The sequence below is a fragment of the Zingiber officinale genome, chromosome 2B (assembly GCF_018446385.1).
Source record: "Zingiber officinale cultivar Zhangliang chromosome 2B, Zo_v1.1, whole genome shotgun sequence".
Taxonomy (NCBI): domain Eukaryota; kingdom Viridiplantae; phylum Streptophyta; class Magnoliopsida; order Zingiberales; family Zingiberaceae; genus Zingiber; species Zingiber officinale.
In genome coordinates, this window is record NC_055989.1 from 125,231,147 (window position 1) to 125,303,235 (window position 72,089).

General features: G+C 42.2%; 1 protein-coding gene and 2 pseudogenes across 1 annotated transcript; 1 reads left to right on the forward strand and 2 right to left on the reverse strand.

Moving 5' to 3' along the window:
• The first annotated feature begins 3,862 nt into the window (after positions 1 to 3,862).
• Positions 3,863 to 34,775, forward strand: LOC122048655 (annotated as a pseudogene).
• A 782-nt stretch (positions 34,776 to 35,557) lies between these two features.
• LOC122048656 lies at positions 35,558 to 37,777 on the reverse strand (annotated as a pseudogene).
• A 3,895-nt stretch (positions 37,778 to 41,672) lies between these two features.
• Positions 41,673 to 54,305, reverse strand: LOC122048657 (subtilisin-like protease 4). The gene is made up of 2 exons (XM_042610197.1): positions 53,134 to 54,305; positions 41,673 to 42,720 (listed from the first exon to the last, which is right to left on the reverse strand). The coding sequence occupies exons 1-2, from the start codon at positions 54,303 to 54,305 to the stop codon at positions 41,673 to 41,675; spliced, it is 2,220 nt and encodes a 739-aa protein (XP_042466131.1).
• Between the last annotated feature and the right edge of the window lie 17,784 nt (positions 54,306 to 72,089).

Genomic DNA, 72,089 nt, shown 5'->3' on the forward strand with positions numbered 1-72,089 from the left:
TAAAAAAAATTTCTAAGTCAAATTAAATTTTTTTAATTTTCACAATCTGACTTTTTAGAATTTTAAAAATATTTAAAAACTTTTAAAGCATTATTTGATTCTAGTTTAATGCTTTTTCAGAAAGTTAATTAAACATTTTCTTTCAATATTTTTAGCTTCCAGGTCGTGGCGAGGCGCTAGGCCTTCTTGGTTATTGGAGCAACAACCACTTCCTTAGACAAAGCTTCCATAAAAAATTTCAATGTTTAATTTTCTCACTGTAAGCTTTTTAATTTTTGAAAAATTAATTAAGCACAGATTTTGGAACCCAATAGAGGTTCCTTCCTACAGGATTATTCAAAAATCTATGGGGTACATAGTTTTTTGGTATTTTTCTAAGTTGACCTTGATGCTTCCTTATATACCAATTTAATTTACCCTAAATTCTTAATTTTGAATTTGGAAATTGATTTAAGCATGCAGCATATTTCAGTTTTTCAATTTCTAATTTCAAATTTTCATTTTCTGATTTTAGATAATCATACATTTCTAACGGGCATGCTCTTGCTAGGTTCAACTTTAGTTCAGCATTCGCTTTTTCTAATTGATCTAACTCTTTAGAAAGAGACTTGATAAATTTGAAAGATTGAGTTGGGGTTAGATTGCGTACCTTACTTACCTGGTATGGTGACGCTCCCCCTTCACTGCTGCTTTCTTCTTCTGAGGTTTCTCCCCCTTCATCGATGCTCATCTCTGAGCTTGAGTCTTCTTCCGGTTGATGGTTCGCCAATAGCGCTAACCCTGAGAATTCTTCGATGTCCGACTCAGAGGTTGACGAATCTGACCAAGTAGCCTTCAGATTCTTGTGTTTGGAGGGTTCTGGCTTCTTGTATTTTGGCTTTTCCCTTTCTTTCTCCTTTCTCTTTAGCTTTGGGCAGTCATCTTTGATGTGCCCCTCTTCGTTGCAGTTATAGTAGCGAACCGTCCTCTTCTTTCGATGATGCCTCTGCGGTTTAAATTTATTAGTACTGAAAAACTTATTGAAGCGTCTTACCAGTAGTGCCGCTTCGGATTCGTCGACCGAGGCTTCGAGTCGAACTGTTCATCTTTGCCTTTAAGACAATATTCTGACTTGTCTTCTCTGCTCCGTTGGGTTCTGAAACTCGAGACTCGTGAAGTTCGAAAGTGGAAAATAATTGTTCTAACGTACTTACCTCGAGGTCCTTAGAGATGTAATACGCATCTACTAAGGAGGCCCACTCTGGAGTTCTCGGGAAGGCATTGAGCGCGTATCGGATAGAATCCCGGTTGGTTACCTCTTCTCCAAGGTTCGTTAGTTGCGTTATCAGCTCCTTGATTCTCGCTTGGAGTTGCGCTACCTTCTCGCCTTGGTTCATCCGGAGGTTCGTTAACTGGTTCCGGAGGATGTCGCGCTTCGCTAGCTTCGCTTCGGAAGTACCTTCGTGAAGCTCCAGGAATTTCTCCCAGAGATCTTTCGCTGAGTCGTAGCTTCCGATCCGATTTACCTCCTGCGGCGGCAACACACTGAGCAGGTGGAACTCTGCCTTTCCGTTGGCGATGAAATCGGCTTGCTCCTTCTTACTCCATGTGTTTTCTTCTTTGTCTTTCGGCGCTGCAAAACCATATTTCATTGTAATAAGAATATCAAAATCCGTTTTAAAAATTATCTCCATTTTGCGCTTCCATGTGGCGAAGTCTCCGTCGAACTTCGGGGGATGGATGTTTGCTCCGGCCATCGTCTTGATCGTAGTGCTTCAGTTGGCGGTTAGTCCTTCTGAGGCGATCAGGCTCTGATACCACTTGTTGGTGCAGCGGAGACCGGCAAGAGGGGGGTGAATTGCTGAAAACAAAAATAAACTATACCCTCCTCGGATTTCAACTCAGAATTTAAATCAGCAATCAAATAACAGCAACTAAATTAATAAAACAGAAAAAGAAATAGGAACAGAAAAGACTCAGAGATTTAACCTGGTTACAACCAAGGAGGTTGTTAATCCAGGACAGTAGAAAAGAGCACAGTAAGAAAAATCTCCTTCTCTGAAAGCGGAGAAGCCTTTTACACTTTTGAAGCTCACTAGTTGCTTAGGAATTGCTTACAAATTGATTGCTTGAGTTGTTATCTAATTCCTAGCTCCAGGGGCCTTTAAATAGCCTCTGAAAATTCTATCCCGAGGGTCCAAGGCGTCTCCAACAAGGTTCAGGCGCCTCCACAGCTCGGTCAGCGGATAGAACTCTATCCGAACGCAAACGGTCATTTTGACCTGTTGAAGGCGCCTCCAATCAGGCTGAAGGCGCCTTCAAGCTGGAGGCGCCTCCAGTCAGGTTGGAGGCGCCTCCAAGCTGGCAGCTCAGCTCTTTTGACTTCGTTTCCAGCTTGTTGCGACTTCCGATGCTCCGATCTTTTGGGTGATTGTGGCCAACCGAAATAGGGCTCACCCGAACCCAATTTCCGGCCTTCCTCGAGCAACCTTCCGTCCTGGCTTAACGTCCCTCGAACGCCGCGCACGCTCTTCACGCCCACCGGAGTACTTTTTTGCAGCTCTCTCGTCCTTCGGACGCACCGAGCCCGTCGGCTCCCTTCCCGTGCCGTCCTTCTCGCTAGCTGCGTCTTCCGCTCGACTTCCTGTGCTCCTAAGCTCATGCACACTCAGACACAGGGATCAAATACAACTCAAGACCTAACCAACTTGGTTGATCACATCAAAACTACCATGGGGTCCAACATATCCCCTCCGACCGGAGGTCTTCTACTATTTCTATTACCCTAAACAGTCCGAGCTGGGCACTTACATGTTCCAGGCTCGGCCCGGTTTAGTTTTCTTTAATAAATTACCCTCTTCCAATAAGCATTGGAAAGAATATTATTTCTACCTCCGTCTTCCCGAGCGGGCCTCCTTCCGAACCCAGTAGCAGATCGGATCGCCAACCTCCCCAGAGCTCAAAAGGTTCAAGACCCGACCGGATTATCTGCATGCTACCAACATGTTAGCCGGTCTGAAGTTTGACATCAATAAGTTCCTACCTGAAGGGGTGATGTACATATTTGGCCTGAGTTCGATCAGGACCCCCCTTCCGAGCGGTTTCGGTAAGAATTTTACTTGTGCATTTGTCTTGATTGCTAACTGATTTTCTCCTTTTTTCCTTTGCAGCGAATATCGTCATGGAGTCCGTGATGGCCGGCATTTTGAAGAGGAAAGCGGCGACGCTTGAGGCCGCGGCTGCCAAAGAGATGGAGGTGCTTGGCATCGAGCCGGTCGGCTCGCATGAAGGAGAGAGCGACACGAATGCGGGGGAGTCGACCGCTCAGGCTTCTCTCCTGGAGCCGGCAGTTGGCGTAACTTCCAGCCGAAGGCCTTCCGCTCGGGAGGAAGGCTCCGCTCAGGAGGAAGAGCGTCCTCTTCGAAAAAAGAGGCCCCGAGCGGAGACACCGCTGCGCTCAGCTACTTCCGCGGTGTAGTCGTCCGAGCGGGCCACCGCCGATTCTCACGGCAAAGCCCCAGCGGTTGAGGCTATTTCGTCCGATCGGACTCCATCCCAACTGGACGCGTATGCGAACCCCCTCGAGGTCGTTCCAGTCAGCGTCCTTCCGCCCGCTCCACGCCGAGTCGAACGCTCGGCCATTTTGTCCCAGATGTCTGCACCGGCCTCCGATCCTTCCCCGGCTTTCGCCCAGACGACTCCCGGTCGGCACCGTACCATCAGGGTTACCCTGCATCTTCCCACCGAAGAGCTACTGCCCGAGTCCGCTCGGCTAACTGCGCCCGAGCACATGATCACAATGAAGGGGCCTCTAGCCGAAATGTGGGCCGACGCTCGGGCACGCGTCGCCATGATTCCACTCAGCAATCTGGCCAACAGCCATATGCAACAGGCTACTGGGGTAAGCGTGTTTTCTCAAGTCCTTTATGCGCTCTTTCCAATCGGCTATTAATGATTTTGTTAATTGCAGAGATGGGTAGAGGAGATCGCGGTCTCCAATCGTCTGGCTATGATGGACGAGGAGCTAAAAAGGTTAAGGAGTTCAGGTGGCGCGCCCTCCCAGGGTCCTTCTTATGCCGAGCTGCAGAAAGAGCTCAAAAAGACCCAAGATCTACTGGCGGCCGAGCAAAAGAAGACCGCCGATCAGGCTTACACTCTGGGAGAACTTGAAAGGCAAGTGAAGACGCTTGAGCGGAAGAAAAACCTCACCACCGAGCGGAAGAAGACGGCAATCTCCGATCTGGAGAAGAAGAATGTCGAGGCTCGGGGCTTGGAGCAAAAAGTCAAGGAGCTGATAGACCAGCTGGCCGGTGAGAAGGCGGCCCGATCGGACGTAGTGACGAAACTTGAGGCTGCCCTGCAAGAACACCAGGCCGCCGCCGACGCCTCCCGAGCGGCCCTCAAAGAATACCAGGAGGCTGAGCCGAGCCGGGTCGCCGCCTTGAGGCAAAATTACATCCGTTCGGTCGAATTCTCCGAAAAAGTCTGCGAACGGATGTACACTGCATTCGAGCTTGCTATGAATGCCACCACGACCTACTTGAAGTCCAAGGGTCATCTTCCCGACTCCGTCCTCATCCCGGCCCAAGACCAGGCGACGCTCCTCAGCACCATCCCGAAGGATCTCTACGATTATCTAGAATAGAAGTTTATATGTAATTCGGTCGCTCGACCAAAAACTATCCTTGTTTTGTAATTCGGCCGCTCGGCCTTAATTTCTTTAATGGTATGCTTTTGTGTGCTTTTTCTTTTGCTAATCAACACGAGTGCTATCCGCTCGGCTCGCCAACTACCGTTGTTCATGTTCCTTCACTTCTCCTCGCTATTCGCTTTTCATCCCACCTTTCTTGTGTTCGAAAGGGGTTTTTTACGAAGTATTTTGTGTAGCCAGTCCGCTCGGCTGAATATATCCTGTTTCGCAAACGGGATTTCCGCCAGATGTTCACGAAGTACCTTTGGTTACTTGGCCGATCGGCCAAACGACTTAAAAGTCGACCTCTATATTGTCTTCTTTCGGCGGGAGGGTTTATAGTCGCCAGCGTGACTCTCGATTTTTAACGTCGGAGCTCGAGGGTCTTTCGGCCAGGGGGTTTATAGTCGCCGGCACGACTCTCGATTTTTAACGTCGGAGCTCGACGGTCTTCCGGCCGGAGGGTTTATAGTCGCCGGCGCGACTCTCGATTTTTAACGTCGGAGCTCGACGGTCTTCCGGCCGGAGGGTTTATAGTCACCAACGCGACTCTCGATTTTTAACGTCGGAGCTCAACGGTCTTCCGGCCGGAGGGTTTATAATCGCCGGCGCGACTCTCGATTTTTAACGTCGGAGCTCGACGGTCTTCCGATTCGTCTGACGATGCCTTATACTTGTGCTAATTTCCCAATTTTTACTCATGCATTTCAAATATACAGCCGAACGGAAAATATACAATATTCATTACATTGGCGCACCTTTCACCCCACCCGGTAAGGTTGGAGGTGGTTCGCGCTCCATGGTCGGTCCAGTTGTCGTCCGTCTTCATCCTCCAGATAATAGGCACCCGAGCGGAGCTTTTCGATGACTTTGAAGGGGCCCGCCCAAGGAGCCTCCAGCTTGCCAACGTCTTCGACCGACTTTACTTTCTTCCACACTAGGTCGCCGACCTGGAACGCTCTGGGGATCACGCGCCGATTGTAATTCTGCTTCATCCTCAGCCGGTACGCCATCAGCCGGACGGACGCCTTGGCTCGCTCTTCGTCAATTAAGTCCAGCTCCATGTTCCTCCGCTTGGCATTGTCATCATCATAGTTCTGGATCCGGACGGACTCTACGCCGACTTCAACTGGGATAACTGCTTCGCCGCCGTACACTAAATGGAATGGCGTGACTCCCGTTCCCTCCTTTGGGATCGTGCGGATAGCCCATAAGACGCCTGGCAGCTCGTCCACCCAACTTCCTCCTATGTGGTCAAGTCGAGCCCGAAGAATTCTGAGTATTTCTCTGTTAGTTACTTTTGCTTGGCCGTTGTTTTGGGGATACACCACGGAAGTAAAGTGTTGTTCGATGCCATAACTTTTGCACCATTCTTCGAGCTGCTTCCCGACGAACTGTCGTCCGTTATCAGATATGAGCCGGCGAGGAATGCCGAACCGACATATTATATGCTGCCAGATAAATTTTTTGACCATTTGCTCGGTGATCTTCGCCAGCGGCTCGGCCTCCACCCATTTGGAAAAGTAGTCGACCGCCACTAGTAGAAACTTCCGCTGACAGGTCGCCATAGGGAACGGACCCACGATATTCATTCCCCATTGATCGAACGGACAGGATACTGTAGACGCTTTCATCTCCTCTGCCGATCGGTGGGAGAAGTTGTAGTACTTCTGGCAGGAGAGGCACGTCGCGACGGTCCGAGCGACGTCTTCTTGCAGTGTTGGCCAGAAGTACCCAGTCAGCAGGATCTTCCTAGCCAGCGATCGTCCGCCCGGATGTCCTCCGCACGATCCTTGGTGCACTTCCTGGAGGATGTACGCCGCATCTTCCGAGCTCACACATTTCAAAAGTGGGCGGGAGAAAGCCTTCTTGTAGAGCTGGTCTCCAACGAGCGTGAACCGACCGACTCTCCTCCTCAATAACTGGGCTTCCTCCCGATCGGAAGGTGTAGCACCCGAGCGGAGAAACTCCATGATGACTATCCTCTAATCGCTCGGAAATGTGAGACCTTCCATCCGGTCGATGTGCGCCACCAAGGATACTTGTTCGATCGGCTGCTGGATGACGACCGGTGATATTGAACTTGCAAGTTTGGCTAACTCATCTGCCGCTTGGTTCTCCGCTCGGGGTATCTTCTGGATAATAACTTCTCTGAAGTGAGCCTTGAGCTTTTCGAAGGCCTCAGCGTAGAGCTTGAGTCGAGCGTTGTTAATCTCAAAAGTGCCTGAGAGCTGCTGAGCGGCCAGCTGGGAGTCTGAATAGAGTGTCACCCGACCGGCGCCTACATGCCGGGCTGCCTGCAAGCCGGCTATGAGGGCCTCGTACTACGCTTCATTATTTGTGGCTTTGTAGTCCAGCCGGACGGATAAGTGCATCCGTTTTTCCTGGGGGGAGAGTAATAGCACACATATCCCGCTCTCGAGCCGAGTAGACGATCCATCCACAAATATTTTCCACATTGCTTCGGGCTCGGAATTTTGCACTTCGGTAACAAAATCTGCCAAGGACTGTGCCTTTATCGCCGATCGGGGTTGATACTGAATGTCAAATTCGCTCAACTCCGTCGTCCATTTGATGAGCCGTCCGGACGCTTCTGGATTCAGCAGTACTCTTCCCAATGGGCTATTCGTCCGGACGATGATTGTATGTGCCAGGAAATAAGGACGAAGTCTCCGAGCGGCGAGGACCAAAGCAAAAGCCAGCTTCTCGAGCCCAGTGTAGCGGGATTCAGCATCTTTTAAAATATGGCTCAAGAAGTACACAGGTTGCTCTTCACCGCTCGTCCTCACTAATGCTGAGCCGACTGCCCACTCGGTTGAAGATAGATAAATACAGAGCGGCTCACCTACAGTTGGCTTGGCTAATACGGGCAAAGAGTTTAGGTATGTCTTCAGCTCTTCAAACGCCCGATCGCATTCCTCGTCCCAATGGAACTTAGTAGCTTTGCGCAGGATCTTGAAAAAAGGGAGGCTCCGATCGGCAGTCTTGGCGATGAATCTTGACAACGCGGTTATTCGACCGGTCAGGCGTTGTACTTCCCTTAGATTTCTTGGGGGCGGCATATCTTGCAACACTTTTACCTTGCTGGGATTTGCCTCTATGCCCCACTCGGTCATTATGTAGCCCAAGAAACGCCCGCCTTTTGCACCGAACAGACATTTCTGAGGATTCAGCTTGACTCCATACTTCCTCAGCGTTCGGAAGGTCTCCTCCATGTCCGCAAAAAGATCAGCCGATCGGACGGACTTGACGAGAATATCATCCACGTACACTTCTAAATTGCGTCCGATCTGCTCTTTGAATACTTTGTTCATCAAACGCTGATAAGTTGCTCCCGCGTTCTTCAGTCCGAACGGCATTACATTGTAATAGTAAGTGCTGTCGGCCGTGACGAAGCTGACCTTCTCTTGATCTTCTTGGGCGAGCGGCACTTGATGGTAGCCCTGATAGGCGTCTAGCATGCATATCAGCTCGCAGCCGGCTGTGGAGTCCACCAGTTGATAAATCCGGGGCAGAGGGTAAAAATCCTTTGGGCATGCTTTGTTGAGATCCCTAAAGTCGATGCAAACCCTCCACTTGTTGCCCGGCTTGGAGACTAGCACTACATTTGCAAGCCAGCTCGGGAACCGGACCTCCCTTATATGGCCGGCCTCCAGGAGCTTTTCGACTTCCGCTCGGATGATGGCGTTTTGTTCGGCGCTGAAGTCCCTCTTCCTTTGCTTCACCGGCCAAGCGTCCGGTCGGACGTGAAGCTCATGCTGTGCGATACTTGGCGAGATTCCCGGCAGCTCGTGCGTCGACCAAACGAAGACATCACAGTTTCTCTGGAGACATTTAATCACCTCCTTTTTCTGGCTTGCCTCCAGATCGGCCGCAATAAATGTGGTGGCCTCTGATCGGGTGGGGTGAATCTGCACTTCCTCTTTTTCTTCATAAACCAAAGAGGGTGGTTTTTCGGTAATGGCGTTCACCTCGATCCGCGGCGTCTTCTGAGCGGAATTAGCTTCTGCTCGGACCATTTTGACGTAGCATCGCCGAGCCGCCAGTTGGTCTCTCGCACTTCTCCGACTTTATCCTCAACAGGGAACTTAATTTTTTGGTAGAAGGTGCAGACGGCCGCTCGGAACTCACTGAGTGCCGGTTGCCCTAAGAAGACATTGTATGCAGAGGGAGCGTCGACCACGACGAAGTTTGCAGTCCGCGCCCTTCTGAGCGGCTCTTCTCCCAGCGAAATAGCCAGTCGGACCTGTCCGACCGGCAGAACTTCATTGCCCGTAAACCCGTAGAGGGGGGTTGTCATGGGCAGCAGCTCGGCTCGATCGATTTGCAGTTGGTCGAAGGCCTTTTTGAAGATAATGTTGACCGAGCTGCCTGTATCGATAAAAATGCGGTGAATTGTATAGTTAGCTATTACCGCTTTGATGAGGAGGGCGTCATCATGTGGCACTTCAACTCCCTCAAGGTCCCTGGCCCGAAGCTGATTTCAGGCCCGCTCGCCCGTTCTTGACTGCAGCCGGCCGCATGAATCTGGAGCTGCCGGACGCTCGCCTTCCTTGCTCTGTTGGAGTCACCTCCGGTCGGCCCACCAGCTATTATGTTGATTTCGCCGCGAGACGTGTTGCTTCTATTTTCTTCCTCCCGTGCGGACGACCTAGGCCGCTCCTTAGCTACCCGGGAATTGTCCTCATGCCTCTGAGGATGATACTGCTCGGGCGACCGTCGTCGATCGGCTTCACGGTGTCGTTGTCGCCTGTCGGATGATGGTGATCGACGGTGGCCACCCCGGGGAACGGGGTGGGCGATCAGGGGAAGGCTTCGGCAATCTCTTGTGTTATGCGTGTCCGTCCGGTGGAACGAGCAAAACATCGGGGTCCATATCTTCTTTTTTGGTTTGGGCCGCTCGATAACTACCTCTTGAACGACGTGGGACCTTACGTGGTGAGGGCGGACTGCTTCAGCTCGAGGTCCTCTGGGCGGCTGGTGGCCAGCGAGCGGCTTCCGCTCGGCGGGGGCTGGCCGCTCGGTTGGAGCTTCTTTTCTTCGGGCCACCTAGGCTTCCTCCACATTAATGTATTCATTGGCCCGGTGTAACATATGATCGTAGTCTCGGGGCGGCTTCCGAATGAGTGAGCGGAAGAAGTCACCGTCCATGAGGCCTTGTGTGAACGCATTCATCATCGTCTCTGAGGTGGCCGTTGGAATATCCATGACCACCCGGTTGAACCGCTGGATGTAAGCTCGGAGCGGCTCCCTGGGCTCTTGTTTGATGGCAAACAGACTGACACTGGTCTTCTGATAACGCCGACTGCTTGCAAAATGGTGGAGGAAGGCCGTGAGGAACTCCTTGAAATTTGTAATGGATCCGTCCGGCAACCTCCGAAACCACCGTTGCGCCGATCCCGAGAGGGTTGTGAGGAACACCCGACACTTTACTCCATCTGTGTATTGATGTAGGGTAGCTGTGTTGTCGAACTTACCCAGATGGTCGTCCGGGTCGGTGGTTCCGTTGTATTCCCCGATCGCCGGTGGAACATAATTCTTTGACAGAGGGTCCCGTAGGATAACCTCTGAAAATTGCCGGTTGATCCGTTCGGGGGATGCGTCCGTTCGGGGAGCCTTGCCTTTTCTGTTGTCTCGTCTGAGCGCCTCGTCGGACGAAGATCCTCGGTCACGGTAAACTGTTGAGGCTTCAGGAGGCGTACGAAATAGGGCCCGATGAAATGGAACTGTTGCCGGTGGTGCTTCCGCTCGGCCTCCCGACGCGGACGTCGCTTGTTGCTCCATCCGCTCGGCTTGCGCCTTCTGTTTCTGTTGTTCCACAAGCTTAGCTGCTCTTGCCTCGATCAGAGCGTCGAGCTCCTCCGTGGAAAGCATCACCGTATGCGGTCGTCCAGCTTCGTCCATTGCTTCCGCTCGGATGCAGGTGTGTTCCCACAGACGGCGCCAATTTGATCCTGTCCAAACGTTGAATCAACGGATGCTGGGCACGTGGCGCTCTCCGAACTGATGACGTGGATCTCCGGCCGGTCGTAGGGGTCTCCGGCGAACCTGCGAGGAAGTTGGGCCGGGAAGGGGTTCCCGGCGACGACCCTCCGACGCTCAAGTCAGACAAGAGAAAACTAGGAAGTGACTTCGAATATCGGAGAATGCGTACATCCGACGAAGTGTGAGGACCCTTATATAGAGTTGTGAAGAGGCTTATGCACACATACCGAGGTGAATACGTGTCCTCTTACCATACCTCAGTATGGACTTGTCAGAGGAGCTTGTCTGACACCATACTGCTACAGTCCGAGCACTTCTCTGATGGGACAACAGAACCTTCTGTCGTAAGGTTCAGTGTATGCATTGATCGTTGGACATGCATGTTGTCAGAAGATGTTTCTCGATGTTTCCATTGTCCTTTTGTCTCTTCTGTTCCCGCACCGAGCGTCCGGCCGCTCGGCAGTCCCATCACGTCCGACCGGACGTAGGTACTGATCCGCTCGGGAGATTCCAGGTCGTGTGCTCGGATAAAACTGTTCACAGCATTACTGCTTTATGCCTCGGCCGAGCAGGCTACCCGCTCGGCCCGGCGACCTTATTCACCATGAGCGTAGGAGACCCGACTCCCCGTCGGGTTGTCTTTGATTCCGCTTAAACTCCGTTCGGCCGGTCTGTCCCCCCTTTCTGGTCGGCCGTTTGACCTTTGACCTCCATGTGGCATTGACTCCCCTCAAAGGGGGTCCCGCGTCCGTACCGCCGGATCATATATAATGTTTATAAGAACATTTTTTTAATAAATGTCATCGAGAAAATGGCATGATAAACTTTTTTTCTTGTAATGTCCCCCATTTCTTGGGGAGGGTTTTCTCTCTAGGAGGAATCCTAGAGCCTTCACTTCGTCGATCTGTCCACCTCCGGAGCAAGGAAGCATTTCAAAGACACCGATAATCTCCTCGAAAAAAGCATTTTTCTTCTCTATCTAATATTTTGAATGTAAGAATGCTTTATTTTGTGTCTTTAGTTGTAAATCCTTCGCAATGGAGAAGATCTCCTATTCTTAGGATGTAGGAAGTAATTGTAATGTGATTGTTGATGTAAACACTTTGTATTTCGTAATTTCATATCTCATGAATTTTGTGCGCCTAGTTCATGTTTGATTAAATGTTTGTGTGAACTTTAATTATGAATATGTGTTATTTAATTAAACAATTATATTGATTGATCACCTTGTAGAAGGTATCACTACAACAAAACCGCACAAAGACAACATCACAAAGATAACAATTTTAGGAAAAACTATTATAAATTTGGTAAACGACAACGATTTTTGACAAAACCGTTGTATTTGATGCAACGGTTACTCCAAAAGAACCATTGTAACAATAGTTAGGACAACGGTTAAATGAACTGCTGTAAAAGAAAATATTTTCTCAAGGCTTGGCACAATGGTGCATAAACCATTGTCGTTGTGATAATAAGACAACGGTAAAAATCGTTGTCTATAAAATTATTAACGTTGTATTTTTTCCCCTCCTTAAAACTCATGCATCGGGAACACACACAAAAAAAAACCCTAAACATTGCATCTATTTAATTTTTGTGCACAACAATCACCGCCCGCATCCCTTTCAAGTAAATATGCCAAAAGGGTTGCTTAGTGTACACTTGCCATTGTATGCCTAACCAGTGGTTATTTCTTTGCCAGTACAAGTAAGGTTCTTTTCCTTTGTTATTATTTGTTGTCTGTTGGTAACTATTTGATTCTTTTCTATATTTTGTTCATTCTTGAGTGCTCACCTTGGCTTAACCATAATTGTTGTCCTTTATATTCTTATTTGGTGACAACTAAATTTGTTTAATTTCATTGTTCCTTATCTCTATGTAATTAGCTTCTCTCATTATCTTAATTACTTCTTTTAGGTTTTCTTCCTAGTAACTTCTTCATGTATGTTGTTACTCTTTCATCAGCTCTTTTTCTTCTTCAAAAGCATGCAATGGTTTTTACTTTAGTTGTTGTTGGAGTGATCATAGGCTAGCCATTCTCTATTTTAGTTTTTCTTCTAGTTACTTTCTTTTCATTGACAAAGGGAGGCTTCAGAAGAGTATTTTTATTAGGGCTATTAACCTCTTTACTTATTCTTGTAAGGACATAACAACATTTATTAGTAGTTCAACAATCTCTAACATTGGCCATGAGTTTATTTTTTTTTGGGAAAATTTTTTTGGCAAGCTATTTCATTGTTTGATGATTTGTATTGCTACAGAAGATGAGCATCCTTAGTATTTAATCTGTTGAAATATAATGTTTTTGGAGGTGGTCAGAGTAACTTATATAGAATTGAAGGATTCTCATTTTACTTCAGGAACATATTTAACAACTTCAATATCTGTTTTATTCTTTCATTACTTTCCATGCCATTTGTCCCTGTTGTGAGGAGGAAATATGACCCTGAACTGTTGATTGTGGTCTCTCCCGTGTATATTTGGCTGGCTTTCATATCATTACAGCCTCACAATGAAGAAAGGTATTGTTCATGAAGATTGATTACTTTGTTGATCTCATTAGAAAATTGATTCTCTATAAAGCTAAACATTTAAGAATTCCTTTGGTCTTAAACAAGTTTAGAATGATTTCGCTTAAGCCATTTTATACTCCATTCTAATTTTCTCTCAGTTAAACTAGATCATCTCATTTCAACTACTTGTTCTCCTTTTCTTAAATGTTTATCTAGGTTTAGAAATAATTTGTCCTTAGTTGTATATGATACTTACTCTCTTGTCTAACATCGCATACATATCTTCATCGAGATATGTAAGCAAATTATAAATGCACATCTTAATTTAGGTCTTATGCTAGGCTAATTTGTTGTGTCGTCACAAATTTCTCTATCCAATATATCCGCTTATCGACATCGCAACAACTGCTATCATTGATAGTTTCCTGGATCTTTTGTTGTGTCTTATTTGCATCATAGCAACTGCTACCATTGATAGTTTTCCCGGATCTTTTCCGCAACAAGTATGTAGTGGAAGACTCATTGATTGTTATGGTATGTTCTTACTTTCATAATATGGTCCATTGTTTAAGCAAGTAACTATACTATGTTTGATTTCTCCTTGTCTATCTACACAGATTGCTAAGGGACTAAGACCCATTTTTCTTGGCCTCTGATTGTGTGCATCCCATAGCTGCACGTTCTCTATATAATGGTTACTTTGCGCCTTTGGAAATATATAAACACTTGGGCCATCACGATGTTATTGGAAATGGTAAGCTTTTTTTTTTTTTTTTGAACTAGAATTATCCTATTTGTAGTAAATTCAATATCAAGTTTTAAGATGCAACATCTCTACCTGTTCTTTTCGAATGATCAGCATTACTTTTCCATCGTTCTTATGTACCTTTGATAGTGTTTAGAGTAAAAGGAAACAAACATGAAAATAATTCTACATAATTGATGCTTAAGGTGATCAAAGTGTCACTTCATTCTCAAATTTTGTTTTGAAAGTCTCGTTGATTACGCATATTGTTTGATTAGATTATAATTTTAAATTTGATGGAATTGCCTTTATGCACAAAGACTCTGCTTTGGATCAGAAGTGAATGGCATTGTTATCCTTCTTCAATTTTTGTGCCTTCGTACATTAAGGAAGTTCAATGGATAGATGAAGAATTTAGGGGTCTTCTCCCATTTCCATTTAATTCAAGTTTGGGAGGCATGGCAGCTTCCCCACCTCATTTCAATGACAAGAACAAGGCTTCCTATGGCCAATATATAATCTATCAGTTGTGTCTATTAATGGGATTTTTCAATGTCTTGCTTACCACGCTAATCTTACTCGTGTCTAGATTTGCAGCTTCGAGACATCAAACTCTGCACCTTCTATGTGGATCTAGATTTGACCAAACATCCAACTCGAGGAAGTGACTTATCAACATGGGAGGTAGACGTACCTTCTTTAGTTCCACTTTTAACCAAATATCCCCATAAAGATTCATTTGTGTGTTCTTAACAGATCTGTTCCTACAACGTTGTTATCTATGATTAGCATTTATTCTATTAAATGTGATTTATACACTTGTAATTATTTTGGTGATGTTAGAATTCTGTTAAACTAGATTATGACCTTTGCAGAGAATTTATTGGTAACCATGGACCTTGTGAAGATAGCATATTTTGGCCTTGCTCGTGAAGTTCATTCGAAGTCACCATTCATAGAATATGTTTCAACACGTTGGTAAGCATGTTTGTGACAAGCACTTGTGATCTTATATTTTTTAATTTCACGTGCTTTGGTTGTGGTGATGTCGTAGGCATTGAGCTCCGGAAGTTTTGCTTCAATCTTCTATTTACAGTTCTGCAATTAGTTAGTGAACTGATCCAAGATATGCATATAATCAACTTTATTTTTATATGAAATTATTATATTATTCAAATGTCAGATATGTGGGCAATGGGAGATATCATGGTTGAATTTTTCACACTTCTCCTTTTTCTTGGATTGAGGTTCTCGTCAAATTGGTATATGTTCTTCGTTAACTATAAAACTTATAATTTCTTCTATCATATTACTATAAAGGGATATTGTAGACCCTTTGTTGACTAGCTATTTACACATTGTTTTTTTGCTAAATGACTGATGCTTTAGGTGAATTTGAACTTTCTATAGAGGTTAAGCAGTTTTAAGTGTCAAGCTAAATTGATGGAACCTTGAATTTCATTGTTTGATGTCTCACCCCTCTACCAGCTAATTTATTTGGACTACAATTTTTAGTGAGGCAAATGAGTTATTAAAAATATGCAATGTTATTATATCTCCAAATAGCTACTCTTAGTCAGAAGGACTACAACTTGCAGAAGCAATGAAATATCAGTTCCCATAGGTGTGTTTGTTGCTCTGTAAATTTATTTTTCCCCACTCCAAATGCCTTTTCTATACAACTGATTTATTAGGATCACTGGGTTCTCATTCTTTTGAGATTTTTTTTTTACCATTTATCAATTGGTTTGCACATGTGAATTGCAAACTTGAGATACTAACATAACCTATCTTTGGCGGCAACATGGTTGTTGTCTTGTTGCTTCTTTGATGATCTTAGGTTTTGTGTCCAGATATGGAAAACATTTGTTTTATGTTTTGCTTTCTTTGTGTTTTGATTCAAATTGAGGAATATTGTTTATATCCTATGAAAGCTTGAATAAATTTTTGATAATGTCTTATTTAGACTACCTTAATTAGCTTGCTGGTATCCCTCTTTTCGTGCTGATTCCAACAGCCAGCAAGGATGCAGTTGATCTTATCTCGGCAAGTCACAAAATGAATACTTCTGCTCTCATTGTTTTGATCGCCTTGTTGCATTCTAATATCTTCACTTATTTGGCAGTCACTTTGTTCGTGGGACTCCACTAAAAGACCCTTTGCACTGGAGTTTCTTCATCATTTTGTCTTCTAGGTAATGTATTGCATAGTGATCCTTGTTAAATATGATTTGTAGAACCGAATATTTTGAGAAACAATAAGATTTATTATGTTCATGCTATTTGTCAACTACTTGCAGCCTTGCTTTCACATCCCACCATTACCTCAGTTGAAACCAGAGGGAGTGCACAAAACACCTTCATTAGTTTAAGTCTCCAATAATTTTATTTTTATTAACTTCAATTATTCTCTAATCTTTTAATATTAAGCATCCATTAAAGGTGTGTTGGTGTCAAAAAGTGCTAGAGTACAAGGCTTGCAAGAAACTTTCCATCTCATGGTAGAAATGAGTTTTCAAGGATAGGTGGCCTTTATTGTCCTATCTGTTTATACTTTCTTAGTTTTTATAAAATAAATATTCTATAATTTATTTTATTTTCTGACTTGTAGGTGTGCAAAGAAAGATGGAGATGAATCATTAGATAGTTTATAGTTAATTTAATTTTTTTGTGTGAAAACTTGTTTAGTTGTCTTATCGCCTATTATTTGGTATAATTGCAGGACTGCCGGAAGGATAGAACAATTGAGAATGATGTTAAATCATATAACCATCAGATAACTATTGGTGCAGGAAGTACTAGACGATTGAACTTGTGTTTTGATAATAGTAAAGGGGTTCAAAATTAAGTTGTCTTGTTGTCTAACAAGTTGAACTGAGTGTGCAGAAAAGTCCTAAATGATCTTAGGCAAAAGAAAGTCTGAGCTATAGTTAGGCAACGAAGTCCTAGTTCGGATGACTGGGCAAAGTCTTGGCAGGTCGAGGACGTCAGGCGAAATCCTAGGGTCATGGATTCTATGTGGAAGTCCTGGGGGTCACGAACACCAGTTGAAAGACTGAACTGGTCAGGGATCAGACGTCCAGCGGAAAAAGTCTTGAGGTCTCGGATGCTCAGTAAAAGTCCAGACGATCTGGAGGACCAGTCTGACAAAATGTAAACTCTCCTGAGAGGAGTAGATGAGGACATGTTCTCCGAAAAGGGAACAGTAGGTGTTAGTCCAACCTAGAGTTTCAGCGAAACTCAAAGTCAGGACAAGACAATCAGGAGGTTGTCGAAGTTACTTTTTATATATTACTTGCCTATTATTCTAACTCTATTTTGCAAGATACTAATAATTTTGAAGGTTCAAATTTTGCACTATTTGATCAACTGAATGTCAGGATCGGTCAACTGAACCCTCAAGCTAAAAGATCAGATAAGTAACAACTTAATCAGGTTCAACCAAGGTATCAGTCGACCAAACCTCAGATTCAGTCCATCGAACGGTGGATAAGTAGTGACTTGATCGAACCAAATAAGGCAGCGAGGACAGCGGGATTGGTCTATCGAACGATGGGATCGGTGGACTGAACAAAGGTTTTATCTGAAGCGACAGAATTTGGATTGGAAGTGGGGTAGATTTAGAAGGTTCGGTTGACCGATCATAGAGGATCAGTCGACCGATCAACATCGAGTCAAATACTGATCCCGAGATCAGTGGATCTGGATCAAGTCTAGCTCGGCTATAAAATGGGGTTCTACCAGTAGCTTCGGGATAGAAATTGACACTTCATTCTTCACAATCTTTCTCATGTGCGCTGCACTAATGATGATCCTGCAACTTTGACAACCCAGAGCACAACCCTCCAGATCCTTAAAGTTATCGGTATAACTTTCAATTGTAGTGCTTAAATTAAAAATCTATTGTACTCCTCTTTGTAAAGAATTTTTGATACTATAGTGATTGCCCAACATAAGTGATCAACGATCGCGGACCCTAGAGTAGGAGTCGTCACAGGCTCTAAACCAAGTAAACCAAAAGTGTAATAAATAGATTTAATATATTTGTCTTTATTTTTTTTTTAAGTAAACTGTAAAATCTATAAATTCAATATCAAAACTATTATTTTTCCATTTAAAAGTTGGTTCACGATCTTACTAACGAACATATTTACGAGCTAACAAGCCGAGTATTATAAAGCTTCTGCTTGGTTTGTTTATCTTAACAAGCCTCATTAAACGAGCTCAAATGAGCTTTTATCGAATCAAGCTTCGAATAGCTTATGAGTGGCTTGATTCATTTACACCCCTAGTTTTGCTACACGTTTGTATATATGCTTGTAAGAAGTGATCATTGGAAATAGGATAATATATATACAATGGTTTATTGTATAGATGTTTATAGATAACGGTTTATTGTCCTATAGTGTGTTGAGAAATAATAATGGTTAAATGGTTAAAATGATAATATTTCAATACGAATGACAACGGTTAAAGTCTAAGACCCCAAAAAAATTTGTGGTAAATCAAGGTATTGATAAAGATAGGTCATTCAAAGACAACGGTTATAAACTGTTGTCTTATCACTTAAAACACAATGGTAAAAAACCGTTGTCAAAAATCGTTGTAAATCAACGCATTGAGAAAAATATGACACTCAAAGACAACGGTTATAAGCTGTTGTAATTTCACTTGAAACACCACGATGAAAAACCGTTGTAAAAGGCCCAAAAAATCTATTGTAAATTGACACGTTGAGAAAGATAAAGCCCTTAAAAGACAAAGGTAAAAAACCATCGTCTTTTCCTTAAAACAACAACGGTTAAAAATAGTTATCTTTTGAGGGTTCTATCTTTCTCAACGCGTCAATTAATAGAGGAATTTTGGGACATTTAACAACGGTTTTTCACCATTATCTTTCTGTAGTTTTGTTGTAGTGTATGCTTGAGATCATAAGACCAGGGGACTCTCATATGATAGGGGGTATCCCTTTAACCGGACATCTTGAGTATTGCCTTGAAATGGAGACCAATTCTCTACAAGGGATGGTTTAATATCTTAATGGGTTTCTCTCTATCTAGTGTTAAGAAGTGATTTGTGTAATCTAGAGATGCATGACCGGGGGGGGGGTGGGGGGGGGGCCCTCATGTGACGAGTATACCATTAATCACACTCTCTAAGTTACCTTCTCCACTTAGTGGCATTAGATACCCATGGGGGGGAAACATTCTGGTGCACCATCTCAAGAGGATATCACTGGTACATAGTTAGGATCCCTACAAGTTCATACACATTGAGGGTAGGATATAACCAAGACATAGCTCATTAACTAGTATTGCAATGAAACCGAACTCCTAGAATTATTCCCCCAATCACTCTCTCTCCCTCTTAGTGCACTTCCTCTCTCTCTTCCTTTCTCTCTCTTTCTCTCTGTCAATCTCACTTGCTCTCTTGTGCTCGTGACCTCAACCAACCTTCGAATGTCTAGATAATTTGTCAAGTGAAATCAACTAGTACTTAATCAATAGTCCTTGTGGATCGATATTTTTATTTTATTTTTATTTTTATTTTTTATGAAAAGGTAAATAAGATATCACCAAAAACACATACAGACAAATGATAAGGTCGGTCCCAATCTCATCATGTTTGAACAAATGTCAAATCAGTGTGGGTACTCGTCATACCATCTAGCTAGATGGTGTCATACTCGAAGGCAGAGCACTGCTAAAATGGGCTAGTGTATGCGCAGGTACACCAACCTACATCCCTGTCCACCATGGTCCAATGACAACCCTTCACACATACAACTACGATATACAACACATCACTGTCACTAATGTACTGCTATCATCGTCGCTGCGATCCCGACTATCTATGGCTGCTCCTCCTAATGGTCACTGGTCCTAGTCCTCCTCCACACCGGTGGCCTCCAAGAAAACTGGCAGCCATCATCAAAGAACCCCTGAATCTGAAAGAGGGCAGCACATTGATAGCCAAGCTCATCGCCTACACAATCTGAACAATACAATCCAAATGGGAACTCCACCACCAATCGGTTCTTGCTTCGGCTAGGTCACTATCACCGCCAAAGGGGCATAACTCTGACCAATGAAGGTCTGGTCCCATGTAGAAAATGCTGAGGTAAAGCTCAGGATCAATATTATTATTACTTCACGATGTAATAGGACACTTGCAGTTTCACATTAATCAGCTAGGCCCATGTTAAATCTTGAGTTCAACATGTCTTTGATAGATTTGATTATCTTATCATTACTCTCAATAATAAGTATATCATTTATATATAGGCACAAAATAACATAGTCATTTTCTGTGGCTTTTATGTAGACATATTTATCATCTTCATTAATTTTAAATTCATATTCATTCATGGTATTATAAAATTTCTCATGCCACTACTTTGGTACTTGTTTCAAGCCATATAATTATTTCACCAATCTACAAACTATATTTTCCTATCATGGGACAGAAAATCTTTCAGGTTGCTCCATGTAGATTTCCTCTTCTAAATTTTCATTTAGAAAGGTTATCTTTACAACTATTTGATGTATTTTCAAATTCTATAAAGCAACAGTAGTCAACAATACTCTAATGGAAGTTATTTTAGGCACTAGAGAATACGTATCAAAGTAATCAAGGCCTTCTCATTATCGATAATCTTCAATTACCAATTTGACCTTATAAATATCAATCGTACCATCTGATTTCATTTTCTTCTTGAAGATCAACTTGCAACCTAGTGATTTACTTCTCGGAGGAAGATCCACAAGTTCCCAAGTGTGATTTTGCAAGATAGAATTTATCTCATATGCAATTATCTCTTTCTAGTAAAGTTGACGGACTCAGTGCATTCGAGGGACGAGGAGATGTGGAAGAGTACCCTGGTTGACAAGAAGGACATGTGCAACTTATCCGACGGATGAAAAGCTGGGGAGGAAGCCTACTCGAGGAGAAGGTAAAAGTTGGGTTCGGGTGACCTCAACTCTAGATGACCGGAGCATCACCCAAGCGAGTGTGAGGAAAAGGATGGTCAATATTGTAATTGACCATTTGGATAAACAGTGCTTCGGGCGCCTCAAAGTGGATTGGAGGTGCCTCGAGCACCGATAGTATTTCTGGAGATTTCGAGACCTGAGGCACCTTTGATGGCCCTAAGGTACATCAGATGAATAGTACCTAAGGCATTTCGGCTATTTGGAGGCGCCTCAAATGAACAGTAGCCAAGGTGCCTTCATTTGAGCATAGTCGTTGGTTGACCGTTAAGTAGTGGATAAAACTTTATCCAATTGGAGGCACCTCCAATTGTTTCGTGGCGCCTCCAATGCCATGTCAGCAAATAGTAACTTTTCTAGAGCACTATAAATGCCAATCTAAAGCTATGGTTCACAACATCATTCACTGTATCAATCTTCTTAACTATTTCTGAGCTTTTAAAGATTGTAAGAGGCTACTCCACCTTCATGAAAGAGTTATTTTTAGTGGAATTTTTCATTGTCTTGGATTAACAACCTCCCTAGTTATAATCAAGTAAAAAAAATCCTTAGTCCTATTAATTTATTTCTTTTATTTTATGCAAATTATTTGTTAATTGTACATCATTGCTAGAGTAAAAGTAAGAGAAATTTGTCTAACTTATTTTTCATGACTATTCACTCCCCTCTAGCCGACCGCCAACGGTCCAACAGATTGTACTAAGATACTTAGAACTAATGAGATGATAAGGACACTTAAATTAAAAATATTTTTAAAAAACCTTTAAAATTTATAGATTATTTTTCAAAAACCTTTTTCCAAAATAGTGATTCAACATAGTAATGTTTTAATGGAATTCATGCTTGATTGAGTACACTTATAAATAGTTTCCAAAAATTTATATAACTTTGAAAATTGGTTGACCGACACTTGACATAGACTCTATAGGTCAGCAATAAGTCCCCTAGACACTTCGGTACAGTTCCTTATGGCTAACAAAGGTAATCAGGAGGTGTCAGGTTAAGGGGAGGTAACTTTAAAAGATTACTCAAATATTTTTTTAAATGTCTTTAAAAAATCTTTGCTACTTTAAAAAATAGTTTGAAAATACTTTGAAAAATCATTTGAAAAACTACTTCAAAAATTCTTTGAGAAATCATTTGAAAAACTACTTTCATTCATATTTTGAAAAATATAATTTAATTGTTCTTTTGATTTTAATAATCTCTAAGACACGCAGGTAGTTTTCTTTGTAGTTAATAAAGATTTCTAAGGGTGTGTCAGGTTAAAGGGAGCCCTAATTGATGGATCAAATATACTTTTCAAAATTATTTTAAAAATTAGTTTTGAAAATCTTTGAAAACTCGTTTGAAATTTATTTGGAAAATCTTAAAAACTACTTTGAAAATGTTTTTGAAACTATCTTCCATTGAAAAAAAAAACATCTTGAAAAATTCTTAAAATATTTTTTTGAAAATCGATTGAAAATGTATTTGAAAATATTTTGAAAGACAATTTCAAGAAGGACATGTTCAAAAATAATTCATATATTCAAACAAAAAGGGTGTTAGAGAATATCTTTTTTACCAAGATAACCCTTTATATTGTTGGTACAAAGCTTATAAAATTATCCATGTTTGATGTTTGTCAAAGGAGGAGTGTGACCTTAAGTTAAACAATCTGGTAACCCTCCCACCTTGATAAAAACCCTTAAGACCCAAGCTTAACTTAAGAAAATTTTCAAACATCAAAAAGGAGAAGATTGTTGGTACAATCAACCTCTAGAATTTTGATGTTTGACAATGTACTTAAGTTTGGTCAATTTGATCAAGGGTTGAACGAAACATGATTTGATGTTTAGAGAGACAAAGTTTAGTCAGGATGACTAGCAAGGACAAATCCTAATTGGAGGTTAGGCATGACAAAATCTAAGCAGGTTTGTAGAACCGAATGTTTGGCAAGGGTAAGTCTTAACTGGAGATTAGGCAAGACAAATGTAGGGGATCGGTGGCCAGCTAGAAGGGGGGTTGGATAGCTAGGTCACCCCCAACTTCCTTTCTTCTCTACACGGTTAGTTTAGGCAAGCGGAAATACAAAACTAAAACAATGAAATCAAACAAGAATACAAACGCTAACACAATTCCTTTACGTGGTTCAGAGATTGCTTGTTCCTACTCCACGGCGTGTCCTTGAGGTGGATGACCCCTTGATCCTTTGGTGGATCAGTCCCTGACAATCTCTGGCTAGCTTTTACTCCTTCTCGGTGGAGTACAACTGTAACGCCCGAAAATTCTCAAAACTGTTTTAGAAATATAGTATGATTTTTCTGGAATTTTTAGATATTTTTCCGGAATTTTCCGAGTAGCGGAAGTAACAAAAATAAATACAAACGAAAATAGCTTAGGCGGGAGTCGAACCCGAGACCTATGGCTTAGGGATAATGTTGGGAACCAGTTGAACCCAGCAGGGCCGTGCTGAAAGGAAAGGGAACCAATTATAATTATAATTGGGTTGGCCGAATTAGTCACTTAGTATAAATAGGAAGGTTAAGTTGGGGGTTGGTTTATTTTGAGAACTTGGTTCGGCAATATCAATTTCACCGTGACCTATCCCTCTCCCAAAACCTTCACCGCCGCCCACTCCTCTTCCTCCTCCTCTCTCGGCGCCCAAGCCCCAAGGGCTCTCGGCTCATCTTCCGGCGACGACTCCAACACGAAAGAGGTTCTTCTCCGCGAGAGGAACGCGAAGACGTGAGCGGGTCGTCGAGAAGGTCATCTCCACCGGAATTCTAGCGAATAGAATTGTAAGGAATTTAGCATACGAGGTAAGAAACCCCTCACCTGCGGTATAATAGCTCCGTTTGGTTTCCTACGCATTAGTTTTAGCTATATGCAGGTTTTTCGGCACATAGGGTATGTTTAAACCCTCCTCGAGGATTAGGGATCTAGTTGAACGCCTCTAGACGGGCCGGACACGTTGTTCTCCTTTAGTTGGAGATTCTAGACGTTGTCGGGTGCCTAGAGGTGATCTCCCTATTATATGAGAGAGTTGGAGCACACCAAGTGTTCGGTAAAATGTTAGTGTAGCTAAATACCACCTCAGTTATGTTTAATAGCTCAGTTAAATGCATTAGAGGCATTTAAACTAGCACATTAGTTTAGTTCAGTTTTATGGGACTACGGTCCAATGGGTGGGCTCCCACAGTCGCCTCTAGGTTCAGATAACCTAGCTCTAGGTTCAGATAACCTAGAAACAGCATGTTATATCAGTTAGCTATAGATATCAGTATTTTATTTTCAGTGGCACTGTACTGGATTAGATATCCATTGGGTTGGACTCCCACAGTCATCCCTAGGTTCAGATAGCCTAGACAACCCTGCTAAATTCGGGACTTGCAACCCCGGGTCTAGTAGGGATGCGCGCACAGCAAGTACAGTTGCCGGGCCCAACAGCATGTTTAGTATTTTCACCTATTATGTATTAGTTTTCAAAACTCAAATTTTGTTATGTTAGTTGAGTTTGAATTCAGTACCAGTTTAGCTTCAGTTTAACTCTTCCTTGCTTATACATTATGATAGCTCATGTTCAGTTCTTGATTGTTATGCTTGTATGATCATATGCCATGTTTATATGTTTAGCCTAGTCAGTTTATTTCAAATAGCATGCTTTGAAAATCATATTGCATCGTCGCATGTTTTTGTGAGGTAGATGGTTTCTTACTAAGCTTGTTAGCTTACAGATACTACTTTTCTTATACTGCAGATAAAGGTAAAGGAAAAGTGGACTAGCAGTGGAGGCTGGAGGTCAATGCAGATGAGGATGTGTATGGAACTGGAATCAAAGGTCCTTAGGGGACGTAGCAAATTGAGCATTAGACTCTTTAGCATTTACTTTAGCATTTTATTTATTGGTTTTGGTTTTCATGTTCTAGGCACTTTTAGTTGTGTGTTGCCTTGAATTCCTAAACTATGCCCCATGTTAAGTTAGATTACTAGTTTATGTCGTTAGAATGTTGTTACCTGTTGTTAGAATAGTTTATGATGCATTAGTTAGATGTTAGGTGGGGTTTTGGCACGCCAAAGTGCTGAAATCAGAGCTTAACTACAGAAATCAGAAACCCCAATCGATCGGTGGATCGATTGGGGGGGGTTCCAATCGATCAGCTGATCGATTGGGCAAATTGCTCCGCGAACAGTAGGTTTTTGGATCGATCAGCCGATCGATCCAGAAATCTCTGTCGCGAACAGAGAGCTCTGGGATCGATCACTGGATCGATTGACCAGTCTGGATCGATCAGCCGATCGATCCAAATTATTACCCGAGCACAGTAGCGTGCTGGATCGATCACTGGATCGATCCAACTCAGGCTCCGCGTGCAGCAGCCGGCCAGATCGATCACTGGATCGATCCGATGTTCCAATCGATCAATGGATCGATCGGGAGGTCTGTTATCAGCGAGAAAATGTCTGGGTTCAGTTCTTTGACCATGGGAAAGGTAAACAAGTCATGAATAGTTCATTTACCTACCTTAGCACATGTAGAACCCAGGAAGGATGATAGTTTAGAAAAATTTTAATTAGTACAGTTTCCGCACAGTATAGTTTAGCACAATTGTAGCGATCCGGCTCACAGCTTAGTAGTAGAAGTTGGGTCGTTACAGAGTGGTATCAGAGTAGTGTTCCATACTTCCTACACACACATCAGCATTGTACCTGCAGCTTCCAAGTAAGAATACCTCTACTCTCTTGATTGTTATTGCTTTCTAGTTACAGTTCATGTTTATATGCCTACTTCCTGCTAGTATGAGATAGTCTTTGAACATGATATCAGTAATTATATAACTGTGATAGTAGTAGTTATACATATGTCCTCTATGTCTTTAAAAATGGCACGAGGACGCCCAGCTAGAAGGGCACTAGCTACTGAGCCCCAGCAAGAGGCAGGCAGTTCAGTGCCTCCTCCAGACCTTACAGCATTAGTGGCTCAGTTACAGCTAGCTGAACAGCAACATGAAATAGCCACCTTGAAGGCTAATCAGCAGAACACAACCCCAGAACCGAATCTGACGACTCCCGAAGTCTTAGAGGTTCCACCACCAGCCTACAGCACCAGCAGATGAGCCAAGAAAGGAAGCCTATCCGATCCAGTGGCAGTCAAGCCAAAGAACTTCTCAGGCGCTAGTGAACCATGGGATGCACAAGCCTGGTTCAAAACACTGGAGAGCACGATGGAGCTTCTGGACTGGCCAGAACACGAGAAGGTGAAGTGTGCCTCCTTCTGCCTGACAGGAGACGCACGCATGTGGTGGGAAAGGATCAGAACGAAGCGCCCAGTGCACCAGATGACATGGGCTGACTTCGAGAAGGAATTCTTTGAGGAGTTCTTTCATATGCGGGTTACAAACCGCCACTATGACGAGTTCACCGAGTTTCGTCAGGGCAACCTATCAGTTGAGGAAGCCGTGAAGAAATTCAACAGGTTGGCTCGTCTGTGCCCAGAGCTAGTCAGCACAGAAAAGGAACGGATCAGGTTGATGCTCAAGATGCTGAGGCCAGAGATAGCAGTGAACGTGGCTGGTGGCATACATAGGCCACAAACCACAGAGGAGTTAGTGAGTAGTGCCTTGACCACAGAGCATTACCAGAACAGCATGAAGCAGCAGAGGCAAGTCTCCTTAGAGTCCAAGGGCCAAGGAAACTCTCACACTCAAAAACAGCAAGGCCACAGCTCTAACTGGAAAGGGAACTCCAACAGCAAGCGCAAATCAGGGAGTGACTCAAAAGGAGGACCATCTAGCAAGCGACCCAGTTATCCAAAGTGTGCCACTTGTGGGAAATTCCACCCAGGGGTTTGTCGCAAGGGCACACGAGGATGCTTTGAATGTGGACAAGAGGGGCACATGGCCAAGCAGTGCCCGAACAAGACCGGTCTTCCTCAGCCACCACAGATTCAGTATGCAGGCCAGCCAGCCCAGTTACATCAGATGCAGGCCGCTCTAGAAGGTCCACTTATCAGCCAGGGCAGATTAGAAGCCCCTCCAGCTATGGCGAATGCGAGGATCTACTCACTCACCAGAGAGGACGTAGCAAATGCCTCGACAGTCGTCACAGGTCAGATTAGCATTTTTCAGTATAGTGCTACTGTTCTATTTGATACTGGGGCAACCCATTCATATATAGCCAGGATGTTCTCCGAGGAATTAGAAATACCCCCAGAGGTACTCAGTGGTCAGTTTATGACAACATTACCTTCGGGAGAAGTTATGGCGTCAACGCACTGGCTCAGAGCAGTGCCAGTCATTATAGCAGACCGGGAACTCTTTTGTGATCTGATCCTGCTGGAAATGACTGACTACGATGTCATCCTTGGAATGGACTTCCTGATCAGATACGGTGCTTCCATAGAGTGCCGTAAGCAGAAAGTCGTATTCCAACCCGAAGCAGAAGCACAGTTCGAGTACATTGGAGAACCAAAGAGAAAAGCCATAAAATTTCTCTCAGCTATGAAGGCACGGAATTTGATGGATTCGGGATGTACGGGGTACCTAGCACAAGTAGTCAATACCAGCCAGGACAAGGACCAACAGCTAGCAGAGGTCCGAGTTGTATGTGACTACCCAGCAGTCTTCCCTGAAGAGTTACCAGGCCTAGCACCAGTCAGGGAGATTGAATTTGAGATAGAGCTCTTCCCCGGCACCAATCCTATTTCCAAAGCGCCTTACCGCATGGCTCCAGCGGAACTGAAGGAACTTCATGAGAAACTACAGGAGCTGCTTGACAAGGGCTTCATACGCCCTAGTCACTCACCCTGGGGAGCGCCTGTACTGTTCGTGAAGAAGAAGGATGGAAGCATGCGGCTATGCATAGACTACAGAGCACTGAATCAGGTCACGATCAAGAACAGGTATCCTCTTCCCAGAATAGACGACCTGTTCGACCAGTTAAAGGGAGCAGCAGTGTTCTCTAAGATTGACCTCAGATCAGGATATCACCAAGTCAGAGTCAAGGAGGGTGATATACCGAAGACAGCATTCAGGACCAGATACGGACATTACGAGTTCGTAGTCATGCCTTTTGGCGTGACAAATGCTCCAGCTACATTCATGGACCTCATGAACAGAGTATTCAGGGAGTATTTAGATCAGTTTGTTATTGTGTTTATCGATGACATTCTTATCTACTCAGGAACTCAGGAAGAACACTCAGAGCACCTGAAACTAGTATTGCAGACCCTTCAGCAGAACCAGCTATACGCCAAATTCACGAAATGTGAATTTTGGCTAGATCAGGTGTCCTTCCTGGGTCACATCATCTCAAAGGATGGTATTATGGTAGATCCCAGCAAGATAGAAGCAGTAAGTAATTGGAAGAGACCTAAGAATGCCAGCGAGATCAGGAGCTTTCTGGGATTAGCAGGATATTACAGAAAGTTTGTAGAGGACTTCTCCAGGATAGCCTCCCCACTGACAGCTCTCACCAGGAAGAACAAGAAATTTCAGTGGACAGAGGACTGCGAGAACAGCTTCAGCGAACTCAAGAGGAGATTGACTAGTGCACCTATTCTGACACTGCCAGAGAATACAGACAGCTTCGATATATATAGTGACGCCTCTAAATTGGGATTAGGAGCAGTGCTGATGCAAGATGGCAAGGTAATCGCCTATGCCTCCAGACAACTCAAGGATTATGAGAAGAACTACCCTACTCATGATCTTGAGCTTGCAGCAGTAGTGTTCGCTCTCAAAATTTGGAGACATTACTTGTATGGAGCTCAGTGTAGAGTGTATACAGATCATCAGAGTCTGAAGTACTTCTTCACTCAGAAGGATCTGAATATGCGACAGCGCAGGTGGCTAGAGCTGGTCAAAGATTATGACATAGACATCCTCTACCACCCAGGAAAAGCCAATAAGGTAGCAGATGCACTTAGCAGGAAATCCAGTGCTACCTTATTATCTCTTACAGCCATGTCACCGCCCCTACAGAAGGAGATCGTAGATTTCGGTCTTGAACTCATCGTTGGACAGCTCTCTACTATGACCTTAGAGTCCACCTTGCTTGGGGATATTCAGTCAGCTCAGGAGCAGGACCCAAGCAAGGGCTAGCAGAATCAGGAAGTGGAGAATTCAGAGTGTCCGATAGCGGGGTGTTGTATTTTAGTGACAGACACTGTGTTCCAGATCAGGAGGAGCTACGGAGACAGATTTTAGATGAGGCTCACAGGACTCCCTATGCGATGCATCCAGGTTCCACCAAAATGTATCAAGACCTGAAGAAACGTTTTTGGTGGCCCGGGATGAAGCGAGACATCGCCAGATATGTTAGCATCTGCCTCACCTGTCAGAGGGTCAAGGCAGAACATCAGCGACCAGGAGGAGTTCTGCAGCCTATACAGATCTCAGAATGGAAGTGGGAGGATATCTCTATGGACTTCATAGTGGGACTACCCAGAACCACGAATGGTTTTGATGCCATCTGGGTAATAGTCGACAGGTTGACTAAATCAGCCCACTTTTTAGCTATCAAGATATCCTACTCCATGGAGAAGCTAGCTCAGTTGTATCTCCAGGAGATCGTCAGACTTCATGGAGTCCCACGTACCATTATATCAGACAGAGACAGCATATTTACATCACACTTCTGGAAGTGTGTACAGTCAGCTATGGGCACCCAGTTAAAATTCAGCACAGCCTTCCATCCTCAGACAGATGGTCAGACAGAGCGAGTAAATCAGGTACTCGAAGATATGCTCCGAGCTTGTGCCCTAGATTTTAAGGGAAGTTGGTGCAAATATCTGAGTCTAGCAGAATTTGCATACAACAACAGTTATCAGGCCACTATCGGCATGACACCTTATGAGGCACTCTATGGGCGGAGGTGCAGATCACCAATCTGCTGGTATGAGAGTGGTGAACAGAAGGAACTAGAGCTTCAGACAGATCTAGTAGCAGATATCACAGCAGCCATACAGCAGATTTGCCAGAGGATAGAGACAGCACAGAGCCGTCAGAAGAGCTATGCTGATACACGACGCAGACCCCTAGAGTTTTCAGTTGGGGATACAGTTTTCCTCAGAGTAGCTCCCATGAAGGGAGTCATGCGTTTTGGGAAGAAGGGCAAGCTAGCTCCCAGATATGTGGGACCATACCTTATCACGGAAAGAGTAGGCAAGGTAGCATATGAGCTAGAGCTACCTCAGGAGATGTCAGCTGTCCACAACGTATTTCATGTCTCCATGCTGAAGAAGCATATTCCAGACGCCACCCAGGTGATTGAGCCCCAGTTGGTACAGGTCCGTGATGATCTCATGATAGTCGGCCTATTCAGATAATAGACCGAGCAGTTAAGAAATTGCGGAACAAGGAAGAACCATTAGTCAAAGTCATTTGGCACAGTCACACAGCAGAAGAGGCAACTTGGGAGACAGAAGCCAGCATGAGACAGAAGTACCCAGAATTATTCTAAGTTCGAGGACGAACTTTTAATGCCCGAAAATTCTCAAAACTGTTTTAGAAATATAGTATGATTTTTCTGGAATTTTTAGATATTTTTCCGGAATTTTCCGAGTAGCGGAAGTAGCAAAATTAATTAGAACCGCAAAATAGCTTAGGCGGGAATCGAACCCGAGACCTATGGCTTAGGGATAATGTTGGTAACCAGTTGAACCCAGCAGGGCCGTGCTGAAAGGAAAGGGAACCAATTATAATTATAATTGGGTTGGCCGAATTAGTCACTTAGTATAAATAGGAAGGTTAAGTTGGGGGTTGGTTTATTTTGAGAACTTGGTTCGGCAATATCAAATTTCACCGTGACCTATCCCTCTCCCAAAACCTTCACCGCCGCCCACTCCTCTTCCTCCTCCTCTCTCGGCGCCCAAGCCCCAAGGGCTCTCGGCTCATCTTCCGGCGACGACTCCAACACGAAAGAGGTTCTTCTCCGCGAGAGGAACGCGAAGACGTGAGCGGGTCGTCGAGAAGGTCATCTCCACCGGAATTCTAGCGAATAGAATTGTAAGGAATTTAGCATACGAGGTAAGAAACCCCTCACCTGCGGTATAATAGCTTCGTTTGGTTTCCTACGCATTAGTTTTAGCTATATGCAGGTTTTTCGGCACATAGGGTATGTTTAAACCCTCCTCGAGGATTAGGGATCTAGTTGAACGCCTCTAGATGGGCCGGACACGTTGTTCTCCTTTAGTTGGAGATTCTAGACGTTGTCGGGTGCCTAGAGGTGATCTCCCTATTAGAGGAGAGAGTTGGAGCACACCAAGTGTTCGGTAAAATGTTAGTGTAGCTAAATACCACCTTAGTTATGTTTAATAGCTCAGTTAAATGCATTAGAGGAATTTAAACTAGCACATTAGTTTAGTTCAGTTTTATGGGACTACGGTCCAATGGGTGGGCTCCCACAGTCGCCTCTAGGTTCAGATAACCTAGCTCTAGGTTCAGATAACCTAGAAATAGCATGTTATATCAGTTAGCTATAGATATCAGTATTTTATTTTCAGTGGCACTGTACTGGATTAGATATCCATTGGGTTGGACTCCCACAGTCGTCCCTAGGTTCAGATAGCCTAGACAACCCTGCTAAATTCGGGACTTGCAACCCCGGGTCTAGTAGGGATGCGCGCACAGCAAGTACAGTTGCCGGGCCCAACAGCATGTTTAGTATTTTCACCTATTATGTATTAGTTTTCAAAACTCAAATTTTGTTATGTTAGTTGAGTTTGAATTCAGTACCAGTTTAGCTTCAGTTTAACTCTTCCTTGCTTATACATTATGATAGCTCATGTTCAGTTCTTGATTGTTATGCTTGTATGATCATATGCCATGTTTATATGTTTAGCCTAGTCAGTTTATTTCAAATAGCATGCTTTGAAAATCATATTGCATCGTCGCATGTTTTTGTGAGGTAGATGGTTTCTTACTAAGCTTGTTAGCTTACAGATACTACTTTTCTTATACTGCAGATAAAGGTAAAGGAAAAGTGGACTAGCAGTGGAGGCTGGAGGTCAATGCAGATGAGGATGTGTGTGTATGGAACTGGAATCAAAGGTCCTTAGGGGACGTAGCAAATTGAGCATTAGACTCTTTAGCATTTACTTTAGCATTTTATTTATTGGTTTTGGTTTTCATGTTCTAGGCACTTTTAGTTGTGTGTTGCCATGAATTCCTAAACTATGCCCCATGTTAAGTTAGATTACTAGTTTATGTCGTTAGAATGTTGTTACCTGTTGTTAGAATAGTTTATGATGCATTAGTTAGATGTTAGGTGGGGTTTTGGCACGCCAAAGTGCTGAAATCAGAGCTTAACTGCAGAAATCAGAAACCCCAATCGATCGGTGGATCGATTGGGGGGTTCCAATCGATCAGCTGATCGATTGGGCAAATTGCTCCGCGAACAGTAGGTTTTTGGATCGATCAGCCGATCGATCCATAAATCTCTGTCGCGAACAGAGAGCTCTGGGATCGATCACTGGATCGATTGACCAGTCTGGATCGATCAGCCGATCGATCCAAATTATTACCCGAGCACAGTAGCGTGCTGGATCGATCACAGGATCGATCCAACTCAGGCTCCGCGTGCAGCAGCCGGCCGGATCGATCACTGGATCGATCCGATGTTCCAATCGATCAATGGATCGATCGGGAGGTCTGTTATCAGCGAGAAAATGTCTGGGTTCAGTTCTTTGACCATGGGAAAGGTAAACAAGTCATGAATAGTTCATTTACCTACCTTAGCACATGTAGAACCCAGGAAGGATGATAGTTTAGAAAAATTTTAATTAGTACAGTTTCCACACAGTATAGTTTAGCACAATTGTAGCGATCCGGCTCACAGCTTAGTAGTAGAAGTTGGGTCGTTACAACAACCTCTCACAAGGCTCTCTTCATCTTACAAGATGGAACTTGATTTGAGAGGAAGTGAATAGGCTTTGGAAGCTTTAAACAATGACAAGGAGTGACTCAACAATAATCAGTAACCTCCTTCATACCTCAAAGCTTCCCTTAAATAATAGGACAGAGTTGATCATCATATCAACTCAACCCTGACACTAGTCGAATGATCCATGCATCAGTCATCTGGTGTGACTATTGGACACAGCCAACGACACTCTGTAGAATTCGTGATCCTGCCAACGACTATGTGCTAGTCGACTGGTCCCCTTTGCAGATGAGCACAGAACTATTCTGTGCCTTCTGTGAAATTGGATCAGTCGACTGGTCCATTACATTCTCACGCACTTATCCTTTCTGGAGTCGTCTTTGAAGCCCTCTTCCTCGACCTTCGTCCCTCAGATGCACCCGAGCCTGCGTCTCCTCTCCGTGCCATCCTTTACGTTGCCTTAAAATCTGCTTCCCTTGTCTCCACTCCATTGCTCCTCGTCCGATGGTCCCTCGGATGTCTTCCACACCACCCTTCACCAACTCAAGGATCTGAGCCCTTCGATGAGCTTCCCACACTTGGCCGCACCAAGCTCCTCATGTGTGTTTCACCAAGTCCTGCATGACTCAAACACACATATCAAACCAATATAAAAGCCTAACTTAAACTCTTTGACACACACATCAAAACCATGATCATACCGATCAAACTTGGGTCGATTGCACCAACAACAAAGTCTAGGAAGGTTTGTAGGACTGGATGTCTGGCAAGGACAAATCATAACTGGAGGTTAGATAAGGCAAAGTCCAGACAAGTTTGTAGGATCATATGTCTGGTAAGGGTAAATCCAAGCAGGTCAAAGGTGACCGGATGCTTGGTAAAGGGAAATCCTTGGGGGAGTGAACCCTGGATGGTGAGAACTTAAAGAGTAGGCATTCGGTGGTAAAGTCTTGGATGCAAGTCAAACATAAAGCCTAGTAGGTCAGATAGAATTAAAGGAGTGCGGCTAGATCCTAAGAGATTGACCCTTAGGTGATAGACTTGGAGAAGGAAGCTTCATGCAAAAGGTAAGCCTAGTAGATAAGATAGACTTACATGATTAAGGCTTATGTTGCTTGTTTGTTGTTGTATGATTTTTTTTGGAACTTAGAGTTGAAAGCAAAACATAGAGCAAACAAATGCAAATGGTTGAACTGAACTTGACTCGGATTGAACCGAACCCAAACATGTTTAATAGACCGAACTAGCGATTCGGTAGACCAATTGGGTTCAGTTCCAGATTGGTGAGTTTTTAGAAATGTTGACATATAAGTTAATTAGGTTCAACTTTATGATGTGGATGAGGAAAATGATAACTCAGATGAAGTGGATAAAGATAAGACTTGATCCAGATATGGCTTTATCTAGATAAAAGTTGATCCAGATATGACTTCATTTAGATGAGGATCTAATCTAATTCTATAAGAGGGGACAAAGGCTCTACATTCAAGATAATCATTCTTCCATTATTCTACCTCTATGCTTGAAAGAAAAGACAGCAAGGCGAAGCTTTGTGATCAGGGAAGATCTAGGAGGGGTGCGTTGCGCTATGCTCGGGACTTCTAGATCAGTCGTTAACTAAGTTTCTTTGTATTTGCAAATCATACTTTATCTTACTATTTGTGCTTGTGATTTAAATCAATAAGTGGTTTCTCCACCTCCAGAAAAGTTTCAGAAAGGAGAAAAACTAGTGGGTGGGCGCCTCTCGTACTTAAGCCTTTGACATATTGACCTTGGGGGTTAGGAACCAAGTAAATCCGCACATCTGTTTTCGTTCATTATTGTTTTTATTATATACCATTGCGACTAATTTTGATAGAACGAACACGACAAAATGAGTCAAAGAAAAGCGACGAGTTAATATTCACCCCCTCTATCGACGCCACCGGTCTTATTGTTCTTGAGGACTATAGAGAAGACAGCGTGCCGGAGAGGACGACGTCGGCGTTCGGGGAGAGAGATCAGTGAGATAGGGGAAAAGTCGGGCTGGAAAAACCCAAAATTTGCAAAATTAATGACTGAAATTTAATAATGTCGGTAATTAGAGACGAAATTTCATTTCTGTGGCAAATTTTATGATGAATTTTATTTTTCGTCAATAATTTTGCGATGGAATTAAATTTTCATCGCTAAATAAGCGACATAAACAATTAGCAATGGAAATTTAATGACAGAATATTAATTACGTCACTAAGTTGTGGGCTAAATAATATTCGGTCACTAAAATTTGGATTGTTAATTGTAGGTTTTCTTGTAATGTAGAAAAAGTATGTAGTTATGCGAATAAGATATGACAAAAATATATGAAAATGTATTGACTCAAAATCCCCACTTGAGTCGATTAAATGAGCTAAATATATTGAGATGCGAGCCAAATATGTTACGTGATTCAATCATTCAAAGTGACAAAGCATGATGAAAGATGAGATTGATTATGCCCACAAAAGTAGATCAAATAGATTAGGCAATAATTTCTAAAGAGTGAGAATGTTAAAGTAAAATAAGGTGGTAGCATGATCTATTGTTCAAGCGAACCAAGAGATATTGTAAAATTATTTTAATAGTATAAGAAATAATTACAAATAAAACAGACATGAATTATAATTTAAAATTTTTACAAAATGAAAAAAAATGGATAAATGCTTGTCCATGCAATATTCATAAATTTAGATGTATATACATGAATAAGAATATGATAATTAATATACATATGGGGAATTAATAGCTTCCTTTGCTTATATAAATCATCATCACTCCAGGATGATGGAGATTGGACTTCTGACCACACTCCTCGCCTGGGAAACCCACATCAATTGCCCTTTAGCAGTCGGTGACGACGCCCCATAGTCACTCCTTCGCTTGAAACTAATCTTGAAGCTCTTCTTTTCATTAACCTTCTCGAAGGTTAAGCTTCTCGGAACTACACGTGTCGAAACCACGTCGGGCACGTCTAAATTTGCGTAGTAAGTCGCTGCTGCCTTGCCGACATTGGTCACGGTCCTTGTGAAGGTCACCGTCCTTGCCTCATTCGTCGGCAGTCGGACGGTGATGGAAGGATAGTTGAGCTCTCCTTCTGGGATGCTCTTGATCGACGAGCAGTTGATTTTGCGGTGGACGATGATTCTCACGTCGGAGACACTGTAGCCAAGGCCGCAAAGGTATGGATAATAGTCCGTCGGAGAGATGTCGTAGATGAGTCCCGGGTCAAGGACCTTTAGAGGCATGACGTGGCCGGCTCCCACCGCGAAGAGGTCGGCTGGAAGGTTCCTCTCGTCAAAGATGGGGTTGTTGGTGTTATCTTTTACGTAGGCCGTCGTCATTATGGCAGATTTGATAGCTGCGGGCGACCAGTCGGGATGGGCTTTCTTGATAAGGGCGGCGATGCCGGAGAGATGGGGGCAGGACATGGAGGTGCCGGAGATGACATTGAATTTTTGTGTGTTCCAAGCAGCAAGGACGTTGACACCAGGGCCGGTGATGTCGGGCTTGAGGATCCCCGGTGTATTTTGGCTAGGCCCACGGGAGGAGAAGGAAGTTATCGCCGGAGAGTGGGGCACATGGGTAATGGTGCCTTTGAAGACAATGGTGGCCGTCGGGAGGGAGGATGAGTTGATGTAAGCCTTGATCTTATGTCCAAAGGCATAGGGAATGTGCGACGCCGGCAGTACGTGGAGATCGGCGATAGTGCTGTAGCCGTCTTTCGGTGCATTGACAAGCACCATTCCGGCGCCACCGTCTTGCTTGACGACTTCCCCCTTCTCGATCCGCCCGTTGATGCCGCGGTCACAGAGCACAATCTTTCCCTTCACGTCGATACCGTTAAGGGAACCGTTGAGACATAAGGTGGAAGCGCCGCCAGGGAACACTAGAGGATACTTCTTCGATGAGAATCCCTGCGACTGGTAGATGCTCTCGCCGTAGAACTCGCTACCGTCGCCAAGCTTTACGGTGGCCAAGAACTCACGGTCCATAGTGCTGGCCGCCACAGTGAGTAACCATGGCGCGTCATTGGATACGGTGGAATTAAACGGCCCTGAGTTGCCGGCCGAGCAGCTGACGAAGACTCCCTTGCGCATGGCGTTAAAACCGCCGATCGCAATTGGGTCGCGGTAGAATGGACTAGGGTCACTACCGAGCGAGATTGAAAGCACATCCACACCGTCCTCCACTGCGGCGTCCATCCCAGCGAGTATGTCGTGCGCCTGACACTCGTCATTCGCGCAAACCTTATAAATGGCGAGATGCGCAAGGGGGGCCACTCCAGCGGCTACTCCCCTGGCTAGCCCGTACACATTAGCGCGCTTCACGAATGCGCCGGCGGCGGTGCTAGACGTGTGAGTACCGTGGCCATCGTTATCAATAGGCGAATCCGTCGATCCGTTCCGGGACCGATTATAGTTGATGAAGGATCGGGCGCCGATGAGATTATTGTTACAGAACTACTCGGTCGATGACGACACGTTCCCTAAGTCGCAACGTCCATTCCACTTGGGTGGAGGAGGCGGCATGGCGCGGTCACTATACGAAGGGTGGCCAGGGGTGATGCCGGAGTCGAGGACGCCTATGATGACGCCTTCCCCCATGTTGGTCGCGTTCCACACACTGTGAGTGCGGTGACGCAGCCCCAAAAACAGTGGCGTGTGGGTGGTCAACGGACGGTAAACCAAGATCGGAACGGCGCGCACAAACCAGTCGACGTTCGACATGGCCGCCACATCCCTCTCCGTCAGCATCGCCGAGAAGCCGGTCATAACATTCCGATAGGAGTGTATAACCCGCGACGCCGCATCATCTTCTTGGATCTCTAATGTTCCGGCCAAAAGGAAGGTGTAGTAGTCTCCATCATTCGCGGAAACATCCGGTTGATCTTCGACGTGAACAATGTATGCTTTAAGCTCTTCGTCGCAGGCAGCCCCTTTGGCGAACAAGAGAAAAGAAACAAAGAGAAAGAAGAAAAAGATGGAGGTCATTGGTGCAGTAATTGAACGTTATCTTTTCCTTGTGGATGATTTACAGAAGAGAAGAGGTGCTTATTTATAGTCTCCAATTAGCAACTATTCGATATGTGATTTGTTATTTTTGGTTTAATTTGACAACAAATAAGAAAAACTTACTATAATTGTCAAAGCTTAAGCATTATGATCCGTGGTTTTGAATATCTCTCTTGTCCTTGTGGATGATTTACGGAAGAGGAGGTGATTATTTATAATTATAGCAACCAACTCACATTCGTTAATGATTCGGTGTTTGATCTTGTAGTTTCCTTCGATTTGGCGACAACTAAGGATAATCCAATTAGCAATGTGATTTATTATTTTTGTTTAATTTGACAAGAAATTAGGAAACCCTATTATTCATTAATTATCGAAACTGAAGCATATCAAAATGTGGGTTTGAAAATCAAAATAAAAATAGAAGGAAGTACAGTACTTTTCAAACTTCCTCGTGGTTTAGTTTTGTTTTCTAAATGTGCTTTTATTTTTTTAATGATTCGGGTGGGTATATTTCGCTAGATTAATTTTGAAGATAGATAGTTTTTTTTCTTCTCTTAATTCACCTATTAGGTAAATCGAAAGCAAGACTTATCTACATTTAGAAGTTAATCACTACTTAGTTATTTGTCTCATTTAATATTTAAATTTTAAATCTCTTTATGCTCCTCTAAATTTATTACTACACTATATATTTTTAATTGATTTTTTAAATTTTATTTTCTTGATAATTTATGTATCAGAGTTTTCTATAACTAATTTTGAAGATAGACTATTACTAATAATTTTTTGGGATAATCTAGATGTTCTAGCATTGCTCGACTTGGAAGTAAGCGATTGTCATGACCCGAAGATTTTCTTCTCTATAGCAGGGATAGTCGTCTTGCTCGGACAATATTTGTCACTGTATAAAAAATTATAAATAACATCCTCGAGGGTATGCGCACCAGATTCTACGAACATAAATATGTTAAATTTTTTTAGCATAAAGGATAAGTTATTAAAAGAATCAATAAAAGGGAAATTGAGTAAAGACTATATTTTTCCTCCAGATTAATAAAAGCTATATGAACAAAGATGAATTATTATAAGAAACAATAACCCACTTTAGAGGATATCAGTAAATGATATATATAATATACAGTATTTTTTGGATTAACACTCTACTTTGTATTTTGTAACCCACGAAGTTGGGGCAAGTATGAATCTTAGTATTAATTTTAGATAAAGGAGAAGAATTGACAATAAGAAGGGAAAATCATAATCACACATTTGCTTGCCATCCATCTAGCAAATCGGACTAGAATCAACCTCAAATCAATCGATGTAGGAGGGGTGCGTTGCGCTGTGCTCGGGACTTCTAGATCAGTCGTTAACTAAGGTGGCGTTTGGTTCTCTCCTAGGAATCGGAATGGAAATGGGTGTCATAGTATTGTGGAATGGGAATGTGTATGAGCTTGGGTATCAGTCTTAAAAATAATGTTTGGTTAGTTGAATATTTTCAATCGGAATGAACCTAAATTTCCTTTTTTACCCTTAGAGGAACATAAGAGAAAAAATTAGATGGAAGAGAAAGTTGAATGTGAGAGAAACATATGATGAGAGAGAAAGTGTGATGAGAAAAAATGAAGAAAAAGAAAAGTGTGATGAGAGAAAATGAGAAGAGAGAACGTGATAGGAGAGATTGAAAACAGAAAAGGTATGATGAGAGAGAAAGAGTGATAGGAAAGAAATAAAGAGAGAGAAAGTATGATGAGAGAAAATGAGAGATTGAGGAGAAAAAGTATGATGAGAAAATATAATGAGAGAGAAAGTGTGATGGGAAAAAATAAAAAGAGAGAAAGTGTGATGAGAGAAAATGAGAAGAGAGTGTGATGGAAGAGAATGAAGAGAGAGAAGGTATGATGAGAGAAAATGTAGAGAGAGTATGGTAAGAGAGATTGAGGAGAGAGCAAGTATGATGAAAAAATGAGGAGGGCATGAAGAGAGAGAAAATGATGAGAGAGAGTGTGTGATGAGAGAGAATACAGAGAGAAAATGGTAGAGAATGTGTGATGAGAGAGAATGAGGAGAGAAAATGTGATGATAGAATGAGGAGAGAGAACATATAATTCGAGAGAAAGTCTGATGAAAAAATGAGGAGAGAATGAAGAGAAAGAAAATGATGAGAGAGTGTGTGTGATCAGAGAGAATACAGAGAGAAAATAGTAGAGAATGTGTGATGAGAGAGAATGAGGAGAGAGAAAGTATATTGAGAGAGAAAATGTGATGATAAATGAGGAGAGAGAAAGTATGATGAGATAGAAAATATGATGAAAAAAATGAGAGAATGAAGAGAGAGAAAATGATGAGAGAGAGTGTGTGTGTGATGTGAGAGAATATAGAGAGAAATGATAGAAAATGTGTGATGAGAGAGAATAAGGAGAGAGAAAGTATATTGAGAGAGAAAATGTAATGAATGAATGAGGAGAGAGAAAGTATGATGAGAGAAAATAAGGAGAGAGTGAAATGAAAGAAAAATTGAACATATATACTAAGGGTATTTTCGTCCAAAACTTAATTCTCATTCCCATTACATCAAAACCCAAGTTTTTTGATTTCATTCCAAAATCTTGATTCCATTCCCATTAACCAAACACAAGTTTAGAAATGAATTCATTCCCTCATTCCCAAACCTCTAAACCAAATGCCACCGAAGTTTGTTTGTATTTACAAATCGTACTTTATCTTACTATTTTTGTGCTTGTGATTTAAATCAATAAGTGGTTTCTCCACCTCCAGAAAAGATTCAGATAGGAGAAAAACTAGTGGGCGGGCGCCTCCCGTACTTAAGCCTTTGACGTATTGACCCTGGGGGTTAGGAACCAAGTAAACCCGCACATCTGTTTTCGTTCATTATTGTTTTTATTATATACCATTGCAACTAAACTTTGATAGAACGAACCCGACAAAATGAGTCAAAGAAAAGCGACGAGTTAATATTCACCCCCTCTATCGACGCCACCGGTCTTATTGTTACTTGAGGACTATAGAGAAGACAGCGTGCCGGAGAGGACGACGTCGGCGATCGGGGAGAGAGATATTCAGTGAGATAGGGGAAAAGTCGGGCTGGAAAAACCCAAAATTTGCAAAATTAATGACTGAAATTTAATAATGTCGGTAATTAGAGATGAAATTTCATTTCTGTGGAAAATTTTATGATGAATTTTATTTTTCGTCAATAATTTTGCGATGGAATTAAATTTTCATCGCTAAATAAGCGACATAAACAATTAGCAATGGAAATTTAATGACAGAATATTAATTACGTCACTAAGTTGTGGGCTAAATAATATTCGGTCACTAAAATTTGGATTGTTAATTGTAGCTTTTCTTGAAATGTAGAAAAAGTATGTAGTTATGCGAATAAGATATGACAAAAATATATGAAAATGTATTGACTCTAAATCCCCACTTGAGTTGATTAAATGAGCTAAATATATTGAGATGCGAGCCAAATATGTTACGTGATTCAATCATTCAAAGTGACAAAGCATGGTGAAAGATGAGATTGATTATGCCCACAAAAGTAGATCAAATAGATTAGGCAATAATTTCTAAAGAGTGAGAATGTTAAAGTAAAATAAGGTGGTAGCATGATCTATTGTTCAAGCGGGCCAAGAGATATTGTAAAATTATTTTAATAGTATAAGAAATAATTACAAATAAAACAGACATGAATTATAATTTAAAATTTTTACAAAATGAAAAAAAAAGGATAAATGCTTGTCCATGCAATATATTCATAAATTTAGATGTATATACATGAATAAGAATATGATAATTAATATACATATGGGGAATTAATAGCTTCCTTTGCTTATATAAATCATCATCACTCCAGGATGATGGAGATTGGACTTCTGACCACACTCCTCGCCTGGGAAACCCACATCAATTGCCCTTCAACAGTCGGTGACGACGCCCCATAGTCACTCCTTCGCTTGAAACTAATCTTGAAGCTCTTCTTTTCATTAACCTTCTCGAAGGTTAAGCTTCTTGGAACTACACGTGCCGAAACCACGTCGGGCACGTCTAACTTTGCGTAGTAAGTCGCTACTCCCTTGCCAACGTTGGTCACGGTCCTTGTGAAGGTCACCGTCCTTGCCTCATTCGTCGGCAGTCGGACGGTGATGGAAGGATAGTTGAGCTCTCCTTCTGGGATGCTCTTGATCGACGAGCAGTTGATTTTGCGGTGGACGATGATTCTCACGTCGGAGACACTGTAGCCAAGGCCGCAAAGGTATGGATAATAGTCCGTCGGAGAGATGTCGTAGATGAGTCCCGGGTCAAGGACCTTTAGAGGCATGACGTGGCCGGCTCCCACCGCGAAGAGGTCGGCTGGAAGGTTCCTCTCGTCAAAGATGGGGTTGTTGGTGTTATCTTTTACGTAGGCCGTCGTCATTATGGCAGATTTGATAGCTGCGGGCGACCAGTCGGGATGGGCTTTCTTGATAAGGGTGGCGATGCCGGAGAGATGGGGGCAGGACATGGAGGTGCCGGAGATGACATTGAATTTTTGTGTGTTCCAAGCAGCAAGGACGCTGACACCAGGGCCGGTGATGTCGGGCTTGAGGATCCCCGGTGTATTTTGGCTAGGCCCACGGGAGGAGAAGGAAGTTATTGCCGGAGAGTGGGGCACATGGGTAATGGTGCCTTTGAAGACAATGGTGGCCGTCGGGAGGGAGGATGAGTTGATGTAAGCCTTGATCTTATGTCCAAAGGCATAGGGAATGTGCGACGCCGGCAGTGCGTGGAGATCGGCGATAGTGCTGTAGCCGTCTTTCGGTGCATTGACAAGCACCATTCCGGCGCCACCGGCTTGCTTGACGACTTCCCCCTTCTCGATCCGCCCGTTGATGCCGTGGTCACAGAGCACAATTGTAAAATACCGGAAAAATGATAATTATTAATAAGGGAATTTTCCGGAATTTTTGGAAATTTTCCGGGAATTTTTCGGAGCTCGTATAGACGAGTTTACGGGAATAAAAACAGGGTCCGGAAAAAAAAAGCCTATTTAGGCTATCCTGTTTTAATGAGGAAAAGTTTTAATTTCTTTTCCCTTTTTCCTTTTTCTTTTTCCTGTTTTTCGCCGTTCCTTTTTTCCCTCTCCCTCGCGCACCCGAGCCACACTTCTTTCCCCGCCCGACGCCGTGCCCTAACTGCACACACGGTGGTTTTCTTCTTCCCTCATCTCTAGCGACGCTGCCCTTCTCCATACCGACACCTCTGCCCTAGCCACCCGGCGCCGCACGACAGTGTCGACGCAGTGTTCTTCTTGGCCGATTCGCCACCGCCGGCCACCAGATCTCGGCCCTTCTTCCGATTTGCCGCCGTGTGCCCTAGCCGAGCCTGCCGACGCCGCTGCCTATCTGGACCGGAGTAGTGTTGTCCTCAACCCTAGTTCTCCGGCCGACTCCTCCTCGAGCCGAGCCACATTGCCGAGTACTCTTTTCCCTCCGTGTCATCTGCCCTAGTTTGTATTCGGCGTCACTGCCGTCTCTCAACTTGAACCAGCACTGTTGTCGCCTGTGCCCTAGCGCCGGCGGTCGACTTCGTCTGTGCCCTAGAACCGATCTGCCCATCTCCGGCTACTCAGGTTAGTGACTTCACCTGAGTTTTTATTTTCAGCAATTTCATGGGCTGTGAGGCTACAAATGAGTGTTTGGGTTTGGTTTCAGACAGGAGCAGGTAGCGCCGAGTTCTTCCTCTATTCCAGTCGGAAGAAAAGGGTCGATTGGGGGTAAGTGGTTGGTATAATGGTTGTGCATTAGTATTGGATCTAATGTTTAGCTGTTGATGTATCGATGTTCTTTAGGGTATATTGTTTTGGAAATCCACAGCTCCAACCTCGCTCCAGTCAGGGTTACTGCTGTGGATCACCGGCAGACCATCCGGATTTGGGTGAGTCTAGATGCTATTTCATTTTTTATAAAGGATGATCATGTGTAGATTTGAATTAGGGTTATGTTTGAATTAAATTTAAAATGGAATATATGATTCATCATGTTTTAGATGAATGACAAATTGGACTTAGGTTTTAGATTTTTAATCAAAGGGTGGATTGAGGATTAGGTAACTAATCCTAATTGATCGTCCAATTGTTTAGACAGGATGATGGTCATATGATTTGGGGTTTCCCCTAATTTAGGGTTATAGATTTTTATTTGGTTATTTATGAGAAATGTAGCTAAATAAAATATATTACATTGGTGAAACAGGACCTTGACGCGAGTATCTCGACGTCATGTTTGGACCGGATTGGACCTTTCTATTTTTGGAGGCGGGTACTTTTGACTTATGTCATTTGATATGCTTAGTAATTAAATTAACATGTTGCATTAATTGTGTTTCTTATCTGTTTCGGTTAATCACTACCCAAATCTTACATGCTTGATTGATTGATTGGTTTTTGCATCTCAGGTATACCTTTACCTGTTTATACATGCTTATGGGGGTAGTGATATGCCATGCTTGATCATGTTCAGGACCTAGGTTTTTATACCTTCTGTGTACCTTGATTTGATATGATTCTTTGACCTAGGGTGCACATTTCTATATATATGGATTAGGTCAGGATGTTTATATGTTTATTGCCATGCATCATTTGCATGATTGCATGCTGTGCGATAGTCCGCTCCATTATTGCTGAGCACATCGCCAGTTACATGGATCTGCACACACCACCACTCATGGGTTAGTGGTCGATTCAGGCAGCGTGTGTTGCAGCAGGACTCTGTTAGGCACCGTTGGTCCGCTCATGGGTAGTGTGACACAACGTGTTATCCGGCAGGATTCCTCCCGTCATCGTGTACCGGGAGTTGAGCATTGTGCTCCCCATCTATGATTTGGGGTAGGAGGATAGGTGTACTCGACAAACATCCGTCCACTCGGTCACTCATCGGGAGTAGTGACGACAGTGCAGTTGTCATGACCCTACCCACTCGGCCTCATTTTTGTATGAGATGATCGACGGCGTCGGGTGACCAGACGCATCATTGGCATCATATGCATGATGCATTTATTGCTTGTGTTTGTGGTTCTGCATTTATATGCTGCATATTGTTGGATACCTATGTTTGACATGCATACAGGATTCCTATACCACTCGGACTGCTTGACCTTATACCCAGTTAGTACAACATTCTCTGTTTACTTCAGATGCATATTTATATCTTTCTTATATCGAGACGCATGATTAGTGTTAGGTGTTATTTCTTTACTTTGCATATCAATTGTACCTGCTGAGTGTTGGACTCACCCCGCCTCCATTGTTGATATTTTCAGGTTGATGCTGTCAGGAGAGAGTTCCAGTTGCTGGTCCCTGCAGACCTCGAGGATAGGCTTTGTTTCCTTTTTGGTTTCTTTTCTGTTCTAGACTGTTTTAAACTTGTTATGTTTTAGATTTATTCCACATATGGACGTTGTATGGATTTTAATATATCGACGGATTTGGATTTGGTTTTTATTTTACTACATGCCTGCCTGGACGGCAGAAGAGGTGAGTTCGTCGGATTTGAGTTTTACGAGTGTAGTGGAGTAGGGTGGATTTCGAGTCAGAGTATTATTACTGCGTGGTTGTGTCAGCCAGAGGCTGAATATATATATAAACTGCGTGGTGATTGATTTTATTTATTGTTATGATTCCAGCCGCCTGTGGCTGAGTATTTAGTGCTTGTAGAAATTTTTGATTGTCCGCCGTACAGGGGAGATGCTGCCGAAATTTTCTCGGACAGGGACTTCTCTGGGGCGTGACAATTTAGTGGTATCAGAGCACAGTTATACGATCTTTTGTTTTCGTATTTTGGATGTTTGGGATAACCTGATACCAATTTATTTACTTGGTATCAGAGCGCCAAGTTTGGCGATACTTATTGGATTTTTGTATTTTGGATTTTCGAGATTTATCTGATACCAATTTATTGGTATCAGAGCGGGTTATGATACCTGCTTTTGGTGTTCTGGAGATTTATCAGATACCTGTTGTTGGTATTCTGGATATTTGGTTTAGCCAGGTTTGCGAGTCAAACTGGGCATTTTCGGATTTTCGATATGGTTATGTTTCGGATTTCCGTTTCGGATTTATTTGGATTTCCAGCGATGTTTCTCGTTCGGAGTTTGAGGTTAAAGGTTGGGGACAGGACAGCGACGGAACATCTCCAGACAGCAAATAGGTATGATGTTTATTTTATAATAGTTATGACATGTATTAGCACTTTATCTTTAGTACCTGTTTGGTTGTTGTAGCCATATTACATGTGATGGGTTAGCCATTGATCTGGGTCGACCCTCATAGAGATCAAGGATTATAGTCTCTGGTGATTTTTCATATCATACCATCAGTAGTTTTAGTTTCTGCTACTACTAGTAGGAGTTGGAGGCACATACCAGCCTCTGCTATTGTTAGCTGGCTAATGGAGGATACCTATATATTCCTGTTGACTTAGCCAATAGAGTTATTATACTCAAATCTTTTGGATACTAGAGTATCTGATATGATGAAAATTGGTCATTTGGAGAGTTATCATGTTTGATCATTGTTGAGAATGATTTGAGGTTGAGGGATTTTGGAAGATCTGATATTGTGATGTGTTGATTTCTAATGATTTATGAGAGTAAATGTTATGTGGTTGTTTGATGATCCATTATTAGATATTTGTTTGATGATCTATTAGTGGATAACTATTTTGATGATTTATATTTGGGTTGTCATTGATGGTGACATAGTGAGTGTCATTTATAATATTCACAGGTTTGATGATTATGGTTGGTGATCAGATTATAAATTGGGTGCTAGAGAGTTTATGGTTGAGTGTGCCTATGAGATTTTAATAATCTGGTTAGTTGTGGTTAGTTAAAAGGAGGATAAAATGGATAATTGCTTCCTCTGATATTGGACTTCGTGGATAAATAATGATTTGATGTTTTGAATGCTAACTTGCCCTCATGGGGAGTAGAGACTGATTCATCTGATATTATGTGGGCTGATATTTTTGAGGATAAAAATGAGAGTGTCTTGATGATCTTGAATTCTGACTTTTTATTTTGGGTCGTACACATTTATACATATGGTATTATGTGGGTTGACATTCTCTAGTTTGAATTGATGTAATTAGTGTTGAATTGACCCATGAAATGATTTAGTTTTGTTGGTTGATCTGTAAAGGATTGCCATGATCTATTTTTAGAGGTTCGAACCTTTAGGTTATTTGTGCTTAGTTATGTATCTAGAGCACCTTTGAGTACATGTTTTGTACTGACGTGGGAAGGACTGATTTAGTCATAGATCATTTTCAGCTTGGATAATTTATAAATGATCGATGTATCCTATTCCATGAAGATTTTGACCGTGGACTGTATATACCTGGTGGGATAACTTAGAGGGTGCTTTGGGATATATGACCCCGCTGATGTAAGGAAGTGTAGAGCTAATTGCTTAACACTTATGGGATACAATCGTTACTAGTGTATACTGGGAGAGTACATTTGAATTTATGATGATAAAATTTTTCCCATTGGATATAGTCTTGGTAGTGTATGACATTGACTGACAATGTTATACCACGGTGTGTATATCGTTCTTGTCCGATATCAGTTCCTTTGAACCTAGAGCAGGGTTGTTACTGGATGATTAGGCTGCTTTATTTTGGGTTGCCTTTGATTGATGTATTCATGCTTGATACATATGCATGAATTTTGTTTAGATATACCGGTAACCCAGGAGTGTTGGTAGCATAAGGTTGGTCTCTTTGATAGAGCTGGTGTGCTGATTTTGCATGTCTATGTTACATGTATATTATGATTGTTATGTGTTGTAGGAGTCATGTGGTATGCTGCTCATTTGCAAGTAGTATATGTATCCATGTTCTGATATGGTTTGAAGTTTCCTTGTGGATCATAGCTATGTAGTTCGGTGTATGTATCTGGATGTATTATTGAAGATATCTTGTTGATTAAATCCGAGATGTAGTATAAGTACATCGGTGGTGTTTTGATGGAGGCATTTGATGATTTAATCTGAGTTGTGATATGTACATATGTGTTTGGTGTGGTATCTGAGGTATCATACTGAATAAACCTGAGTTGTATGTTTGGTGTATAATAATTGGAGGATTTTGCTGATCATACATATGTTGTGTGAGCATGTGTGCTAGGTGTATACATTGGTAGCAGTATGATGATTTTACTTATACTGAATGTAGAATGTGGAGTGACTGCATTATGTCGTTTGTTGGATTAACCCATCAACTAATTTTCCTATCAGTGGATGACCCACTAGGATGCTGATAGAGTTGATGATGGATTTGATTAGTTACTAGGTTGTTATAGCCTAGGCTTTGTGGTAAAGAGATCTTGTACAGCCTCTAGCTGGATAGTTAGGTGCTTTGGGGTACTTATGTATTGTTTTGTGGTGGAGCGTTGCTCCCACATATCACGGATTGCTGGTAGCGGAGCATTGCTCCTATATTTATTGCAGATACATATTTCAGATTAATTGTGGTGGAGTGTTGCTCCCACATATTGAGGATTTCCTGTGGTAGAGCGTTGCTCCCACATATATGGTGTTTCCTGTGATGGAGCGTTGCTCTCACACTGGAGGATTTATTCTTTGGTGATTTATGTTATTGATGATCAGATTTTTTGATTTATTATTGGAGATCTTATGGATAGGAAGGTCTGTGATACGGACATTATGTGTATTGGTTTTTGCCATATAGGCTTACAGTGCCTTAGATGTTTTCAGGGACTCGATGATCCTGGTATGTCGAGGATGTTTGGATAGGTGTCCATTATCTTTGTGGACGATGTTGTGATCTATTACGGATCCTCGGTGAGTCACGTACACTACCTTTGCATAGATCTAGAGATGATTCGACAAGAACATCTATATGTGATTATCAGTAGTGCTGGTTTGGATTGTCTTTTGTTATGATGTTTGGGACACACAGTCACCAGTAGGAGTGTACCGTGGTTCCACAGGAGATAGAGGTTGTTACCGTTGGGAGCAGCTGAAATCAGTGTAGGAGATCCGCAGTCTTTTGTGACTCGCATGATATTACAGACCTTTCGTCGAGGGTTTCTTCCACATAGCTATGCTACTTTCACGCGTGACCATGAAAGGCGTGAAGTTTACTTGGACTGAGGATTGCAAGACCAGCTTCTAGGAGCTGAAGCGGAGACTAGTGTCGGCTTTGATTTTTGGTTTTTACCTTCGGAAGAGGACGAATTTGTCCTCTATACCGACGCGTCCCTATAGGGTATGGGTGCTGTTCTGAGGTAGCACGGTAGAGCGTTCTTATATGCTTATCGATAGTTGATGGAGCATGAGAAGAAATACCCAGTTCATGATCTGAGTTGGCCGCTATTATTTTTGCCCTGAAGAATTGGCGGCAGTACCTGTATGATATTACATTGAGATTCTCACTGACCATCGGAGTCTCAAATATCTGTTCACTCAGAAGGAACTTAATCTTCGACCGAGGAGATAGATGGAGTTCCTGAAGTATTATGATTGTACGATTAGCCATCACCTGGGAAAAGCTAATGTGGTTACCGATGCACTTAGCTAGAGGCCCAGAGGGACTTTAGCTTGCCACCGAGTTGTGGTCACAGATTTGATTTAGGATTTCTCTGAGTTAGACATTGAGGAGCAAGGACAGATAGAGCAAGGTATTCTTGTTACCGTAGTTGCTCAGCCGTCGATCAGGACGAGAATCCGAGAGACCCAGTTGTTGAGACTTCATAGAGCTCAACGTGAGGCAGAGTGGTCCTTACTATCGGACAGAGGATGACAGAGGCATAAGACTGCCAGAAGTGTTATGTTGACCGGAGTCGGAGACCCTTAGAGTTCTCCATTTGCGACCAGGTATTTCTACGAGTTTCATCCACGAAAGGGGTGAAGAGATTGGCCTCAGAGGTAAGCTAGCTCCGCGATACATTGGACCTTTCCAGATCTCGGAAAGGATTGGAGCAGTAGCTTATCGGTTAGCACTATTGCCGTCCTTGGCAGACGTTCACGCCGTATTTCACGTATCTACGCTGAGGAGATACGTACCCGATTTGATACATGTGTTGATAGATAATCCCAGTTCCAGTTCAGCCTGACATTACCTATGAGGAGGTTCCGGTACGGATTCTCGACCGGAAGGAGCGTCAGTTGCGGAACAAGACCATCCGGCTGGTTAAAGTCGGATGGCAGCATCATTCGGACGAGGAGGCTACTTGGGAGCTCGAGGACACTATCCGAGCTCGATATCCCCATCTTTTCCCTTGAGGTATGTGATTTATTTACCGTTCAGCATTTATACTCTATATCTGTTGTTAGTACTTGCTGATGGTAGATAACGAAATTTGGGGACCAAATTTTAATTAGTGGGGGAGAATGTAAAATACCGGAAAAATGATAATTATTAATAAGGGAATTTTTCAAAATTTTTGGAAATTTTCCGGGAATTTTTCGGAGCTCGTATAGACGAGTTTACGGGAATAAAAACAGGGTCCGGAAAAAAAAAGCCTGTTTAGGCTATCCTGTTTTAATGAGGAAAAGTTTTAATTTCTTTTCCCTTTTTCCTTTTTCTTTTTCCTGTTTTTCGCCGTTCCTTTTTTCCCTCTCCCTCGCGCACCCGAGCCACACTTCTTTCCCCGCCCGACGCCGTGCCCTAACTGCACACACGGTGGTTTTCTTCTTCCCTCATCTCTAGCGACGCTGCCCTTCTCCATACCGACACCTCTGCCCTAGCCACCCGGCGCCGCACGACAGTGTCGACGTAGTGTTCTTCTTGGCCGATTCGCCACCGCCGGCCACCAGATCTCGGCCTTTCTTCCGATTTGCCGCTGTGTGCCCTAGCCGAGCCTGCCGACGCCGCTGCCTATCTGGACCGGAGTAGTGTTGTCCTCAACCCTAGTTCTCCGGCCGACTCCTCCTCGAGCCGAGCCACATTGCCGAGTACTCTTTTCCCTCCGTGTCATCTGCCCTAGTTTGTATTCAGCGTCACTGCCGTCTCTCAACTTGAACCAGCACTGTTGTCGCCTGTGCCCTAGCGCCGGCGGTCGACTTCGTCTGTGCCCTAGAACTGATCTGCCCATCTCCGACTACTCAGGTTAGTGACTTCACCTGAGTTTTTATTTTCAGCAATTTCATGGGCTGTGAGGCTACAAATGAGTGTTTGGGTTTGGTTTCAGACAGGAGCAGGTAGCGCCGAGTTCTTCCTCTATTCCAGTCGGAAGAAAAGGGTCGATTGGGGGTAAGTGGTTGGTATAATGGTTGTGCATTAGTATTGGATCTAATGTTTAGCTGTTGATGTATCGATGTTCTTTAGGGTATATTGTTTTGGAAATCCACAGCTCCAACCTCGCTCCAGTCAGGGTTACTGCTGTGGATCACCGGCAGACCATCCGGATTTGGGTGAGTCTAGATGCTATTTCATTTTTTATAAAGGATGATCATGTGTAGATTTGAATTAGGGTTATGTTTGAATTAAATTTAAAATGGAATATATGATTCATCATGTTTTAGATGAATGACAAATTGGACTTAGGTTTTAGATTTTTAATCAAAGGGTGGATTGAGGATTAGGTAACTAATCCTAATTGATCGTCCAATTGTTTAGACAGGATGATGGTCATATGATTTGGGGTTTCCCCTAATTTAGGGTTATAGATTTTTATTTGGTTATTTATGAGAAATGTAGCTAAATAAAATATATTACATTGGTGAAACAGGACCTTGACGCGAGTATCTCGACGTCATGTTTGGACCGGATTGGACCTTTCTATTTTTGGAGGCGGGTACTTTTGACTTATGTCATTTGATATGCTTAGTAATTAAATTAACATGTTGCATTAATTGTGTTTCTTATCTGTTTCGGTTAATCACTACCCAAATCTTACATGCTTGATTGATTGATTGGTTTTTGCATCTCAGGTATACCTTTACCTGTTTATACATGCTTATGGGGGTAGTGATATGCCATGCTTGATCATGTTCAGGACCTAGGTTTTTATACCTTCTGTGTACCTTGATTTGATATGATTCTTTGACCTAGGGTGCACATTTCTATATATATGGATTAGGTCAGGATGTTTATATGTTTATTGCCATGCATCATTTGCATGATTGCATGCTGTGCGATAGTCCGCTCCATTATTGCTGAGCACATCGCCAGTTACATGGATCTGCACACACCACCACTCATGGGTTAGTGGTCGATTCAGGCAGCGTGTGTTGCAGCAGGGACTCTGTTAGGCACCGTTGGTCCGCTCATGGGTAGTGTGACACAACGTGTTATCCGGCAGGGATTCCTCCCCGTCATCGTGTACCGGGAGTTGAGAGCATTGTGCTCCCCCATCTATGATTTGGGGTAGGAGGATAGGTGTACTCCGACAGCATCCCGTCCACTCGGTCACTCATCAGGAGTAGTGACGACAGAGTGCACGGTTGTCACAGCCCTACCCACTCGGCCTCATTTTTGTATGAGATGATCGACTGGCGTCAGGGGTGACCAGGACGCATCATTGGCATCATATGCATGATGCATTTATTGCTTGTGTTTGTGGTTGCTGCATTTATATGCTGCATATTGTTTGGATACCTATGTTTGACATGCATACAGGATTCCTATACCACTCGGACTGTTTGACCTTATACTCAGGACCTGGTTAGTACAGCATTCTCCTGTTTACTTCAGATGCATATTTATATCTTTCTTATATCAGGAGACTGTACGCATGATTAGTGTTAGGTGTTATTTCTTTACTTTGCATATCAATTGTACCTGCTGAGTGTTGGACTCACCCCGCCTCCATTGTTGATATTTTCAGGTTGATGCTGTCAGGAGAGAGTTCCAGTTGCTGGTCCCTGCAGACCTCGAGGATAGGCTTTGTTTCCTTTTTGGTTTCTTTTCTGTTCTAGACTGTTTTAAACTTGTTATGTTTTAGATTTATTCCACATATGGACGTTGTATGGATTTTAATATATCGACGGATTTGGATTTGGTTTTTATTCTACTACATGCCTGCCTGGACGGCAGAAGAGGTGAGTTCGTCGGATTTGAGTTTTACGAGTGTAGTGGAGTAGGGTGGATTTCGAGTCAGAGTATTATTACTGCGTGGTTGTGTCAGCCAGAGGCTGAATATATATATAAACTGCGTGGTGATTGATTTTATTTATTGTTATGATTCCAGCCGCCTGTGGCTGAGTATTTAGTGCTTGTAGAAATTTTTGATTATCCGCCGTACAGGGGAGATGCTGCCGAAATTTTCTCGGACAGGGACTTCTCTGGGGCGTGACAACAATCTTTCCCTTCACATCGATACCGTTAAGGGAACCGTTGAGACATAAGGTGGAAGCGCCGCCAGGGAACACTAGAGGATACTTCTTCGATGAGAATCCCTGCGGCTGGTAGATGCTCTCGCCGTGGAACTCGCTACCGTCGCCAAACTTTACGGTGGCCAAGAACTCACGGTCCATAGTGCTGGCCGCCACAGTGAGTAACCATGGCGCGTCATTGGATACGGTGGAATTAAACGACCCTGAGTTGCCGGCCGAGCAGCTGACGAACACTCCCTTGCGCATGGCGTTAAAACCGCCGATCGCAATTGGGTCGCGGTAGAATGGACTAGGGTCACTACCGAGCGAGATTGAAAGCACATCCACACCGTCCTCCACTGCGGCGTCCATCCCAGCGAGTATGTCGTGCGCCTGACACTCGTCATTCGCGCAAACCTTATAAATGGCGAGATGCGCAAGGGGGGCCACTCCAGCGGCCACTCCCCTGGCTAGCCCGTACACATTAGCGCGCTTCACGAATGCGCCGGCGGCGGTGCTAGACGTGTGAGTACCGTGGCCATCGTTATCAATAGGCGAATCCGTCGATCCGTTCCGGGACCGATTATAGTTGACGAAGGATCGGGCGCCGATGAGCTTATTGTTACAGAACTGCTCGGTCGATGACGACACGTTCCCTAAGTCGCAATGTCCATTCCACTTGGGTGGAGGAGGCGGCATGCCGCGGTCACTATACGAAGGGTGGCCAGGGGTGATGCCGGAGTCGAGGACGCCTATGATGACGCCTTCCCCCATGTTGGTCGCGTTCCACACACTATGAGTGCGGCGGCGCAGCCCCAAAAACAGTGGCGTGTGGGTGGTCAACGGACGGTAAACCAAGCTCGGAACGGCGCGCACAAACCAGTCGACCTTCGACATGGCCGCCACATCCCTCTCCGTCAGCATCGTCGAGAAGCCGGTCATAACATTCCGATAGGAGTGTATAACCCGCGACGCCGCATCATCTTCTTGGATCTCTAATGTTCCGGCCAAAAGGAAGGTGTAGTAGTCTCCATCATTCGCGGAAACATCCGGTTGATCTTCGACGTGAACAATGTATGCTTTAAGCTCTTCGTCGCAGGCAGCCCCTTTGGCGAACAAGAGAAAAGAAACAAAGAGAAAGAAGAAAAAGATGGAGGTCATTGGTGCAGTAGTTGAATGTTATCTTTTCCTTGTGGATGATTTACAGAAGAGAAGAGGTGCTTATTTATAGTCTCCAATTAGCAACTATTCGGTATGTGATTTGTTATTTTTGGTTTAATTTGACAACAAATAAGAAAAACTTACTATAATTGTCAAAGCTTAAGCATTATGATCCGTGGTTTTGAATATCTCTCTTGTCCTTGTGTATGATTTACGGAAGAGGAGGTGATTATTTATAATTATAGCAACCAACTCACATTCGTTAATGATTCGGTGTTTGATCTTGTAGTTTCCTTCGATTTGGCGACAACTAAGGATAATCCAATTAGCAATGTGATTTATTATTTTTGTTTAATTTGACAAGAAATTAGGAAACCCTATTATTCATTAATTATCGAAACTGAAGCATATCAAAATGTGGGTTTGAAAATCAAAATAAAAATAGAAGGAATTACAGTACTTTTCAAACTTCCTCGTGGTTTAGTTTTGTTTTTTAAATGTGCTTTTATTTTTTTAATGATTCGGGTGGGTATATTTCGCTAGATTAATTTTGAAGATAGATAGTTTTTTTTTCTCTTAATTCACCTATTAGGTAAATCGAAAGCAAGACTTATCTACATTTAGAAGTTAATCACTACTTAGTTATTTGTCTCATTTAATATTTAAATTTTAAATCTCTTTATGCTCCTCTAAATTTATTACTACACTATATATTTTTAATTGATTTTTTAAATTTTATTTTCTTGGTAATTTATGTATCAGAGTTTTCTATAACTAATTTTGAAGATAGACTATTACTAATATTTTTTTGGGATAGTCTAGATGTTCTAGTATTGCTCGACTTGGAAGTAAGCGATTGTCATGACCCGAAGATTTTCTTCTCTATAGCAGGAATAGTCGTCTTGCTCGGACAATATTTGTCACTATATAAAAAATTATAAATAATATCCTCGAGGGTATGTGCACCAGATTCTAGGAACATAAATATGTAATTTTTTTTTAGCATAAAGGATAAGTTATTAAAAGAATCAATAAAAGGGAAATTGAGTAAAGACTATATTTTTCCTCCAGATTAATAAAAGCTATATGAACAAAGATGAATTATTATAAGAAACAATAACCCACTTTAGAGGATATCAGTAAATGATATATATAATATACAGTATTTTTTGGATTAACACTCTACTTTGTATTTTGTAACCCACGAAGTTGGGGCAGTATGAATCTTAGTATGAATTTTAGATAAAAGAGAAGAATTGACAATAAGAAGGGAAAATCATAATCACACATTTGCTTGCCATCCATCTAGCAAATCGGACTAGAATCAACCTCAAATCAATCGATCTGCAACTCACACTATCAAGTTTCATTGCAAATCTTTTTTTAAAACATATAAACCAAAATAAAACCAAATCCAAAACTGAATTAAAAATTAGAACCAAAAGAAAAGTACTAAAATCCATAAGACAAAATTCAGAACCCATAATTAATAAAATTGTAACTTACAGACTGAAAATCAAAAACTCAAGAATCAAAACACATAATTCAAAACTTAAAATACAAAATTAGAATCCAGAATAGACTAAATCTGAATGTTAGAATTAGAGTTTTCTCCTAGTCACATGAAGAACTCGAATAGAGACAAATAATCCTAAGCACAAAGATTTAGTTTTATCATATCCAGGCATAACAATTAAAAGAACTGAAAAGCAAAAATGGAACCTGAATACAACGTAAAATAGTGAATTTAGTTAAGCTCACTAGAGTAGTATTAATAAATGATTACCGTACAATATCTTATTCCAGCAACTCGAGCAAGGTGTCATAGCTCATATCTATAACCCTGAGTATGAACACACACCAAAAAAACTAGGCATGTGTTAGCCATGTGTCCTAACTTTTATCCTGAACTTATATTAGAAATTGTGAATTAAGCATTGAAATAATGAATAAGACTAGGCTAGGAGATACTACAGTTACGGTACAAGAAAACTTTTATCATGAATAACCTTTTCAATATGCAAGAAAATTTATTGAAAGTTACAAGTAAGATTAAGGATAATAGAAACTGAGTGCATGTCTGTCCCCTTAGCAAAAAATACACAAGACGGGAGATGTGGAATTAAAATTAAATGTCAATTTAGTCAACTTTTCATGTTCAGAAAACAAACTTAAGCTAGAGTAATTAAAAAGGCAAGAAAAATAAAATAGATACTAATTCCAGACATGACTTAGTTTAGCCAAGTTTGATAACAAGAATTAAGATCACAATAATAAATCATTCACCTGAATGTTGTTTATAGAGTCGACAATTATGATGTTGTTTTTAGATAATGACCTATCAACTTCTGATCTAAGCGCACCCCGTAGGTTTTTCTCCATTGGCATATCTACAAATAAAGACAGGAAGCATATGAATTAGTTAATAAATTTCTGAATCAAGCACTAGATATTGAAATTTATGATATATCATAGAGTTAGCATGCACCAAAATTCATAGTTAAGGGTGTTGGTACAGGAAGCATCCGACGATTGAACCTATATTTTAATTATGGCAAACGATTCAAATTAAGTCGTTTTGTTGTCTAATGTGTTGAATGAGTTTGCAGGAAAGTCTTAACTGCGATTAGGTGGGTGGAAAACCCTAAGGGGTGGTAACCCTAGGTCCTAGGGGTGGTAACCCTAGGGGGTGGAAAATCCTAAAGAGTGGTAACCTTAGATCCTAGGGGGTGGTAACCCTAGGTGGAGGAAAACCCTAAAGGACGGTAACCTTAGGTTCTAGGGGGTGGTAATCTTAGGTGGTGGAAAATTCTAAGGGGGGTAATCTTAGGTCCTAGGGGGAGGTAACCCTAGGTAGCGAAAAATACTAGGGGGTGGTAACCCTAGGCGAAAAGTCCAGTCGGTCTGGAGGACCGGACTGGCATCAGGTATGCTCTCTTGAGTGGAGTAGATGAGGACGTGAATAGTAGGCGATGGTTCGACCTAGGGTTTCTGGTCAGAAATTCGAAGTCAGAACCGGACAGTCCGGAAACTGTCAAAATATTTATGTTATTGTGCTTATTATGTGCTAACTTTGTTTTTCATAATATGTTGGTAGTGTGTGAACTAACATATTTTGTAGGGGAAAAAAAAGTAAAGTATGCCTTGGAACAGTACCCGAGGCACCCTCATGGAGCTTGGATGCGCCTCGGGTGCAAAGGAGAAGATGTGCGCGTGGCAAGCCTGGAGGTGCCCTCATGGAAGCTTGAGGTACCTCAGACAGGCTTGAAGGCGCCTTCAAGGGGTATGAAGGCGCCTTCAAGAGGATCAGCGAGGACTTCTTCAACGCTCATCCGCACGGCTGACTCGGCAGTAATGGAGGCACTCACAAGGGGCTTTGAGGTGCCTTCAACAGTCATTATATGCAGATCTCGACCAGCATCTCTATACAACAATTCCCAAGCGATCCTTCTTCCGAGTGCTGCTCAAGAGACATTCCAAAAGTGCTATAACAAGCCACCGACAACTCGGAGCTTTAGTTTTACAATTTCTAATTGTCGGTATAATTTCTAGTGCATTTAATTGTAATATTCAAGTGTATTCTTTTGCGACATTATAGTTGTTGCCCTCCAAAAGCGATCAACAATCGCGGGCTTTGGAGTAGGAGTCGTCCTAGGCTCCGAACCAAGTAAATACTTGGGTTCCTCTGTGTTGTGTTTTCTTATTCCGCTGCTCTTTACTCGTATGTTTTTCGAATATGAAAAGTGAAAGCCATGAGCGCTATTCACCCCCCCCCCCCCTCTAGCGCATCTCGATCCAATAATTGGTATCAGAGCGGGGTCGCTTCGATTTGGTGCAACCACCAATCAAGCATTCTTTCGTGGTGATTTCAGTTTTTCGGAGTCGACCGGAATCGGTATTATTATCGTCTTCCGATCTAGTTTTCTTTCGTAATCGGATTTGTTTCGAAGTTGGTGCAAACACCACTCGAGGTCGTGAAATATCTTTTCTTTTGAACTGCACTACTAATCCAGGATCAAGTCCTAGGACTCGTTTCTTTGTTTTCTTTTGTTATTGTGTGCTAGATCTTCAATGGCTCTCCAAGAAGGCTATAGCACCGCTCGCCCACCGCTCTTCACCGAAGATGACTTCGGTTACTAGAAGGGCTAGATAGAGGCGTATCTTCAGACTCAATTTGAAGTCTGGATGGTCATCAAAACCGGGCTCGAACTACCAACTGACGGCGCCGGCAAGCCAATTCCATACGAGAACTAGGACGCGACCCTGATCAAGAAAGTAGAAGCCAACGCCAAAGCGACCTACACCCTCCAATGTGGACTAACGAAGGAGGAGCTGAACCGCGTCGGCCCATTCTCAAGCGCCAAAGAACTATGGGAGAAGCTGATCGAATTACATGAAGGAACGTCCGACACTAAGGTAAGTAAGAGAGATCTGATTCTTAACAAATTGTATAATATTAAAATGCAAGAAGGTGAGACGGCTAACCAGCTCCATGCCCGGATACAAGATCTACTTAACGGACTCCACGTAATCGGACAAAGAGTGGAGAACCTTGACATCCTAAGGTATGCCTTAAACGCCTTTCCGAGGAATACCTTATGGGCATCCATGGTAGATGCTTACAAGGTTTCTAAGGATCTATCCTTAATCAAACTAGATGAATTATTCACAGAATTCGAATTGCATGAACATATTAACTCACGTTCAGCCGAGAAGTGTATAGGTTTGATTGCAGGTACTAGCAGAGCCCGTGAACCAAAAGAAAGATGTAGAACCAAACCGGAGTCCGAAAAAGGATCAGACTCAGAAGATGAAATTACTGCCAAGCTCATGAAACTGGTCCAAACGATATGCAAGAAAAAGAAAAAGGTGACTCAAATGAACACGAAAGTCAAGACCGGAGTTACTTGCTACGACTGCAACTAGAAGGGGCACTACAAGCTGAAATGTACAAATCAGAAATAACAAAAGAAGAAAGTGTTGAAGGCAACATGGTCCAAATCATCAGACGAGTTCGATGAAGAAGAACAAGCAAACTTCCTCACTCTACTAGTACTAGCATCTGTGGCAGAAACTGAGTCCGAGTCCGAGTCAAATATCAAGAGCAAATCAGGAACCGAGTCCGAGCGAAGCCACGGATCCGTATCCATTTTCGAAGGGCCTAACCCCACTGTAAGTTCCCTATTTGTATGTACTCAAGTAGATGATTTACAAAACTTAGTGTCTTATTTGTTAAAAAAATTGGCCAAATCCAACATTCGGGTCAAGTCACTCTAAAAGGAAGTAACATCCCTTAAGGAAGTGACTAACTCGAGTCCCTTAACTGAGCTAATTCAAATTGGAAATTCAACCCAAGTTCAACAACTTGAGGAAGAAAATTCCAATTTGAAAACTCAAGTTCAAGAACTCAAGGACACGTTGGAACAGTTTACTGTGGGTTCCAAGAATCTGGATCTGATTCTTGGAAAACAACGAGCCGTTTACAACAAATCCAGACTTGGATTTAAGGCCAAACACAAATTCAAATCGTATCTGTCAATTATAAGTAGATCAAATAGAAACATAGTTCAAGCATGGGTCCCCAAGTCGAACTTGATTAATTAAGTTTGACTTGGACACTATTGAGCCCCCAAGGATCAAGTCTATTACCTTAATAGACCATATCGAAACTATGATCCAGGGGGAGCCAATAGAAAGACCATTTTTAAAATTGGTTGATGATTGCTTTTATTGTTTTTATATAAATGCTTAGATTAGGTTAGATAAGGACTTAGGTATAATTTACACTTGAATGGTTAGTCCTAGGAGTTTCAAAAAGAAAATTAAATATATACTTTTTTTGAAAGGTTCTGTCTAGAAGTGGTGGATGATCTTATACCCAAGAAGGTCTAGTGCCTCGCCATAGCCTGGGAGTCGATCCTTGAAATGTGTATTTAATTGACTAATTGAAAAATCTAAGTCTAACTCACATGTAAATTAATCCTTAGATATAATCTAAATTAAAGTTAACCATCTCACAAAAATATATAAGGTTCCCTGATTGACAACTTGGAATCGGGTGAGATGGATCTAGGTTGAACTTAGTCTAATTAATCAATCTTAATTCAATTTAACTTAATTAATTTCAAAATCTTTCTTAAATATTATAATTAATTTTAAAATCATAATAATTAATTTTTAAAATCATAATTAATTTCAATTTATAATTAATTTTTAAAATCATAATTAATTTCAAATTATAATCAATTTCGAAATCTTACTTAATTTTTATAATTAATTTTAAGATCATAATTAATTTTAAAATCTTACTTAATTCTATAAATATTTTCAAATTATTTTTCAAAATGATCATTACTTTCACATCATTATAATTATCATAATTAATTTCAAAAAAAGTTAATTATCTTTAATTAATTTTAGTAAAAGTTCAAAAATCTTAATTTTTATAATTAAAATTTCAAATTATTAATTCTTAGAATCTTAATTTTCAGATCATATAATAATTAGTTTTCCAAATTATATTCAAAATCTTAATGACAATTAATTTTTAAAATCTTAATTAATTCTCAAATCATATTTTCAAATTATGATTACAAACTCAATTAATTTTTAATATATTTCCAAAATCTTTAAAATTTTAAATGCTTACTTATTTGGAATTCAAACTTATTTTTATAAATGTTGATAAAATTAACGACAACTCCATCTCATATGCACTCATAAGCTGAACATGCTTGATAACCTAGAATGAGTGAGATGAAAAATAAGGAAAATAAACTATAATCGTTAAGCTTTTGTTTCCCTTATATGCTTGGACTCTAGGATCCTAAGAATTTATTAAGGTATTAATCAAGGGGGAGTGAAGAGAGTCGAGCTAAGTTTTTAAAGGGTTTAAATTATTTCTAAAAATAAAATAAATTATCTTTGAAAAGACAAAAACCAAAAATTGGCTAATGTATTTTTAGGTATTGTTACAATAAAATATTTTTAAGTTAAGCTTTTATGAAATTATCTTTAAAGCTAAGTTTTTTACTTGATGAAACAATTATTTTCAAAAGTCTTTGGTAAAATCTAAGTATTTTCAAAGCTAAAAATTTAACTAAGTTTTTTTGTTGAAAAAGATAAGTATTTTTACAAGAATTTTCTTTTTCAAACTTAAGCGTTTATTAAACTACCTTTCAGCTAAGTTTTTAACTAAGTTTTAGCTGAGTAATTTTCAAAACTAACCTTAATTAGTTAAGGTAGTTTCTAAACTTAGCTATTTAGCAAAGTATTTTTCTCAACAAAATCATTTTTTAAAGCTAAATTCAAGCTAAGTCTATGTTTTCTTTACAAAGGATAAATATTTTTTAAGGCTAAGCATCTTTCAAACTAAACTATGATTTTATAAAAGTTATTGTTAAGCTAACTACTTAAACTTTTGATCAACTTTTTGAGACTAAACTTTTATTATATTTTGCTAATTAAGTCCTTAACTAAGCCTTTTATCGAGTTTCTGTTACTTAACTATTTTTTTTAAACTCCTTTCCAAAAGAAATCATTTTCAAAAATTAAGTTCATCTAAGCCTGTGTTGAAAAAAGTTAAATATTTCTAAATTAGCTAAGCATCTCTCAAAAGAAACTATTTCTCAAAGCTAAATTCAACTAAGTGCTACCATTCAGGGGGAGCGTAAACTTAAAAAGAATAATTATTTTTTCTTCTCCTTGTACTCTTTTTGATATATGACAAAGGGAGAGAGTATATAAAAGTCAAAGTTAATTAAGAATTAAGAATTTAAACATAAGGAGGAGCATAAGTTTTACAAATTTTTACATTCATGCTCATGTTTAAAGTTCTTAATTTAATATTTAAATTTTGTTATATTTTTACTTAACTTTGAACCGTGTTACCATAATAAAAAAGGGGGAGATTGTTGGTGCAGGAAACATCCGATGATTGAACCTATATTTTGATTATGACAAAGGGTTCAAGTTAAGTCATTTTGTTGTCTAATGTGCTGAATGAGTTTGCAAGAAAGTCCTAACTGCGGTTAGGCAGGTGGAAAACCCTAGAGGGTGGTAACCCTAGGTCCTAGGGGGTAGTAACCCTAGGGGGTAGTAACCGTAGGTGGTGGAAAACCCTAAGGGGCGGTAACCTTAGGTCCTAGGGGGTGGTAACCCTAAGTGGAGGAAAACCCTAAAGGGCGGTAACCTTAGGTCCTAGGGGGTGGTAATCCTAAGTGGTGGAAAATCCTAAGGGGGTAACCTTAGGTCCTAGGGGGAGGTAACCCTAGGTGGCGAAAACCCCTAAGGGGTCGTAACCCTAGGTTCTAGGAGGTGGTAACCCTAGGCAAAAAGTCCAGTCGGTCTGGAGGACCGGACTGGCATCAGGTATGCTCTCCTGAGTGGAGTAGGTGAGGACGCGAACATTAGCCGTCGGTTCGACTTAGGGTTTCCGATCGGAAATCGGAAGTCAGAACCGGACAGCCCGGAGACTGTCAAAATATTTATGTTATTGTGCTTATTATGTGCTAACTTTGTTTTGCAGGATATGCTGGTATTGTGTGAACTAACATATTTTGAAGGGACAAAAAAGCAAAGTATGCCTCAGATGAACAGTACCCCAGGCGCCCTCATGGAGCTTGGAGGCACCTCGGGTGAAAAGGAGAAGATGTGTGCGCGGCAAGGCTAGAGGCGCCCTCATGGAAGCTTGAGGCTCCTCGGATAGGCTTGAAGGCGCCTTTAAGGGGTATGGAGGCGCCTTCAAGAGGATCAGCGAGGACTTCTTCAACGCTCATCCGCGCGGTTGACTAGGCAGCAATGGAGGCACCGTCAAGGGGCTTTGAGGCGCCTTCAACAGCCATTATATGCAGATCTCGACCAGCAGCTCTATACAACAATTCCCAAGCGATCCTTCTTCCGCGTGCTGCTCAAGAGACGTTCCAAAAGTACTGTAACAAGCCACCGACAACTCGGAGCTTTAGTTTTACAATTTCTAATTGTCGGTATAATTTCTAGTGCATTTAATTGTAATATTCAAGTGTACTCTTTTGCGATGTTATAGTTGTTGCCCACGGAAAGCGATCAACGATCGCGGGCCTTGGAGTAGGAGTTGCCCTAGGTTCTGAACCAAGTAAATACTTGGGTTCCTCTGTGTTGTGTTTTCTTATTCTGCTTCTCTTTACTCATACGTTTTTCAAATACGAAAAGTGAAAGCCACGAGCGCTATTCACCCCTCCCCCCTCTAGCGCATCTCGATCCAACAAAGGGCAGATAACACAAATAATGTTGTCTTTTTATACGATGGCATGTCAAATAATGACTACATTATACAAAATCTAAAGTTCTCAGCATCTTTCCTTTTTGAGGGTATAAATTGCAACAAAAACTATTAGAAAATTAAATTTCAAGGAATCATACTAAATAACAAATACAACACTTCTAAAACTTGATGCAACGGTTACTCCAAAAGAACCGTTGTAACAATAGTTAGGACAACGGTTAAATGAACCGTTGTAAAAGAAAATATTTTCACAATGCTTGGCACAACGGTGCATAAATCATTGTCGTTGTGATAATAAGACAACGGTAAAAATCTTTGTCTATGAAATTATTAACGTTGTATTTTTCCCCCTCCTTAAAACTCATGCATCGGGAACACACACCAAAAAAAAAAAAAAAACCTGAACCTTGCATCTATTTAATTTTTGTACACAACAATCACCATCCGCATCCCTTTCAAGAAAATATGCCAAAAGGGTTGCTTGGTATACACTTGTCATGCTATGACTAACCAGTGGTTATTTCTCTGCCAGTACAAGTAAGGTTCTTCTCCTTTGTTATTATTTGTTGTCTATTGGCAACTATTTGATTCTTTTCTATATTTTGTTCATTCTTGAGTGCTCACCTTGTCTTAACCATAATTGTTGTCCTTTATATTCTTACTTGGTGACAACTAAATTTGTTTAATTTCATTGTTCCTTATCTCTATGTAATTAGCTTCTCTCATTATTTTAATTACTTCTTTTTAGGTTTTCTTCCTAGTAGCTTCTTCATGTATGTGGTTACTCTTTCATCAGCTCTTTTTCTTCTTCAAAAGCATGCAATGGTTGTTTCTTTAGCTGTTGTTGGAGTGAGCATAGGCTAGCCATTATCTATTTTAGTTTTTCTTCTAGTTACTTTCTTTTCATTAACAAAGGGATGCTTCAGAAGAGTATTTTTTATCAGGGCTATTGACCTCTTTACTTATTCTTGTTGTTAGAATTTTTCGGGCCACGAAAACCGCTTTTCGCGTCGCGGAAACCCCGAAACACCCTAGCCAAGGATCCCGTGCAAAGAAAAAAAAATCCGATTCGAAAAATTCCACGTATTTATATCATGCTTAATACCCGAATATGTTAGATCTACTCCTAGATCTATAGTTTAAAGAAAAACTACCTTTGATGCGTGCCCTTCGCTTATCCCGCTCAACCAAGGTTGAAGTTGGATCTAGAGGGCACAAAGTAGAGCCCCTCTATATGTGTCCACACAAGCAATTAGGTGGAGAAGATGACCGAAAACAAGGTGTGCTAGCACCTATGTGGTTTTCGGCCAAGAAGAGGAGGAAGAGAGGGAGAAGTTGCCAAGAGCACCAAGGAAGAGGAAGAACCAAAAATTTAATTCAAAAAATTCAATCAATCCACCATATCATGTGGCCGGCCACATAAATGTCATTAAGTGGGCAATTAATGCTCTTAATTGCCCCCTTAATGTGACCGGCCACTCATGGGTAACCTCCCATGAGGTGGCAAGCATGAGGTGGCATGGTGATGTGTAGCATCCCCATTGGTTCTCCCATGCCACCTCATCAAATGTGGTGGCATCCAAGTCAAGTCAATATTGACTTTCAACCTTCCTAATTTGGCCAAAGTCAAACATGACCAAATTAACTCCCTTAATTGATTTATCCAACATTTGGATCATACTTGAGTCTAACTCATAGTCAAGTCAAACTTGTGGATTTAGGTCAAGTCAAACTTGCCTTTTATAGACTTTCCATATTTAGCCAAGTCAAACTTGACTTCATCTTTCCTCTTGGTTCATCATATGAACTAGTCTCCATCTATTGCTCTATGTGTGTGACCCTATAGGTTCTTGTCAACGTTGGCAATGTCCCTAAATCCAATTAGGGACATAAGCAATGAGAGGTATCTAGCAACACATCATTGCTACCCAAGTTACAAGAATGTTGAGATCCAACATCACCAATATGACTAATAATTGTGACTCTCACAATATGTGACATTGTCCTTCTATCCTTGATATCTAGATTGATCTTATATGAGGCATAGACCGTGTCATCCTCCAATCAATCTAAGTGTCTTGAACTCCAAGTAGACTCACTATAATCAAATAAGCGCAATATCACATATTGCCTTATTTGGGCATGGCCATGCACTTAGTGATCTCACTCTATCAAGACTATGATATCACTCCTGTAATATAGGAGGGATAGATCCCATCTACATCACTCACATCCCTCCGCATAATTTGTTACATACCCAGTAATCGCCTTTATAGTCCACCCAGTTACGGGTGACATTTGACGAAACCAAAGTATATAACTCCTTATGTAGGGAACCATGGTGACTTCAGGTCTAAGGACTAAAGTCATACTAATAGTCACTTGAGAAAGTATATGACACTCATATAACGATCCATGATACTTTCTCATGGCGGGTCATTCAGTATACATTCTCCAATGTATACCCATGTGTCAACTTGATATCTCATATCCATGACTTGTGAGATCAAGTCATCATGTTGACCTACATGCTAGTCTCAATGCATTAACATTGTCCTTCTATGTTAATACTTGACTAGGAATAATTAAATGTAGTGTTCTCTATATCATCTCACTATCGATTCAACTAATCGATTGATATAGATATGAACCTACTACCCTAGGACATTATTATACTTATTTATATAGCACAAATACACACAAGTATAATAATCACAATGCCTTTATTTATATATCCGAAATATATGTACCAGAATATGATACAAAGAGTCCAAAAAGTAACCATCACATGATTGGCTCTAGGGCTCTCACTAACAATCTCCCACTAGCACTAGTGCCAATCAGTAGTATCTAATACCCAATGACCTAGTGTGACCATCATGCTTAGTCCATGCCAAAGCCTTGGTCAAGGGATCTGCGACGTTAGCCTCTGTGGTACTGCAAATCTTCACATCTCCTCGATCGATGATCTCGAATGAGATGGAAGCGCCGTAGTATATGCTTTGTCCGCTGGTGTGAGCGAGGTTCCTTAGCTAATAGCTCCATTGTTGTCGCAGAGAGCTCTACGGATCAGATATGCTAGAACCACCCCAAGCTCGAAATGAACTTGCGGATCCAAGCGCCTCCTTTGCTGCCTCGATGCAGAATATACTCAACCTCCATTGTAGAATCGTGTCCCTTGAACTCTTCCACTCACACTCCACCATTCAAGCGAACACGAACCACGATCGCGATCCGTAATCATCCGTCGGTTTGGAAGCTAGCATCGGTGTAACCCTTTACAACTAGATGCTCATCACCTCCAAATATCAAGAAATAATTCTTAGTCCTTCTCAAGTACTTAAGGATATTCTTGACCGCAATCCAGTGATGCTCACCTGGATCTGACTGGTATCTGCTCGTCATGCTCAAAGCATACGAGACATCGGGAGTACATAACATGGCGTACATGATAGATCCTATGGCCGAGGCATAGGGGATCTTATCCATGCGGTCCCTCTCCTCTCTAGAAGAGGGACTTTGAGTCTTCGAAAGACTCACACCATGTGACATCGGCAGATTTCCCTTCTTGGAATTCTGCATGGCAAACCGAAGTAATACCGTGTCAATGTATGTATTCTGACTTAGGCCAAGCAATCTCTTAGATCTATCTCTATAGATCTTAATGCCTAGAATGCAGGCTGCTTCACCTAAGTCCTTCATTGAGAAACAATTCCCTAGCCAAGTCTTCACAGACTGTAGCGAGGAAATGTCGTTCCCAATGAGAAGTATGTCATCCACATACAATACGAGGAAGACAACTGTGCTCCCACTAACCCTCTTGTAGACACAGGGTTCATCTTCGTTCTTGATGAAACCAAACTGTTTGATTGCATCATCGAATCAAAGATTCCAGCTCCGAGAGGCTTGCTTCAGACCATAAATGGCCCTATGCAGCTTGCATACTCTGCTAGTATGCTGTGGATCTACAAAACCCTCAGGCTGTGTCATGTACACATCCTCGAGGAGGTTTCCATTCAGAAACGCTGTCTTGACATCCATCTGCCAGATCTCATAATCGTGGTAGGCTGCAATAGCAAGCATAATCCGAATGGACTTAAACATCGCTACTGGAGATAAGGTTTCATCATAGTCAATACCATGAATCTGCTTGAAACCTTTAGCTACCAGTCTACCTTTATAGGTATGAGTAAGTCCGTCCATGTTAGTCTTTCTCTTAAAGACCCACTTACACCCAATGGGTTTGACCCCTTCAGGTGGATCAACCAAGGTCCAAACTTGGTTGGTGTACATGGAATCCATTTCAGATCTCATGGCTTCTAGCCATGACTCAGAATCTGGGCTCATCACAGCTTCCTGATAGGTGGTAGGCTCATTCTCAATGAGCATAACGTCATCCTGGTCAGGCAAGAGAAATGAGTATCTCTCAGGCTGACGACGTACCCTATCAGACCTGCGAAGAGGTAGGTCTACATGAACAGGTTGTTGTTCCACAACTTCTTGTGCAACAATCTCATCATCCACAACTCTTTGTGGTTCCTGTTCAGTATCCATCAATGGCTCAGTGTTTTGGTCGTTGTCTTGAACTTCTTCAAGATCGAACGTACTCCCACTAGTTTTTCTAGAAACAAAGTCCCTTTCTAGAAATACCCTAGTTTTAGCCACAAACACTTTGTGTTGACTGGGAATGTAGAAGTAATATCCCTTCGTTTCCTTGGGATATCCTATAAAATAGCACTTATCAGATTTGGGTCCTAGTTTGTCCGAGACTTGAAGTCGAACGTAAGCCTCACAACCCCAAATCCTCATAAAAGACACCTGTGCATCTCTCCCAGTCCATATCCTATATGGTGTCTTTATCACAACCTTGGATGGAACACGGTTAAGTGTGAAGGCTGCTGTGTCTAGAGCATATCCCCAAGAGGATATATAAAGATCTGCGTGACTCATCATAGATTGTACCATATCTAATAGGGTATGATTCCTCCTTTCGGATACACCATTCCCCTGTGGTGTTCCAAGAGGAGTGAGTTGGGATAGAATCCCACACTCAGCTAGATAGTCACGAAACTCATGGCTAAGGTATTCACCACCTCGATCTGATCGAATTATTTTAATACACTTGCCTAGCTGGTTTTGTACTTCATTCATGAATTCTTTGAACTTTTCAAAGGATTGTGATTTATACGTCATGAGATACACATAACCATATCTACTGAAGTTATCAGTAAATGTAATAATGAAGTACCTATAAACCACCTCTGGTAGCGACAATGAATGGGCCACATATATCACTATGTATAAGTCCTAAGATGTCAGTCGCTCTCTCGCTATGTCCACTAAAGGGAGTCTTAGTCATCTTGCCTAGAAGGCATGACTCACATGTCTCATATGATTCAAAATCAAATGAGTCCAGCAAACCATCCTTATGGAGCTGGGACAAGCGACTCTCGTTTATGTGGCCTAGGCGGCAATGCCAGAGATAGGTTGGGTTCAACTCATTTGATCTCAACCTCTTGGTACTCACGTTATAGATAGGGCTCTCTAAATCTAGAATATAGAGGCCATTCATCAGATGTGCACTACAATAGAACATATCTTTCAAATAAACAGAACAACATTTGTCCTTTATTATGAATGAAAAACCTTTATTATCTAAACAGGAAACTGAAATAATATTCTTTGTTAGTGCAGGGACATAACAACAATTATCTAGTTCCAATACAAGCCCAGCGGGCAGAGATAGAAAATATGTTCCTACAGCAACAGCAGCAACCCTTGCTCCATTGCCTACTCGTAGGTCCACCTCGCCCTTTGCCAATGTCCTGCTACTTCTCAGCGCCTGCACATTAGTACAAATGTGAGATGCACATCCAGTATCTAATACCCATGATGTAGAAATAGAAAGGTTGACTTCTATAACATTTATACCTGAAGTAGAAGCCTCGCTTCTTTTCTTCTTAAGATCCTTCAAGTAGATCTTGCAGTTCCTCTTCCAGTGCCCTGTCTGACCACAGTGGAAGCAGGTAGCATCCTTTTGCACCCCGCCCTTGGGTTTGAGTGCTGAAGAGCTGGCTTTGCCCTTGGTCTGGGTCTTACCCTTATCCTTGGGCTTCCACTTGCCCTTACCCTTGCCCTTTTGTACCATCAGGACGGTACTGGTCTTGGTAGTGGTGAGATTGGGCTCAGCAGTTCTCAACATGTTGAGCATCTCGGGCAGTGGTTTGTCTAATTCGTTCATGTTATAGTTCATGACGAATTGACGGTAACTTGCCAGCAACGATTGCAGGATCAAGTCAGTGGCCAGCTCTTGGCCCAATGGGAACCCCAACCTCTCTAGGTTCTCGACGTACCCAATCATCTTGAGTACGTGAGTTCCTACAGGGGTTCCCTCTTTCATCTTACATGAAAAGAGGGCCTGAGTCACTTCAAACCTCTCATGCCTGGCTTGCCCTTGATATAATTGCTTAAGATGGCCAATCATATCAAAGGCATTCATGTTCTCGTGTTGCTTCTGAAGCTCAGAGGACATGCAGCATATCATTAGGCACGACACGTCTAACGCATCGTCTTGATGCTTCTGATGAGCATCCTTAATGCTACGGGCGGCAGAGGCTGGTGGTGCTTCAGGAACTGCTTGCTCCAGAACATACAGCTTACGTTCCTGCATGAGGACTATCCTCAGGTTCCTGTACCAGTCCAGGAAGTTAGCTCCTGTGAGCTTGTCCTTCTCAAGGACAGATCGTAGGGAGAGAGTGTTCGCGTTTGGTGACATGGCAATCTAAAACATGCAGAGAATCAATATCATATTCTATCATCTAATTAGGCCTTTAATTAAATGATGCTCCCACTGAATTTTGTGGGACAAGATCCACATCATACTACATCTTGAGTCAGCTTTGGCTGAATCACCCAAGACCTAGTATGATCGGTAGGTAGCTAATTACCAATTACATCTCCATGCAACTCTTGTTTATAGGATCAAGATTTAACTTTTACAAATAATCTTGAGTTAGCTTTGGCTAAATCGCCCAAGATTATTTATAAACGTGATCTTGTCCTACCTTTCCAACTATTGGAATACGCCTATAGCTTCACTCGATCCAATTGAGCTTTGCCAGCTACTCAATCTAATTGAGCTCAATCTAACCCGAGCGTGATAGGCGGGACCAAGGTTGTCCCTCCGCATCCTACCAAGATTAAATGCGTTGCTCTGCTTTGGCAGATACGACAATCGCATATGATCGAGGTAGTGATGGGTATCATGGCCCGGTAGGCGTTTACGAGTTGATTTCGATTTAGATCTAATCTAATCGACGATGTGCATCATATTTAGGCGTAAATTAAATCTAATTTAAATCCTAAATGTGTATTGTGCACATCAAGATGTGGTTCCCACATCACATGTGCATCACATACACTCATGCATATTCTATTCTACACAAACATGCATCACATACACATAAGCAAAAATAAAATATATACATTTAAATTATGTGATTGGTCATGGCCCTACTAGGATCCTCTCTAGCCAAAGAGAAGATCCAATGGTCATCCTAGGGTCTAGGTGGCAGCTTCTCCAAGCTCCTCCTTCCGATCCCCATGTGTTGCCGGCATGCTCCCGCGAGTCCGTCTTCTCCGGAATTTCGTCATCTTCAAATTTTGTACATTACAAAATTTATACTCGAGTTACATTCGAGTCTTAAAACTAATTTTTACAGAAATAAAATAATGGAAAAAGGCAACACGCAGGTCGCATCCACAATACAGCACACACAACACATGACGGCACGCAGGCCGTATTATGAATTACACGCATAATTTTTCATAAAAAATTTTGGGACTTGGGCCATGACCAACACATACTGTACATAATTCAGAATTGTGTTTTTTTTTTTTTTTTATTTAAAATTTTTCTACTGATTTTTCTGAATTTTTGAGTCCCTTCTCCACGGCGGTCCCGCTAAGCGGGTTTCGGGCGTAATCGCGGGACAAGGCCCCTTGCGGGGTTAGGGGCAGCGCCCCTATTCGCGAAATAACCTTCGCGAGTGTCCTCTTGCGATTATACAGCGCCCTTACCCGCTGTCCCAAAATCTATTTGGGTGAAACTTGCCGTTTCGGAGAAATTTTTCTCGGTGACAAAAGTGTACAAGTGCTTCGCACTCGTTCTTTCGCCTCTACGAGAAAAATACCCAAAAATTCCTAAAATTTAGAAAAATCACAGAAACTTAAAAGCATCTAAATTTTGTATCTAATACAAAAATAAATAAATACGTGCTTCGCACGATGGCTCTGATACCACTGTTAGAATTTTTCGGGCCACGAAAACCGCTTTTCGCGTCGCGGAAACCCCGAAACATCTTAGCCAAGGATCCCGTGCAAAGAAAAAAAATCCGATTCAAAAAATTCCACGTATTTATATCATGCTTAATACCCGAATATGTTAGATCTACTCCTAGATCTATAGTTTAAAGAAAAACTACCTTTGATGCGTGCCCTTCGCTTATCCCGCTCAACCAAGG

Excerpts from the sequence above, each read along its gene's own strand:
- LOC122048657 (XM_042610197.1), bottom strand. The coding sequence starts at position 54,305 with ATGACCTCCATCTTTTTCTTCTTTCTCTTTGTTTCTTTTCTCTTGTTC. Across the intron at positions 42,721-53,133 it reads GGTATCGATGTGAAGGGAAA|AATTGTGCTCTGTGACCACG; the intron begins GATTGTTGTCAC and ends CCGGTATTTTAC.